The sequence below is a fragment of the Notamacropus eugenii genome, chromosome 7 (assembly GCF_028372415.1).
Source record: "Notamacropus eugenii isolate mMacEug1 chromosome 7, mMacEug1.pri_v2, whole genome shotgun sequence".
In the NCBI taxonomy this organism is placed as follows: Eukaryota; Metazoa; Chordata; class Mammalia; order Diprotodontia; family Macropodidae; genus Notamacropus; species Notamacropus eugenii.
The window spans coordinates 161,147,470-161,219,558 of NC_092878.1; positions in this window are offsets into that span (position 1 = coordinate 161,147,470).

Genomic DNA, 72,089 nt, shown 5'->3' on the forward strand with positions numbered 1-72,089 from the left:
CTTCTGGCCTCAGACTTGGCGCATATCAGTCAGTTCAGCACCAGGTAAGCTGCAGCATTATATAGCTTCTAGTTGAAAGAACTAGAGGCCACAGTACTCAAAGCCAGTAACCAGGTCCCTAGCTCCCAGCACAAGAAATGAAGGAGAGATCCCCCTGTGTCCCAGAAGTAGAGATCCACTTTAAAAGCCAGGAAAAAAGCATTCACCATGAGCGAGAAGGAAATAAGAAAAGTAAAAACCATAGAATTTTATTACAGGGACAAGGAGGACCAAAATAGAACAGCATTGACACTATACCCATATCTGAATGCTCAAAAGGGAATATGAATTGGCCTCAAGCCCAAAGAGCATTCTTGGAAGAGTTTAAGAAGGATTTTCAAAGTCAAATTAGAGGAGCAGGAGGAAAAAAAAATTGACCAATGATTTTAAAAATACAGTCAGCTCCTTAAAAAGTAAAATTGGCCAAATGTATAAGGAGATACAAAAGCTAACCAATGAAAACAACTTGTTAAAAATTAGAATTGGGCAAGGGTAAGCTATTAATTCTATAAGGCATCAAGATTTATCAAATGGGGGAGGAGCCAAGACGGCAAAGTAGAAAGACACACATATGCTAGCTCCAAACCCACAGCCCATAAAATATCTGTAAAGAACTCCAAACAAATTCTGGAGCAGCAGAAGCCACAGAACAACAGAGCAGATGAGATTTCTGTTCCAGAGAGACCTGAAAACCTGACGCGAAAGGTCCATCGAGCACCGTACCTGGAGCAGAACCCAGCCCTGCCTTGGCTGCACGGCACCGAGAGGAGCAGATGCCAGCAGGCTTCAGGGACAGAATCTCCAGTGGCCCCACAGGTCCCTCCACCCACAGGTGACAAGGGTCGGTGAGAGGGTCTCTTTGGCTGGTCAAGAGGAAAGCGGGGTGTCCCCATAACTCAGGCCCTCTTGGGAGGCAGCAGCGGGGGCAGCAGCAGACAAGGGCTCCCCAAGCAGGCAGGAGCCTGGATCCATTGTTGAAGTTCTCAGCATAAACCCCCAGAGGGAACTGAGCCCAGTGTGGCGACCCTGCCCCCACCTGAGCACCTGAACTTAATCTCACACTGAATAGCAGCCCTGCCCCCGCCCGAAGCCCTGAGTCTGGGAAGCAGCATTTGAATCTCAGACCCCAAGCACTGATTGGGCTAATCTGGAGGCATGGTGGGTGTGGAAAGAAAACTCAGAAGTCAAGTCATTGGCTGGGAAAATGCCTAGAAAAGGGGAAAAAATAAGACCATAGAAGATCACTTTCTTGGTGAACAGATAATTCCTCCCTTCCTTTCTGATGAGGAAGAACAAGGCTTACCATCAGGAAAAGACACAGAAGTCAAGGCTTCAGTATCCCACACATCCAAAATAGATATACCATGGGCTCAGGCCATGGAAGAGCTCAAAAAGGATTTTGAAAATCAAGTAAGAGAGGTGGAGGAAAAACTGGGAAGAGAAATGAGAGAGATGAAAGAAAAGCAGGTCAACACCTTGCTAAAGGAGACCCAAAAAAATGCTGAAGAAAATAACAACTTGAAAAATAGGCTAACTCAATTGGCAAAAGAGGTTCAAAAAGCCAATGAGGAGAAGAATGCTTTCAAAAGCAGAATTAACCAAATGGAAAAGGAGGTTCAAAAGCTCACTGAAGAAAATAGTTCTTTCAAAATTAGAATGGAACAGATGAAGACTAATGACTTTATGAGAAACCAAGAAATCACAAAACAAAAACAAAAGAATGAAAAAATGGAAGATAATGTGAAATATCTCATTGGAAAAACAACTGACCTGGAAAATAGATTCGGGAGAGACAATTTAAAAATTATGGGACTACCTGAAAGCCATGATCAAAAAAAGAGCCTAGACATCAACTTTCATGAAATTATCAAGGAAAATTGCCCTGATATTCTAGAACCAGAGGACAAAATAAGTATTCAAGGAATCCACAGATCACCGCCTGAAAGAGAGCCAAAAAGAGAAACTCCTAGGAACACTGTGGCCAAATTCCAGAGTTCTCTGGTCAAGGAGAAAATATTGTAAGCAGCTAGAAATAAACAATTCAAGTATTGTGGAAATACAATCAGGATAACACAAGATCTAGCAGCTTCTACATTAAGGGATCAAACGGCATGGAATATGATATTCCAGAAGGCAAAGGAACTAGGACTAAAACCAAGAATCACCTACCCAACAAAACTGAGTATAATACTTCAGGGGAAAAAATGGTCTTTCAATGAAATCAAGGACTTTCAAGCATTCTTGATGAAAAGACCAGAGCTGAAAAGAAAATTTGACTTTCAAACACAAGAATGAAGAGAAGCATGAAAAGGTAAACAGCAAAGAGAAGTCATAGGGGACTTACTAAAGTTGATCTGTTTACATTCCTACATGGAAAGACAATATTTGTAACTCTTGAAACTTTTCAGTATCTAGGTAGTTGGTGCGATTACACACACACACACACACACACACACACACACACATGCACGCATGCACACGCACACACGCAGAGACAAAGAGCACAGAGTGAATTGAATAGGATGGGATCATATCTTTAAATAATGAAATTAAGCGATGAGAGAGAAATATATTGGGAGGAGAAAGGGAGAAATGGAATGGGGCAAATTATCTCTCATAAAAGAGGCAAGAAAAAGACTTTTTAGTGGAGGAAAAAAGAGGGGAAGTGAGAGAAAAACATGAAGCTTACTCTCATCACATTCCACTAAAGGAAGGAATAAAATGCACACTCATTTTGGTATGAAAACCTATCTTACAATACAGAAAAGTGGGGGAGAAGGGGACAAGCAGGGTCGGGGGGAGGATGGAAGGGAGTGCAATGGAAGGAGGGAGCAATTTGAAGTCAACACTCTTGGGGAGGGACAGGATCAAAAGAGAGAATAGAAGCAATAGGGGGCAGGATAGGATGGAGGGAAATATAATTATGTCAGGAAATGAGTCTAGATTCATTTGTTCTTTCTATGCTTTGGGAACATTTTAAAGCATAAATCAATAATTTTATTTTGTTCAGCTTGGATCCACAGCTGGGAAGAAAAGTTCTAACAATTAGAATGAGTCTTATTTTCTTTCTTATGGTGAATATATATCACAATTTGAAATCCTCTGCTTCTCCTTTGTTGTTTTTTATCTATAAAGCATAGATCAGTATAGGCAGAAGAGGGAAATAGGAATCAAAATTATTCACAACATCTTGATGGACTAATCCTCCAACCATCTGGTTGCTTAATATTAGAAAGTCCCAAACTCTTATAAGAGGAGAAATAAAATATAAAAAACTAGACAAAAATACAGCAAAGTAGATAGTCTTATTCACTGTTGTAACAACTGTTTGATGTACTTGGACAAAAGATCTGGCAGTTTTGTCTAAAAAGATATCTTTCCTAATTGTCAACGTACTTGGTCACATCTTCTTGTCTCCTGCCTAAGTATAGGAAATGTTTTCTTATTCTAATAACAAATCCTGCTAAATATATTCCCCTTTTTCGCCCTTGACTGATCCTTGTCTTTCTCTACCCTTGCCTGTTACATGAAATGCTTTAGTTGTCCCTCTTAAGTTGCTACAGCCTGCTGTTGATTGGCTGAAAATTCTAAGTAGTCCTGAAAGGTTATGGACACCCAGTCTGTCACACAAGTTGCTATCAGCAAGGTAGTATTCCTTAGTCTTCTAACAAATATCTTTGATATCACTTTGACTTCCTATTTTTTTCCCAAACTCATTGAACCCTCAGTGACAGGTAGGCCACTCCCAAGGTTCCCACTTTTAAAGAAAATTCCAATGGGGAAAAAATAGGTTAGTGAACAACCTAGATAAATAACAATTAGAAACAATGAATTCAATAACCCAGAAATAGATAAACCCAGTGACATAAACTGCTTGGAGAAAAACTCTCTTTGACAAAAACTACTAGGAAAACTGGAAGACAGGCAGAAACTGATGTTAGACTGTCATAAATCTTATCCTATAATGAGCTCAAAATGGATAATTGATAGAAATATAAAAGGTTACATCATTTTTAATAGAAGAAAACAAGATAGGTATCTTTCACAGCTATGACTAGAGAGGAGGGAGTTCCTTTTTTCTCAAATGAAAATATCAAATGTATTTTCATAAGTGAAATACTTGAAAGAATGAGGAAATAACTCATAAAACCTTCCCCTCTTAATTACATACCAATGTCTATGTTATGTGGTATTTTTTTTAACTTGCAGCTGGCCTTTTGACTCCCTGTCCCACCTTGGACATTTGTTCTATGAAGTTTACAAAGTGGAAATGCTAGTTGTCTTTAAGGCTAAGATTGGGGGAGCTCAGCATTCCCTTATTGATACTATGACATGAGAAATTGTTTTTATTTGTCCTTCATTCTCAAAGAGGACCAATGACATCAGAAAAGTTGTGTCTTGACTTACAAATACAGAAAAGCAGAAGACATTTAATTTGAATGAGATATATAGATAGATAGATAGATAGATAGATAGATAGATAGATAGATAGATAGATAGATAGATAGATATATTCTCCAAGGAAGGAAGTTTTAAGTATTAATAAATAAAACTGTCTTCTTTAAATCACCTATTCCCCCTCCATATCCCACTTCCTCTCCCTTTCCATATCTTTCTTTGATAGAATTAACTTGCATAGAGTTTCCTATTAAAGCATAACTGTCTTTCAGTCTTAAAATGTTTTATCAATAATCTATTTTTTTGTATCACTACAGGAAGCAGAGAAGAAAAAAGGAGTTTTATACCCACACAATGTCTAAGAGCTCAGAAAAGATAATATAATTTCAAGTACATGTAATTGACAACACTTTGTAACAATAAAATCAGTATAGCTAGGTACCTAGAATAAGAAGAGAAACTCAATTGGTGGGGAAGGATTTTTACGTTAAAGTTATCTAAGGACCAGATATTCAAAATATACAGGATTGTAACACAAATATATAATACTAAGAGGAATAACTTAATAGATAATGGTCAGAGTGTGAACAAACTATCCTAAAAAGAAAAGCAAACTATTAACAACCAATTATAAGATTAGTTGCTCCAAATTCCTAATAGTAAGACAAATGAAAATCAAAAGAACTTGGTGGTTTTGCTTCATACTCAGTAAATTGTCAACAATGTCAAAAGGTGGAAATTTTCAAAGTTTGAATGGACACTAGAGGACAGGGTCACTAACCGGAGAACTTGTAAATTGAACCAATCATTTTGGAAAGCAATTTGAAATTAAACCTAATCAACATACCAAAATACCCATACTTCTTTGAAACTGAGATTTCTTTGGTAGGTTCCCAAAAGAGGCTAAAGATACAAAGGAATGTCATGTATACCAAACTATTTGTAACAGGATTTTTGTAGCAAAAAAAAAGATGCAAACATTAGATATCAGAAGATTGGTGAGTAGCTAAAGAAAATGCGACACTTAATGTATCGCAATATTATCCTGCCACAAATGATGAAAAAGAAAAATCCAAAGCATCATGGGAAAGTACGCGTAATGATGTGACCAGAAATAAAAAATAATAAACACAATGACTACAGCATTGTAATTATAAAAAACAATAGAGACCCTGGGCAAGTCACTTAACCCTGATTGCCAAGAAAAAGGGGGTAGTGAAGGAGAATGAGAAAAGGAGAAGGAGGAGAAAAGGAGGAGGAGGAGGACAAGGAGGAGGAAAAAGAAGAAGAGGAAGAAAAAGAAAGAGGAGGAGAAGGAGGAGGAGGAGGAGAAGAATGAGGAGGAGGAGCAGAAGAAGAATAAGAAGATGAAGAAGAAGAAGAAAGAAAGAAAGAAAGAAAGAAAGAAAGAAAGAAAGAAAGAAAGAAAGAAAGAAAGAAAGAAAAGAAAGAAAGAAAGAAAGAAAAAAAGAAAGAAAGAAAGAAAGAAAGAAAGAAAGAAAGAAAGAAAGAAAGAAAGAAAGAAAGAAAGAAGGAAAGAAGGAAAGAAGGAAGGAAGGAAGGAAGGAAGGAAGGAAGGAAGGAAGGAAGGAAGGAAGGAAGGAAGGAAGGAAGGAAGGAAGGAAGGAAGGAAAGAAGGAAAGAAAGAAAGAAAGAAAGAAAGAAAGAAAGAAAGAAAGAAAGAAAGGAAAGAAGGAAGGAAGGAAGAAAGAAAATGCAATACAACTTAATGCTGCTTACACTATAATGACCAAGCCTGACTCCAGACAAGAGTTAAGATGTAGTTTTCTAGCATGTTTACAGAGGTGGGGGAATATGGGTCTTAAAAATTACATTATTAGTTGATTTATTGATTGTTTTTCTGAATGACCTTTCATTTTCTTTTTAAATATATTTTTTATAAAAGATAGCTCTAATTGGACATTGGGGGAAATTCCCTAACAATTGTGGAATGACTGAACAAGTTGTGGTATATGGTTTTGCTATGAGAAATAACAAGCAAGATGATTTCAGAAAAATCTGGAAAGATTTACATGAATTGATGTAGAGTAAAATGAGCAGAACTAGGAGAACATTGCACGCAGCAGCAATGATATTATATGATGATCAGCTGTGAATGACTTAGCTATTCTCAGCAGTGCAATAATCCAAGACAATTCCAAAGACTCATGACGAAATATGCTCTCCACTTCCAGATAAAGAACTGATGGAAGTGAATTCAAATCCATAGCATCGTATTTTTCACTTTGTTTATGTTTTTCATGGTGTTTGGTTTTTTGTTTGTGTCTTCTTCCACAATATTACTGATATGGAATTATGTTTTACAATATTGTATACGTACAACCTATATCAAATTGCTTGCCATCTCAGGGAAAGAGGGAGGAAGAAAATTTGAAACTCATTTTAGAAAAATAATGTTAAAATTATTTTACATGTAATTGGGAAAAAATAAAATATTATTAAAATAAAAGACAGTTCTCTGGGAGAGAAGAGGAATATATTTGCAAATGAAGGTCATGTAACAACAAACCACTGAGATATATTTCCATTGAAGCAAAGAAAAAATGAGCAAAAAGAAATCCACTTATCTTATGGTGTTTACCTACTAGCTTTCCTTGCTATTGATATCCACATAGCCCCTTCTAATTCCCAGATATCATTCTCCCTATCTCCACTGAGAGAAGAGAAATCAAGGCTTAATTAATTTAACATAAAGAAGCAAAGACAAAGACACACTAGGCAGAAATTCAGAAGATGAAATCCAATCATCTTATGTTTAAACACCAAATTTCACTGTACAGTTGATTTCCAGATGATTCCCTCTTCTTCCAAGCAAACTAGAATAATTCTTTTGGATGCTGGTGCAACATTATTGTATAGAAGGTAACCAAGATCCAGAAAAATGAAGCAACATGCACAAAGTCACACAAGTGGCAAGAAATCGTCCCAGAATTCAAGGCAAAATTCTTTGACTCCAAAGGCATCTCTTAATTCCCCTGCTGTAGGCTGCCATCTCCTATGAAGGAATAGCATCTCTAAAGAACAGCTGGAAGATTTGATTTATTAATGCAAAACTTTCCCAGCCAAAAGCATTCACACAAGTAAAATATATTTCTTTGCTAGATACAACTAGCTCCTCAACAATTAAGCCCACAAACAATCCTCAAGTCAAAGAAGTTCATGTCCTAACAATGATTTCTTGGGAAAGATTTTAGTGTCTTTCCAAAGAAGAATTACACAACAGATCAAACACTACCCCCTAATGACACACTTCTGTATCCCACTCCCCTCAAAAACAACAGGAAATAAATGGATTTCTTTAAAGGATATGAAAAAAATTAGAGATTGAGTTGCTATTCACATCACAGATGTGAATGCTAGCTTTAAAAAATATATTTTAAAATCTCTCTCTCTCTCTCTCTCTCTCTCTCTCTCTCTCTCTCTCTCTCTCTCTCTCTCTCTCTCTCTCTCTCTCTCTCTCCACATACACACATTTTACCCTCTCCTTAGTATTTACCAGCAAATGCATACCTCCACTTTTCCCATCATTTTAGACACATACCACTGTAGCTATGCATCCAGTCAAAGAAAATCAACTTCAAACATCAGTTCCAAAGGCCAATGCAAAAGGTTAACATTTAGAAAAATTTCTAAATACCGTTTTTCATTCCTTTACAAATTGTCAGACTCACTGAAAGGCCCTGAAAGGCCGTTTTTTTATTTGTAGAGATGGGGGTGTGGAATACATGTTTTTCATATAATTTTGGTATAAAAGGCAGCAAATTATGTTTTAATACGGCAGCTACTAAGGACATTGGCAGTGGAGGTATGGGGGTTGTAGACCTACCTTTTCCCAGAATTAGTGATATAAATGTGGGCAAGTCAAAGCCTCTGGGTCTGAGTTTATTCCCTATAAAATGAGAGGATTATTCTAGAATCATTCAATTTCAACAAGTCACTCCTATCTGCCAGGCACCAGTCCCTCAAAGAACTTCCATTTTATTTGGGGGAAATGCATACAAAAGAAAGTAGTTACAAGATATATACAAAGTATATAGAAACTAATCTGGGGAGACTGAATAGAAGGTACTAACAACCTGGAGGAACAACCTAGGCTTCCTATAGTATATGGCTCTTGAGCTGAACTATAAAAGAAATTAAGGATTCAATCAATCAACTAACCTTAATTAAGGACATATATTTCCCAGTCATTGTGCCAAGAATTGGCAATAAAAGGCAAAATATAGTTCCTGCCCTCAAGGATCATATATTTTAATGGAATCAAGATAAAGAATCCATTCCAAATCACCTTTGCAAAAGCATGGAGTTGGGAAATGGACTGTCAAGCATGAAGAACAAGAAATAATCTATCCTGGCTAGAATGTAGTATATTGAGCATTGAGAATAAGCTGGAAAGAGCCTGATTGTGAAAGTCTTTGCATTTTATATTCGAAGCAAGAGAAACAAAGCTTTTTGAAAGAGAGAGTAACAGTCATATCTGGGCATCACTTAGATTGTGGAGTGGAGGATGGATTGGAGAAAAGAGAAGCTAGAAATACGAAGACCAATTAGGAAGCCATTGTAATAATCTAGTCAAGAAGGGATAGGAGCCTAAATTAGATCATGTGAATTGAGAATAGGCAATGTCAGAAAAAGATGTTATCGAGTAAGAAGTGAGAAAACTTGGCATCTGACTGAATATGAGTAAGAGTGAAGAGTGAGGCATGACTTCAAACATGGTGCACTCAACTAACTGGTGATGCCCTGAAAAGAGATAAAGAAGTTACAAAGTAATGATGCTTTCGGGGAGTGTGGAAGAAGATAACAAGTTCAGTTATAGATATGCTGATTTTCGGATGCCTAGAGATTACATTTGGAGATTCCAATAGAAAATCAGTGACATAAACCTGGATTTCAGGAAAGACTAAGGCAAGATATAGAAGGTGTCCCAAAAGCCTTAGTGGAGTTTTATACTTTTAGAATCTTCCAGGTGTCCCAATAGTGTTAGTCCAGTTTCAAGCTCTAATAGTTCTGATATTAGTCATTACTTCTTATACCTTAAAACTGCACTAATACTTTTGAGATACACTGTATAAGTATGCCAACTATTTGCATAGAAATTACAGTTACACTCATAGCATGGGTTAGAATTGAGTATTTCTTTTTTTAAAAAAAAGTGCTCCCAGTTCTAATAATATGTGGCTTTGATATTATATAAACATAACATACAGAGATGCTATGTTGAGGTAATAATTCAAAGACTATTCAGAGATTAATTTTCCCTGAAAACAATACATTTACAGGATTGGTCCTTGCCTCCCTTGATACAGATTCCTGGTCATGCAGAGAATGAAAAGTACCAGCCACATGGTTCCATGACCCCTCTGACTTGGTGAATGTATGGACACAACACAAATCATTACAACCTGCCCTGATGACTACACAAATTTCCATAAGGAGATAAGGACAGCTATTTATAGAAATGCCAAGTGCCACTGAATTCTTCTTTGTTATTATGGTGTTAAGTAAACCTCCTTTTGTTAACTGTTTAGTGACTTAGGAATGCCTCATTTTATCCCCAGATCAAACCTCAACGAATAGAGAGCCAGCATCAGTCCCTCCCCTAAACTCCTAATCTTCACACATGATATGTATCAATAAGCATTTATTTAGTATCTATACGGTAGGTGCTAGGGATAAAAACACAAAGAATGGTATAACCCCTACTCAAAATGCACTTATATTCTAATGGGAAATATAATATGTATGTAAAAACATACAAAACATAAATACAACATCAATACGTGTCCATCTATACCAAGTGGTTAAATACAAGCAATTGGGAGATCAGAAAGCATTGTTAGGATTTTGGAATCTAAAGACAACTTCCTGATTTTCTTTTAGACCAAAGAGCCCAGAACCATAACTAGGGCACAATGACCAAAGCTTTGCTCTAACAGGAGAGGGGACCAACAGCCCCCTCCAGGACTGCCCTTCTTCCCTCACCAAGGGTCATAACTTTGGCTCTCTACTCAACCCTCTAGCAGTGACCACTCTTTTAACAAGATAGACATTTTGTAGGATTCTAAGCGTGCTTTCCTCCCACTGGTGGTCACTCCATTGGTAACTTCCCTAACCCCTGACTATCTCTGTCTTGCTCCAACTTTCTCTTGGGAAAAAATGACTAAGTATAGTTCTCAATCAGAAATCCCATTTTTATGTTGTAAAAAGATACTTCTCAGTCCCACGGAGGACACCGTTATCCTACTTCTATTTCAGATATCCCAAAACAATTTCCAAAACTCATCCCCAACTTCTGCCAAACGATCGATCAGAACATTACCCATTCATGCCTTATGACTTGCTTTGGGAAGACGGACAGTCTTCCTCTGATTTTGTGCTTCACACAAATCAGTTCATGTGTTTCACATTTGAAAGTGTTGAACTCAATCATTCATCTAGTCTCTCTGAAGTTCTACTATGTTCTAGGGCCAATGCCAATAATGACCAAAAAACAGGTTGATTTCAAGCTACATTGCCCTGGAAAATGACATTTTTGATTTTCATTGGCACCTTCAAGAGAACATATTCTTTCACAGTTTCTGAACATTTCACACTGAAATACTGAGAAGTATTCTTTTGTAATTATTGCAAGAAAACATTGTTTAAGGTTTCAGACTCCTTCCTTTATCCTTTTTGTCTTTCTTTTCTGCTTAACATTTCAAGCATATAGTGGAAACTGTTGATTGTCGCCTGTTCGGTCCTTTCCTCACTACCGCTAGTAGGTTTTATCAGTACTGCAGAGACGACCCATAATCAAAACCATCCACACAACTGCCATCTGTCTCTTCTGCTCCCGCATGAAAATTGGCAGAAAATTCTCATTTAGAGCTGCAGCAAAAACCCACAGAAATCAGGCATAAATCCTTCATGCTGGATTTACCCAAAACAGGATATTTTCCTGCTTCTGAGAACTCAATTCCATTCCACTTCCAAAAGTGGAGAAAGCAGGTGTTGTGTAGAAACTCCAAATAAAATTCAATCCAACAAACAGGTCCAAAGCACCTACTATGGGCAAAGCACTGAACTAGATACTAGGGATATAAAGACAGAAACAAGACATTCCCTATATTCAGGAAGCTTACATTCCACTGGAGCATGAATCCTCAATTGTGACAAAACACAATGACACCAAGATAGTTTTGAACAAGTAGTAATTCCTTCTCCCTCCCAAATGCTCTTTGAAGCTGTCATGGGAGAGCTTATTCATGTGGAATCCTAATTTTTCCCCTCAAGGAGGAAAGGCTGAAACTTGTCTAGTAGCAGAAATTACTCTTTCCTCTATGGTTTGTTTCATTTGTAATGACTGGACTAATCAATGAAATATTGCTAGAGTGTTCTAATCTCTCTATGGTACTCTCCATTTGCAAGGGATTTTAAGCAAGTCAAACTTTCAGTTCAAAAGATGGGCATGAGACTAGTGATTACTTATTCCTATGGGTCTTTCTTTGCTTTAGTTAGCTTCTGAACAGTTCTGGTATTGACTTCAGCTATCCCCAGAGAGAACTAGAAGCAATTTATAGGTTCATTTTCTTCTCATATTAGATGAAAATGGCAGGGGAGGTCAATTAATTCTATGAGAGATCTGAGTTGGAGAAAGGTGAATGTTAAAGTCTGTTGTCTAAGAGGAGTTCTCATGATGTCCATGATATTAGGTCAGTTCATTTCAAATTCTAACACTGTATACGGAGTGATATTCTTTAAGTTTTTTAGGTAATAGTTTTCTTTTTTAAGTTTCTTGACAGTAGAGACTGTTTCATTTTATTTTTAAAAATTGTTTCTTTCTTTCCACTTGAATCCCTATCACCTAACACACCACCTACCCCATACTGTTGTTCAGTCATTTCACTTGTGTTCAACATTTAATTTCCCCATTTGTTTTCTTGACAAAGATTCTGGAGTGGTTTTCCCTTTCCTTCTCCAACCTAGCACATAATAGTGTTTAATATACTATTAATTGATTGCTTGATGACCAAGATGTTGTCACTGGGGCACTTCAAAGAGGTAAGCAAGGTTCAGATGTATTTCAGCATGATGGCCACAGGAAAGAAAGACCAATAGTAAAATAATTCAAAAAACTGAAGAAACTGGAGCCCAGAGTGAAAATAATGCCTAAAATAATGCAGCTATTTAGTGGCAGCGTGGCAGTGGATTAGAAGGTTTTGGCTGCCTTTTCCCTTTCCAAAGTTAGTTCTGCTACACTTGAATAGAGTTGGCAAGATGAACAAGGAGTAGAAAGGTCCATTATACAATTATATATGAAGATCTCATTTTGAGAAAGGGGCCAGAATCACAGAGGTGAGGTAAGAGTGAAAACCTAGAGAATAGGAAAATGCTCTATGGGAGAAAAAGGCAAGAAAGAGGAGAGAGAAGTCTTCTGGTTAAGATGGCAATTTGAAAGATGGTAAAGAAGCACAGCTCTCCCAGAGAAACCTCAGTAAATACTGCCAAGGTCCCCATAACGATCTATGATAAAGAAATCTAAAGAAGAAACACAGATAAGATGAATGCATCCAGATCAGAACAGCATCAAAAAAATAATCAGAAGGCAGTAGAGACAGGTAGAGTCACAGCAAGGAAGTAAACAAAGAAGCCAGAAGAGACAGAAAAAAGGCAACAATAAGGGAGCAACAGAGAGATCACATAAATGCAGAAACCTTCAGAGACCAGGAGATAGATCAGGAAAAGGAAGCTAAGACAAACTTGGCTAAATATTCCAGAAGTCATGGCAGGGAAGGGGACACGGTGGTAATAAAGCAAGTTCGAGTTCCCACAAATGGACCTAAAGCTATTCTATTCTCTGGAAGAATGGACTGTAGGAAGTCAATGAAGGTGTAGTCATTGAAAAGCTGAAGCTAGATCCAGACTTTAATTTGTCTGACAAGGAATAGAACCAGTCTCCATAGGTCACTGCACTGGGAACCATGGAGGAAGAAAGGGACAACTTGGGCACTTAAGTGCCAGCACCAGAGAGATCATGTAGGAGTCTAAGACTTGAGGGCCACAGGAGAGAATACAAACAATGTCTCATTAGGATCCTGGGAGGAGAAAAAGGCAGAGGCTAGCCAAAGTTAGAACCTGCCATGAATCACCAAGAGATTGAAACAAATTAGGAATTAAGTTAGATTGGTGGAGTCTGAATGCAGATTGAAGCAGGTTTTGGTTTGGTTTTTTTTTTTTAACTTTCTTAATTTTTCTTTTTTTCTGTCTGGGTTTTCTTTCACAGCATAACTAATACGGAAATTTGTTTTGCATAACGGCACATGTGTGCTCTATATCAGATTGTTTACCTTATCAATGAGGGGGGAAGGAGAGAGTTTGGAACTCAATTTTTTTTTTAATTTTAAAAAATTTTACACATAATTGGAAAAAATAAAATATTTTTTAATTAAGTTAGAGATTGTAACCTGATATGAGCCGCCTCATTTAGATTTGCAACGGTAGAAAGAGAGGGTAGCAAAAAACATGTTCTGTCCAAGAGTTTCAAAGAGAAATGGCATGAGCACAAAATTTCAATCTAAAAATATGAGTAAACAGAAGAAAATACTGCACACATTAAAGAAACACTTTAAGGAAAAACCAAGTAGTAAACGCTAAAGAAAATAATAACACACCACTATAATCAGAGTCAGAAAGACTACAAAAGGGCTAGAAGAAATGAAGTAAGTGAAAATGAGTAAAATTTAATTAGAGTTTTGGAGGAAAAATGCAAAGGGTAACAAACTGGAAGTGAAAAATCTTATCCAAATAGTGAGGGAAAAAGACCTTATTTACAGGCAAAAATAGAAAGAACATTGATTATATTCAATACCTCCTTTGACCTAGACAAATCCAATAGAAATACAAGTTAAAATAAACATTAAAGACTTGAATAAAATTTTAGAAGTAAATATGGTGAATCTCTAGTCATTACCAAATTGAAATAGACATTGAAATATTTCTCCCATGTAAATGGTATTTTTGCAAAAAAAAAAAAGTGCATAATATGCTTGAGCACAAAAGCTTCAAAAAATTCCAGAAAAGCACAAATATTAAATGTACCCCTTTTTGAACACAATATAATAAAATTACAATCAATAAAATCAATCAAGAAAAGGATGCAAATTTAGAAACTAAATAATTCAAACTCAAAGAATTTGCAGGCCATGGAAGGAATCATATAAACAGCAGATAATGACATTAAGAAAAGTACAATAATGAAAACATATACCATCACCTGTGGAATTTGGCCAAAATAGTCTTAAGGGAAATTCATATCTCTAAGCACTTTCACAAAAGAGACCCCAAAAAAAAGAATTAATAAACTAGGGTTTAAATACAGACTGGCAACAGATCCCACAATCAAACCAAATACGCAAAAAATAGAGGCTGTGAAAATCAAGAGGAAATAAGGAACATTAAAAAAGAAGAAGTATTATAAAATAAGCATTATATACTATATATATTACTTATGTAAACTAAAATCTACATATCTTTTCAGACACACTGCCTTCTGATTACCCTTCTCTATCTTATGCTTCTCATGATTTTTTTTCCAACCGAAGGGTAAAATTTTCTTTTTTTTTTTCATTAAATTTCATGTTGTTCAGCTTGGTATAGTTGTCTACTGTGCTGAAACTTCCTGAACTCTGACTCTGTAATCCAAGATTTTGGCCATCTGTCCAAGTTTCATGTTTTCCACAAACTGGCCAAGCAGGACATCTATGTCTTCATACAAAGCATTGAAAATAATGTTAAATGGTAAACGACCATGAATAAAATTCCCTTGGTGCGAATTAAGGTCCAGTATGTGGACCTGCAGAGAAAGCATGGAGCATACAGCACAGTAAAGCAAGCCATACTGTCACTACTCACAATGTGAAGAGCAGTCAGTAGAATGATACCAAAAAGTCAACTCCACTGAAGCCCTAGGTAGAATTCAGTGCCCCAAAGGGACAAAAGTACTCTAACCAATTAAATATGGTGGATTCTCATAAAGTCCTAATCAGTATTGAGAAGCACCAAGAACTAGTAAAATGGAATAATGAGCCTGGATAGGGGAACTGGTGATGATTTTTATTTGGAGGAGGAAAGACTTGGGAAACTGGCAGGTAGCACACATTCAAACTCTCCAGTGGTGGAAAAGGAACTCTAGACTCTTACTGCTGGTCTCACTCTGACTACATGACTCAAAGTTTGAGTTTTTCTGGAGCATCTTCATTTAACTACTTGGGGAAGCTACTCCTTGAGTCATTACAAGCACCCTGAGGACTCCACTAGAGACCACCTTCCAAGATAGCATTGGGCCATTCAACCACTTCCCGGCCAACTCACCTGTACTACTATCTAGATCACATCTTACTTACTTCCGCACAGGGATTGCATAAAGATACATTTATATGCTTTGCTTAAATCTAGGTAAGACATCTATAACATTCCCAGCATCCATCAGTCTAACAATCCTTTCAAAAAAAGGAAATAATGTTAGTCTAAGATGACATGTTTAGTATAAAGCCAAGCTGGCCCTTTGTGATTGATGGATCGTGACCCATCTTTTTCCAGATGTTCACTAGCCATCTCTTAGATGATTCATCCTGGTTTTATCAACAAAGCCAAGGTAACTAACTTATAGAATGTTATATCCATTTTCTTCCCATTTTTGAAAATTGGGAGTTCATTTTCAATTCCACAACACTTCTCCTATTTTCTAGCCTCTACCCTATATCATGGGTAGTGTCTCAGTGAACACATCCGCCAGCTCTATCAGTACCTGGGAATATCTAGATATGGGGATTTGAACTTAACCAAGTTCTCCAGGAAAATAGAGATAGTAGAGATTTTTGGAAGGCCCTTTGGGGCAGGGACTTCCCTGCTTTGTCTTGGTCCTTCCATCTTCTAACATAAGGTCTGAACAAGGGAATCAATATCTCCTACTATTACCTTCTTACATATCTCAGTTATCAAGTTGCCTTTAGCTATTTTTCTTCTTTCTTTACAATGTAAAGATCATTCTCTATGTTAGAAAATATAGAAGAAAAATAAGAAGTGAACCATTCTTCCTTCTCTCTGAAGTCTCTTGTCCTCATCACATACCTCAATGTTCTCATCTGTTCTTCTTTGAACCCTCTCTTTCTTCCAATGTAATAAGCAAATTTATTTTGTTCTTAGGAAGAAAGTTTCATCTTCACACCAACCTGTTGTATTTTGTGAGTTATTAATATCAGTAATCAACATGCATTTATTAAGTAATATATTAAACACAGGCAATATTAAAAAGGCTCCTTCTCTCAAAGAGCTCACAGTCTAATGGAATAAACAAATTTAAGGGAAAACACACGCACAAACAAGATGTAAACAGGATAAATTGGGGATATCTCAGAGGGGAAATAAGATTAAGGAGGATTGAGAAAGGCTTCTTACAGAAGACAGGGATTTACCTGAGACATGAAAGAAGTCAGAGGAATCCAGGAGGTAGAGATTGGGAGAGAAAGAGTTCTAGGCATAAAGGATAGCCAGTAAAAGTACTGAGAGTCAGAAAATGGAATGACTTGTGTGAAAAGAGGCAAAAAGGCAACTGACATTGAATTCTAATTTAATAATCTGATCTATTCTAATATATGGAAAGAAGTAAGATGCTAGCAAACTGGAAAGGCAGCAAGGCCCCAGGTTGTGAAGGGCATTAAAAGTCAAACAATTTCATGCTTGATCCTGGAGGCAAGAGGGAACCACTGGGGATGATTGAATAGAGAGGTGACATGCTTATGGAGGACCACATTCACACCTGGTTGCAAGATGGACTGGAGTGGGGAGAGATTTGAGACAGGGTGACCAACAAGCAGACTATTTTAGTTTAATATCTAATCTCTAAAGGACACTGAAATATTTGTGGTTCTATAGTTTTCTATTTCTGTGTCATCAGGTATGTGTTTTTTTATTCTAAGCTCTTGGAGAACAGAGATCAATTCTGTTCAGTCACTTAACTACAATAGCTAATATTTATGTAAGGCCTTAATATTTACAAAACACATTACAAATTTTCTCTCATCTAATTCTTACAACAACCATGGGAAATAAGTGGTATTATTATCCACATTTTGTAGATGAGGGAATTGAGGCAGGCCGAGGTCAAGTGACTTGCCCAGGGTCATAGAGCTAGTAAGTGTCTGAGCAGAATTTGGAATGAGGTCTTCCAGACTGAAGGTCAGTCACTTTATCCATTATATCACACAGCTGCCTCTTTTGAAAGGGACTTTCTAAAGGGGACACCTGGGACTTTTAGAAACCATTTAATAGCAATTAAAACTAGACCTTTCTTGAGTGACCTGGTCACATTTGAGCATGCTTCATGGATGAATGGGCAAATGATTTAATGGATGAAATTTACAAGTGACCATTTCACATAGAAAAGAAAAGAAAATTGTTGATTTTTTAAAAATCAATGTAATTTTCCATGGTCATGTGATTTTTATGAAATTGTATGCACTCTCAAAGATATGTTAACCTTAACATTCACCTAAAAAGCCCTCCAATGACAAATGCATTTGAGAAGAACACAAAACAGCTTGCACTTCTGTGGTCTCAGTCAATGCGACTTCCAGAATGCTGAAAAAGTGCTTCAGTATCTCCAAAATTGGAAAACAGGGGTTTTCCCATCCTTCAACTTCATAAAAATGTTTCATTCAAATATTCAAACTGTGCTCTCTTTTCTAGGTTAAAATGGCAAAGTCATAATGATACAAAAATTTCCAACTCACTGCTCACTAGAGGGTAGCATGATTTGTTCCTCTAAAAATCACCCTGAGCAAAAGAGCCACCAACTACCCACCTCCTACCTCCAATTTTCAAAACCTTTCAATAATGTTTCTCATCTTCTCCATTTAGTGACCAGATAAATTTTAAAAACAAGGAATTTGGAAAGAAAATAAAATCATTTGAATCACAGGGGGGGAGGGAAAGTGAATGAAATTTGATTGATGTGATTTGATTGATCTCATAAATCTTGCCTCTTTTTAATCACAAAGCATAGACTAGGATTACTATGCTTCCCCATCACACACCCTGACAGACAGATGGACACACACACACACACACACACACACACACACACACACACACACACTATCATTCACAAACCTATGAACATATGCCAGCAACCATAGGTTTTGCTATGGAAAGTTAAAGACTGATAAATCCCTCTCTTCATTCTCCCACCTTTTGAAAAAACAGATACAAAATCTACTAATTATTTTCCTCTCCCTAATTGTAACTACTTAACCAACATATACAAAGAGAGCTAATGATTCCAACGTTTTAGGTATTTTGTTTTTTATTTGTTTGTCTGAAAATGGAAAATGGCTAAAGCAAGGGAATCACGATGAAGTAATCAAGGTAGGGGGATTTTTATTATCAGCATCATTATTTCTTGCCTTACAGCCAATAATCACATCTCCCTAAATCCTCTCCAAACCCTGTTCTACTCACCTCCCTAAAGAAATAGGCATTTTACTAACTGTTGATTGTCTTTCCCACTTCAGTTGTCTACTTCTTCCTAATTCCTCAGTTGCACTGACCTCCCAACACCATTTTTTTTATATAGGATGAAGGGACTTTACTCAATTCCTCCCCACAAAAATTCTTCTCTTCCTCAATCTGTTTGCTTGGAAGAGAATGTGGCTGAGTTCATGAGCAGGTCTTTCATGAAAAATTCTTAACTTTTTTGTGTCCTTTTGTAGTCTAGAGAAGCCTATGGGTCTCCTACTCAGAATAATGCTCTTAAATGCATAAAATGAAATAAATAGGATTACAAAGTAAATCAAGAATATTGAAATAGTTATTCAAATGCTGCATGCATATGTGTATATGTACATTCTTAAATTCACAGATCCCACTTAATAATCCCTAATGTCTAACTTAGACTTTCTTACTCTGGAACCCCCTCCTAATACCCCTCTCATAAATTTAAGAAGAGAAGACAGCTTCCCAGCTGAAAGAGGAAATGCCAACAGCATTTTGAGGTTAGGTTTTGTGTCCCCAGAAGATTCCTGCTGTTCCTCCCCCTCCCTTGGGCCAATGCATGAAAAAAAGGGATCAAAAACCATGTCTGGTCATTCAAAGCCATTTTTAATGTGGCTAACAATGCATTTGTTTGTCTCCTAAATGTCTGAATCAGGTCCTAGATCCAAAACAGATTTGTCAAGTCCTCCAAATAGTTTTAAAATAGTCATTTTTCTAAAAAATCTGAGTTCAGTCAATCTTTTGTTTAACTGGATTTTTTTTGTCTACATGATGTGCCCATATGTCAACCAAAAGCCATATTTTAACACCAACAATATCTCAGAGACGTTTTGTTGCTACAAATCATAGAACAGGACCTTCTGAGAATTGAATGTATAGGTACCAAAAATGGAATGGAGAGATGCAGACTGAGGCATATCATCACCAACAATGGCATGGTAGAAAAGGCTTCAAGGGTATGTCTAACCAAAACTAAGAAATGAACTGGCCTCAGAGCAAAACAATAGGATATGAAACACTGCAAGTACCAGAAGAAAGCCTCTGACATGTTGAGTGGAGCCCCTGGGGAAGATTTATAGAAGGACAAGAATAAGAAAGGCACAGAATGAGGCTGACTTAATGGGATAAAATCTACACTGTATGTTCATGAGATTCAGGATAAAACCGATAAAACTGAAATATACAATTGGCAAGGCTGTTGTGGGATGAGCATATTCAATAGGCAATTGATGATGTTGGATGTATGGATCTATTACTCATCTATGTAAAGATGATGAAATTAATGTGACCTGATGAAATCAATGAGAAAAAAGAAAACTGCATAAGACAGTCTTCAAGAAAAGGAAGAGAGGGAGGCTTATATGAATGATGAAACAACAAAGAAAACAGGAATGACCAAACAGACAGAAGGAGAACTGAGAGAAAGCAGCATCATAAGAGCAGAAGGAGTAGAGGTTAGTTAAAAATATCAAATGCAATAAATAGCTCAAGAAAGAGTGAGACCTGAGAAAATAGCATCAGGTCAGAGAAGTTGGTAACTTCAAAGACAGTAATTTCAGTGGAGTGTTGAGGTCACGAATCAGATATCAGTGACTTAAGGAATAAGTGAAAGAAAAGGAAGTGAAGGCAACTAATGTAGAGAGCTTTTTCTAAGAACTTGTCTGGGAAAGGGACGAGTTATAAAGAATGATAAGATTTAGTGAACATTTCTTAAGATTTAGGGAAGCAGGCACATTGGAAGGGAATAGGGAAGGATTCATTAGATAAGGAGTAGTTCAAGGTTAAAGCAGAGATGACATAGGGGAAAATTTGCTAGAGAAGAAGGTAGGGGATGGTACCAAAAACATATATATAAAGGATGGCCTTGGAAGAATGGCTACCTCATTACCAGAGGCTGAAGGGAAGGAGGAGAGAGTTGGACACTGTTATGGAAGGAGCTGAGTAGGATGAAAATTAGCTTGAATGAAGACAGGATCTAATGAGTCTGGCTCTGTCTCTCTGTCTCTGTCTCTCTTTGTCTCTGTCTCTCTTTGTCTCTCTCTTCTTAATTACTGAGAGCTCTAGCTTGCGTTAAACTTTAAAATATGGCAGTAAAGTAAAAAATGAGAGAATTCCAGGTTCCCCAAGAAAGAAGAACCGAGGTTGGAAATAAATTGAAATGAGTTCCCTGGACACAGGTCACAGGATGGAAGGATCTCTAAGGAAATGTGTCCCAAAGTAGAATGTTAGCTGCATTTTCCTACGTACGCAAAATTAGTCTTCAGATTGTTGCTGTTCAATAATATTTTAGCCATCTCTGATTCTTTGCGACTCCATCTGAGGTTTTCTTGGCAAAAAAAGTAGTTTGCCAATTCCTTCTCTAGCTCATTTTGCAGGAAATGGAACTAAGGTAAACAGAGTTAAGTGACTTGTCTAGCTAGTAAGTATCTGAGATGAGATTTGAACTGGGGAAATTGAGTCTTATAGGCTCCAGTTCCAGTGCTTTATCCACTATGCCACCTAGCTGCCGAGTCCTCACATAAATCTCTGCATGTGGAGCAAAATGGTGCAAAATAGAGTTTGCTGTAGGCAATAGAGATTGTACCTTCTGGTCCAGAAGATCTGGCTACAAGTCCTCAACCTGATACATGCTAACTATGTGATTATGAGCAAGACATCTCATTTTTGAGTGACTTCACCACTCACTTCTCTCAAAGAGTAGAAATGATAGAAGAGTTGATGACATGCATTAATTGAAAGAATTTCCACAGCAAGAGTTCCCTGCCTACAAAAGGAATCACTCCTCAAAACTTTACAAGATAGCTAGCTTGAGGATTGGTCACACTAAATTTTTGATCCCAAAGAGGGATAGATTAGATCTAATTGGGTAAAGTCTTTGTAACCAGGGAAATTTTCCCCCAGAAATAGTTTCTGAATCCCCAAGTGCTAACATCAGAAGTAAGAATAAAGACAAAGAGTGGGACCATTCTTCATATGGCCCCAGGCAAATTTCATATGCATTCCTTCCCATTTATGTGTCTTTTTCCCCCATTGTGTAATATGCTCATATGCCCAGTGACCTCACTCTGTCCCTACATCAATGTTTTAATGTCTTCTTCCTTGTTTTAAGTAAATCAGGATTACATGAGGAATTTGTAAAAAGTTGTTGAAAAGAGAAATCGATCAGATTCTGATTGTTCCCTAAATGAATGACTTTGAGATTTAAACTTAGGTCTTCCCAACTTCGGGTCCAACACTATCCAACACTTAGCTGCCTCAGTAAACATAGTGTGATACAAAATATTTCTTGACAAGGTGCTTAAAGGACTAAATGTTTAAATTACATTCAGGACGTAGTTCAAAAATATCTGGAGTATATGTATATCCATAGAGTACCGAGAAATCTTCAGAAATAGCAGGAAAAAAATTTAATCTTAGCTAGCTAGAATAATATCAATAGACCTAGAAAGAACAAGCATAAGTATAATTGTTGGCAAAGATTCTCATTTAAAAAATGAACTGGCATGGTTAAGAGCTCCTGGATTGCAGGAAGTCTTTTGTTTCAGTATTCAAATATGTATCACAGTGCTTGGTATATAGTGAGCACTTAACACAAAATTTTTCATTCATTTATAATCATTTAATATATATTATAATCACTGCCTTTGCAAAAAATTTGTGTAATATTGAAATTAACTGTAACTTGAATTCACTTATAAGTTTATCTGTTCATAGTTTTTATTTTGTTTTTGGACTTCCTTTGTGAATTATTTAATTTCTTTTTCTGAAATTGTGTATTAAAATTCTCTATTTCTTATCTTTTTCATGTCAGTATTTCATATTTCTATGAATGTTCATTTCATTTACATTATCAGTTGACAGGGAATATAGTTAGGCAAAATGTTTGTAATAATTTATTTTGTTTTCATTTGTTATAAATTCTCCTTTCTCATTTTTGTACTATAAATTTGGTTTTCCTCTTCTTTTTATCAAATTAGCTAATGGCTTATCAATTTTATTTTTTCTAGTTTTTAAAAATCTACTAAACATTTTTTGTTTAACTGTTGTTTGATTTTATAATTTCCTATTTTTGTTCTTTAGCATTTTGATTTGTTTCTTTTTAGATCGGTTGGTTGTATACATATTCATTTATCTTTTCTTTCTCTCTTTTTTTAATGAGTATTTAGAGATAGAACTACTCCCTTAAGAACTGCTTTGGCTACATGTGAAATGTTTTAGTATGTTGCCTTGTTTCTATCATTTTCTTTGGTGAAATTATTTGTTGTTTCTTTAATTTGTTATTTGGCCCACCAGTTCTTTGGGATTAAATAACAGTCATAATTTGCTTGAATCCTCTCTGCAAATGCCCATTGTTGATTACAATTATTTGTGTTGTAGTGAGGTTGTATTTAATATTTATATTTTGCTGAATTTGCTTGTGAATTTTATACCCTAGTAGGTTGGTCAGTTTTTAAAAAAGGATCATACATGTCTAAAATATTTGTACATTATTTTCTAATGTCATTCAGTAATTAAAGAGATCAATCATAACTCATGTAACACCTGCCTCTGATCCTTCTCTCTCAGGACTGGACCTGTCACATCACCACTTGAGGGTTCCAGGGTACTTTGAAGACCTTGGAAGACTTCTTTCTCTACTATCAATTCAAGCCTCCACTCACTGAGTGCCCTTATTTTAGGGATCAATGACTAATGACCCAGTTCATCAATTAGCAATTATAAAATGATATTAACTTCAAAGGCATGGCAAGAAAAAATATATATATGTATGTGTGTGTGTATGGATATATTGTCCAATGTCTTGTAAGAAGAATGCCTTGTACCATCATGGTCTCAAGAAGAGCGGGGAGTAGCAGAGGAATTAACCTCATAACTGAACTGGTTCCTCCTGGGCTTGAGTCCCAAACATTTACTCCTCAGGGTATCACTGCTGGGATGGTTGCAGCACCTGACCCCAGTTCATGGATTCCTAAATTCATGTGGCTTGTGCTCCTAACCCAGATTAGCAATTCTACTCCTTACAAGTAAAATAGAAAAAAGTGAATGAAAAGACTGAACACCAATGCCTATTTCTCAGGCCTCAAGGAGTAGAAACAGGACCCCAATGGCCTTTCCCCTTGCATCTTGGTTCTCTCACCATGAGTCATTAGTAATGGAGTCAACTTGCCCCTTCAGATGCAGATACAGCAAAACTCACAGTTGATCTCACTCAGGCACTTTTGAAGATACCACCATTTCTGGCTGTGAAATCAACTGAAAACAGTTTCCCTCAACCATGTATAGAATGTCTATGTATGCTTCAGTTTTCAATCTTCTCCTGGAAAAAGCTCCATATTATTCTTTAAGTGAATGATGCTATCATAACAAATTGATGGGGTCTGGACATGTGACAGATCTCCATTATATTCATTTTTCTAAAATTCTATTCAGGGCTATAACTTATTTATTTTGTTTCCTATAATTAGGTTTGTGTAGGTCTGAGGGGGATACATTTAACTATTAATGTCAACCTATTTTTTACTTTTTTGTGTCACAGATTTTGGCAATCTGGTAAAAATCTATGGACCATTTCTCAGGATAACATTTTAAAATGCATAAAATAAAATATTTTAGATTACAAAGGAAACCAATTATATTGAAATGTGGTTTTCAAAATATTTTTAAAGACACAAGTTTATGGACACAGTCTAATTCAACTATCTTTTCCTTTAAGTAGTTAGATGCCATGTTATTCATTACAAGTGTTAAAACTATTTCATTACCTATGGTACCTTTAATTATAATGTAGGTTTCCTGCTTACATTTTTTAACCACATCCAATTTTACTATTGCCTGAAATGATTGTAACTCCTGCTTTTTTCTAAATCAGCTGAAACAATAAATTCTTCTCTAGCCCTTAATTTTAATTCTGTGTGAGTCCTTTTATCTCAAGTATGTTTTCTTCAAAAAAAAAAAGTACAAAAACATGAAGTCTGCTTTCTAATCCATTTTACTAAACTCTTCTGTTTCATGGGTGAGTTTATCTGGTTCTCTTTCATTATTATGAAGATAATTTCCTATTTGACACCATCTTATATTTTCCCTCTTTTCCTTCACACTTATCTTTGCAAAGATGTTAGTAAAGGAATCTGAGCTACATTAGTAATTTAAATAATGGTCTGTTCTTACTCTGCTGCCCCTTCTCTCTTCAATTAATTCAGGACCTCATATGCTGTTCTTACTTTTTTTTTTCTCCTTTTAGATTTTTTTTTTGTAAATAGTGTTTTGTTTTTCTCCAATTACATGTAAAGATAGTTTTAACATTCATTTTTACTAGATTTTGAGTTCCAAACTTTTATCCCTCCCTTCCTCCCCTTCCCCCTCTCCAATATGGCAAGTAATCTGATATAAGTTGTGTATATGCAATCAAGTTGAACATATTTCCACATTAGTCATATTGTGAAAAAAAATCAGAACACTAGGGAAAAAAAACACCAAGAAAGTTAAAATTGTATGTTTTCATCTTTATTTAGACTCCATAGTTCTTTCTCTGGGTGTGGATAGCATTTTCCATCATGATTCTTTTGGAATTGTCTTGGATCACTGCCTTTCTGAGGAGAGCTAAATCTGTTATAGTTGATCATAACACAATGTTGCTGTTATTGTGTGCAATGTTCTCCTGATTCTGTTCACTTCGCTCAGCATCAGTTCATGTAAGTCTTTCCAGATTTTTCTGAAATCCACCTGCTCTTCGTTTCTTATAGCACAATCCATGACATTCATATACCACAATTTGTTTAGCCATTCCCCAGTTGATGGGAATTCCCTCAATTTCTAATTCTTTGCTACCACAAGAAGAGCCACAATAAATATTTTTTGGACATATAGATCCTTTTCCCTTTTTAAAGAACTCTTTGGGATACAGACTTAGTAGTGGTATTGCTGGATCAAAAGGTATGTACAATTTGATTGCCCTTTGGATACTGGTCCAAATTGCTCTCCAGAATTCTTGGATTGGTTCACAACTCCAACAACAATGCATTTGGGCCACATTTTTCCTGCATTCTCTCCAACATTTATCATTTTTCCTTTTCTGTCATATTAGCCAATCTGATAGGTATGAGGTAGCACTTTAGAGTTGTTTCAATTTGTATTTCTCTGATCCATAGTTATTTGGAGCATTTTTTTATATGGCTATCGACAGTTTTAATTTCTTCATCTGAAAATTGTTTATATCCTTTGACCATTTATCAACTGAGAAATGACTTGCATTCTTATAAATTTGACTCAGATCTCTATATATTTGAAAAATGAGACCTTTATCAGAAACACTTCCTACAAAAAATTGTTTCCCAGCTTTCTGCTTTCTTTCTAATTCTTTTTTCCTCTTTTTTCTTTAATCTTCACTTTGATGTTCTATGCTCTGAGGCTGACATTTGTTTTGTTTGTAACTTTTCCCTCACTACCTATGCCTTTCCTCTTAACTGCCTTCTCCTGACTCTCTGTCTTTTCCCATTTCCTTTTTGAGTTTAATATATTTATTCAGTAATGTGTGTGTGTGTGTGTGTGTGTGTGTGTGTGTTCAACCCACCTTAGTTCAATTAGATAAGAATGAAATTCAGCAGATTCCCTACTCCTCCATCCTTTCCTATACACTTTTCAGGCACTCCAAATACACAAAATAGTGAGGTACCTCCTCTTCTTTCTTATGTCTTTTCTAGTGCTTTGGTTTTTTTCCTTCTCTTTTCTCTTCAATAACAATAAAAGATAACAAAAACATAATGATCCAAGTCCTGTGCTTATGCTGTTCAATTGCCTCTGTGCCCCTTGAAGATAATAAGATCTGAAGGGACACTTTTCTTTCCATAGTAGAATGTGAATATCTCATCATTATTTAGACCCTTTCCAACTACTCAAATGTATTTACTTTTCTTTGTTTCTCTTGACTCCTTGGGTACAGATCTCAAATTTTCTATTCAACTCTGATCTAGTCATTAAAACTTCTTGAAAATATTTTATCATACTAAATATCCATGATTTTCCCCCTATAGTATTATACTCAGTTTAACAGGGTAAATTATCTTCAGTTGCCTTTTGGAATGTTGTATTCCAATATTTCCTCTTCTTTATAGCAATTACTGCTATGTCTTGTGTGAGCTTGATCATGATTCTCTGCACCTTAAACATTTTTGTTTTTAACAATTTGCATTCTAAGTTTTTTTTTCTTTGACTTGGAAGGTCTGAATTTGGGACTATGACATTCCTGAGTCTTTTCAGCTTATATTTCAGGAAGCAATCAATGAGATCTTTTCATTTTTATTTTGCTTTCTGTTTTTAATAGTTTCGAGCAGTTTGCTTTCATAACTTTGTCAATATGACACCCAGGGTTTTTTGTTACATGTGTGTTTGTGCATATTCCACAAATTTATAAATCATATACATCTACTACTGTCATAATAATTGTAATAGACACTGAATCTGTTATTCCATCAGTACAAAAATTTCACAGTTGAGGACATACTTTCTACTGATGCAGGTCAGCACCTTCTCTACAATTTATAATCTTAGAGAGTTGCCTAGAACACTGAGTTATTGACTTGCCAAGTCATACAACCAGAATGAGACAGAGTCAGGACTCAAACCCAGGGGATTTTGACTTCAATATCCACTGTCTATACATCAATGCACTATGCGATTCTTATCCCTACATATATTTTTTGGGGGAAGACAGAAATGGGTAAGACATTCCAAGAATAGTGGAAGTAGGAGGAGGGCTGTTATATATGCACAATAGCTATAATGAATTAATTTGACTGCAATGGAGAATTCCATTAAGGGAAGGAATACGAAATAATTCCAGAAAGATAGATGGGAAACAGGATATAAGGGGCCTTAACTGTAAAGGCAGAAGATTTTTTTAAACCTAGAGCAAACAGAGGACCACTATGGAGTAACCATGTAGTCATCTTTAATGATCTTGTCAATGAAGTAAATTGTGAGATATTGTTCACTTGGTCTTCTCTAGTTCAGTGAACCCGACTGATTGTGACACCATACTAGAGCATATCCTCACTAATTCCAAAGAACACAAAGAAGGGCCCCATTTTATGGTGAAAACTTGGGGAAAAGTTATGGTAAGGCATGAAAAAAAATCTTATAGGCTAGTCAGCCACGACTACTTTGCAGTCCACATCGCTGGAGGCTGTGTCTGCACTGATGAAAACATAGGTCAGTTGGACTGTGTATCAGGCTGTTATTACTTACTGCTGTTCCAAACTACAGGCAAGGGAGGAGAAGATTTCTTCTTCAAATTCCGAAGTTTCTATTTTTGCTTATTTTGAACCTAAAGGAAGAAAAAATGGCATTAACCATTAATTTTCCAATTCCTCCATTTCATATACTTATTGATAGAACAGCACATGGTCATAATACTGCCCTCAAGGAGTTTACATTCTACTATGTGTAATATGACATCTACACAGAGAAGTAAATACAATATAATTTAAAATGGGAGAGAGCACTAGGAAAGAAATAAACATCTGGAAATGATAATCAATATAAAGGTTGGGAGGAGAGAATTGTTCTAAATGGCATTAATTAATGTAAAAAGTAGAACAGAACCAGGAGCAATGAGTAGAAGTTACAAAGAGACAAATTTAGTCTAGTCATCAGGGAAAACTTCATAGAATTAGAGCTTTCTCAAAAGGGAATGAGATGCCTTGAGAGGTGGTTGTTTTGCCCTCCTTGGACAACTTCAGATAGAAGCTATATGACCACTAATTAGACTAAATGGAAGACCTGAGTGCAAATTAAGGGAAGAAGGAAGGAAGGAAGGAAGGAAGGAAGGAAGGAAGGAAGGAAGGAAGGAAGGAAGGAAGGAAGGAAGGAAGGAAGGAAGGAAGGGAGGGAGGGAGGGAGGGAGGGAGGGAGGGAGGGAGGGAGGGAGGGAGAGGCAGACAGACAACCTAATTGACTTGCTCAGGGTCACAGATCTAGGAAGTATCTCAGGTCAGTTTTAAACTGTTCTTCCTGACTCCAGGCCCAGAATTCTATCCACTATAGCGCCATCTAGCTGCCTTTCAGACATTTCAAGGGTAAGTTATTTGCCTAAAGTCTCACAACCAGGATGTGTCAGAGGTGACAGTTGAACTCAGCTCTCTCCTGGCTTTGAGATCATCTTTCTCCCCACTTTTCCAGTTACCTTCTCTAAATATTGCTAAGTTTTACATAGCCCTTTCCATACACTACATCACTTGAGTTTCACAATAATCCTCTGTAAGGAAAATTCTATAGTCATAGTTATGCCCATTTTGCACTGAGAACAAGGCAGATTCTCAAAGGTGAAGTGATCTGCCCAGGGTCATGTAGCTATTGTCAGAGATGGGATATGCTTGGAATTCTCTGCCATTTGCCATTGGAGGACTATGGAAAAGTCTATGGAACTCTTCTCAGAATTATATTTTTAAACAGTTAAAGGAGATGTAGAATTTCAGTTAGAGATTACTAGGAAATGAAAATGTAATTTTTCCCATCCGTGCTCACAAATCTAGAATCTCTCTATGGACCCTTTGAACTCCAAGTTAAGAACTTCTTCACTAGAGAGGTATCCCAGGCATTCCTTCTAAAGCAATTTCAAGGTCTGTGAGAAACACAGTAGATTGTTAGACATGGAAGAGACTTTATAGATACCATCTATGACAACCTCCTCATTTCACTAATGAGGAAACTGAGGCCCAGAAAAGTTAAAGAAGGGGGCTAGGATGAGATAGAAACAGATCTCAAGTTCAGATTTCTTGGTACCAAGTTGGCTGTTATTTCTATTACACCCATGATTTTGTGTCTTATATCTTTACTTCAGTGGTTTGATCTTGAGGATGACCAAAAGTCAACAAGGTTTTTTGAGAATAGCCTAGGGCCTTCAATTAACATAGCTCTGTCTTTGATTCCTACCGGAATAAACCTGTAAGCAGACAGCTGTTTCTTGCCAGTTGAAATTCTAGTCCTGGGTGGGATGGAAGAAGTTTATGACTTCAGATGAGAAACAGGCAGGAACAGATTGGATTCTTATGCCAAGTTTCATTATTGCCATGGAAGCAAGAGGAGAAATGCAGGAAAGGGAAAGCTTGGCCAGGCTAGTGTCTTTGCTCAGATTTTCTGATGGGCATTGGGAGCTCTTCAATGTGTTGTAATCATTTTTTTACAAAAAAGTATTCAAATATTGATTAATTCATAGCTATAGAAACCACTACCACCCTCAAAAAAACACTGTTTGGGACACATTTATTTGTCTTTAGACTTAGAACTGGAACACCTGGGAATTAGTATACTAGGCCAAACATTAAAAAATATATTATTGACCTTCATACACAAACATCTGGATTGACTTGAAGATGAAATTTGAGTGTCCCAATTAACTTGGCTTTGGTTCTAAATCCATTCAGTTCTGAGCAATCAGATGTATCTCCAGTTCTTGCGTTTATCCTTCCTTGATTCTTGGAGTGTGGGATGGTATGGGTACTTTTTGGTTTTCCATTATGTGTATAGACACATATGCATATGCACACATAAATATGTATATAAGAATGTATGTATGTATAACCCCTCTTTCTATCTCCAGATAGAGAGAAAGGCTCAATGGTTACCATGACCAAAGGGTCATGTTTATGTCAGGGCCACTGGTGTTATGAGTTCCCTTGTGTTCTCCACTCTCCTCCCAACCCTCAGTGGCCCCCTCCTTTGTAAAAAAAACAAAAACAAAAACAAAAACCACTGGCTCAAAATGCAATACAAATCAGCTAGTCTTTATCTGAAAACAGAAGTCATTCTAAAAGCACAAGCAACAATAACAAGGTTTAAAGAGAGCAGCACACTCCCAAAGCAAAGTACATGTAATTCACTAGGACTAAGGCAAGAGGCCAAAAAGGCAATGGAGAGTGGATAAATTCACTAGGTTCCAGTAGCACAGTCAAGGAAACAGCAAAATCTTGTCCAAGCCGATTATTCCTTTAAGGTCAGTAGGTCAATGAGACAGATAAGGCTTCAATTACTAGCAATTATATTCAGATGAGGGTGGCAATGCTCTTCATTCACTGATGGCATTTATCACGTCCTTCATGATCAGGATTCTTCCATCTGAAAAAAAACTACACTTCCTAATCTCCCCGTTTCCAATAAGAAGCTACATTCATATACATATATACAGACATACATATACGTTTACATGTATAGATGGTTAGTTTCTTATGGAAATAACTGAAGAATTACTCTTCCACTGATAAGATGTCATATGGACATTGAGTTCTTCTCACATTTTTTGTCTTGTACAATATGGACCCTTTACAAATTCAAGTCCTCTTTTAAATAGAACTACTAAGTAGTTGGTTAATAAAATCCAGAACTAACCACAGCCTACTTGGTTTAAGTTAACTAAAAATTAGCCCCACTTGATACACACACACACACACACGCACACACATGCACACACACACACACACACATGCACACACACACACACACACACAATTTTAAACAAAATTTTGCTACAAAATTCAGTCACTTTTAGCAAGTCTTCAAACAGTGTTGTCATTTCACAAAGATGCCAAATAAAACAGTGGCTTTTGACAGCTTCAGTCAGTCTTGGAATCAGATGACCTGAGCTCTCATTACTTTCATGCTACTTGCAGTATGGCAGAAAGAATGTCAGAATTGTAAAAAGACTTGAGTTAGAATCTTGTTTCCACTCTTCTCTACTTGGCATGACCTTGAACAAATCACTTTACATCCATGTGTCTCAGTTTCCTCACCTGCAAAATGAAGAGGTTCAACTAACCTCTAAGGTCCTTTCCTACTCTAAAACTAGAATCCTTTATATATAACTTTAAGCAGGTCATCACTCCTCTCTGAGCCTCAATTTGCTCATAAATAAAATACATAAGAAACAGCCAGTGTGATGCAGTAGAAAGAGAACTGGAACTGGAATCAATGAATGGAGGTTCAAATCCTGACCTTGTATGTATGACCTTGAGAAAATCCCTCACCTTCTTTAGGTCTGCTTCTCATCTGGAAAATAAAAGCTTAGGGGCCCCTTCTAGCTCAAAATCTATGGTCCTCTGACCTTTCCAAGTTCTAAATCCTATGATCTTACAATATTTTCAAATATACACAAACTTGACCCTACATGGGAAACTAAAGGTTACCAAGTCACCTCTCTCAGGATCACAAAGTTGGAGCTGAGTCCAGGTGACAGAGTCCAAATATCTTGTTTTACAGATGAGGAAACTGAGGCACCTTGCCTGAGATCGGGCAGGTCAAACATGGTCGAGCCAATATTCCAGTGCAAGTTCTCTGACTCCAAAAACCACTCCCTGACCCAAGTCTTCCCATAAGCACAAAGTCCTGAGCCTCAGCCGAAACTTCTTGATTTCCTTTCCTTGCATTTTCTTTTTGAGCTTCCTCACCAAATCCTTGAGAGTCGCTTCTCCTCCCAGCTTCTTTGAGGTAGTGCTTAGAGGTTGCTGTGGATCAAGCCTCACTGCCTGAGCCTGAAGTCAATCAGAAACAGGCCCCTTTCCCTGAATTGAGATGCTTTTCATTTCCTTTGGCTTATATGAATAATGAAATAGGAAAACAAACAAAGAAGATACCTCCAGTATGTTAAAAGATAATCCCTTCGCATGACATTGCCTACCAGGGCTGAGTGCCACTGGCAGGCTGAAATCCAGCATGCAGTCAAGAGCTGTGTTCCCATTTGTTTAGGAGGGATTAGGCCCTGCCATCCCTTGGAGCAACGGAGAAGGCTTCTAGTCCCCAAGGCCTCCTGCTATATTTATATGTGCAATCCCATATTATTTTTCCTGGTGTTATAGCAACAAGGAGTTCAGTGTTTACCGAGCTATCAAGTTCTGACAGGCCGAGCTGCAGCCTTTGTTCATTTGCAGAGCCTGGGACCTGAGGAGCATGTGAGCCCATCTGTCTGTCTGAAAGGGCAGCCCTGGAGGGGAGGAAAGGGAGAAAGCTGGGAGGCCAGGCCCCCTTGGCTTATGGGGGTTTGTCAATGATCCTCCCCACCCCTGCCCCGGGGGAAAGGATCAGGAGGCATTCTGGCCACAATTATACCCAAAGAGAAAGAAGAACCCAGACAAGCAGGCAGAACCAAATTCCTGCTCCAGTCTTCTAATCCCAAGGTTTAAAAAAAAAAAAAGAATTTATACAGCTCTTTGGCATGTATTGTCAGGGGTAGGCAAAGGGACCCTGGGACCATAGATTTAGAGCTGAAAGGGCCCTTTGGGATAATCTACCCCACCTCCTACACTTTATGGATGAGGAAATTCAGGCCCAGAATTATGAGATGTCTATCCCAGAATCACACAGGGAATAAGATTTGAATTCAGGTCATGAAAATAAACCTAGGAAACCGTCCTTGCACTGTGCTGAAAAGGCAAAGTGGGAGAGAGCACTGTAGCTTAATAACCACTCCTGTTTTATGTACTCATTGTTTTGTTTTGTTTTGGTTTTTTGGAAAGCAACAGAAAATGGAGAACATTCTGTACATCTTCCCAGGTTCTTCTTGGCTCTCTGAGCAGATCAGTGCCAACTCCAAGGCTAAGGCTATTAGATGGGACAATGGCACAGTAATGTCTGGATCTTGTTTGGAGAGCAAATTCTTTGGGGGATATACCTACTCACTCCTGAGAATACCTCTTCAGAAGGTGATCCACAAGGACCTAAGGATTTCTTCCTGGCTCCATGTGGAGTGCAGGTCCAGTTCCTACAAAATTTCAAAGATAGAAACACAAGCCTGGTGGAAGGTGAAGAATAAGTTCTGCAGCAGTATTCCTTAGGATATCTTAATTACAATTGGTGGAAGGCATAAATGCTCTAAGGTTAGCATCCTAGATAATCAGTCATTCAACTGGAGCCTTTTAGCTTTAGAGAAGAGTCAGGACAGTGATTAAGACCTAGAAAAATGGAATGGGGACTATTAAGAGTTGTTTCTCTTCCTCTCTTTTCTTCCTTCTTTCCTTTCTGTCTTCTTCCTTCTCTTCCTTTCTTCCCTCTTCCTTTTCCCCCTTAATCGTCTCTTCATTTTCTGCCTTCTTTTCTTCATCTCTCCCACCCCTCCTCTTTTTCTTCCTTTCCTTCATCCTTCCTTCTCTCTTTCCATTCATTCCTTCCTTCATCCATCCCTTTTCCCCTTCCTCCCTTCCTTCCTTCTTTCCTTCCTAAATATTAGTGTTGGTGCTAGTTTGACGTTTAACGTGTTGCATTTAGCCATGCAGAGAATGTTCAAATTAGATGACTTGTGTCAAAGATTTTAACAGAAAAAAGGAAGTTTTAATGAAAGCTTCTGCTTACATACATGAGAAAAGTTCCAAGCAAACGATTCTTTTTGTAAAAGGTGCAAGCTAGAAACTTGATCACTTAAATTATCATAATGTGTTCATTGCTAGTATTCTGTTCAGTTCTAGGTAGCACAAAATAAGAAGGACATCGATAAACTGGACAGCGTTCAGAAAAAGGCAATCAGTGTGCCAAAGGACCTGGAACCCATGTCATAGAAGGAGTATTTGAAAGAATTGTGCGTGGTTAGGCTGGGAAGAGAAGAGCTACAGGAAGAACATGATAGCTCTCTTTACCTATTTAGGCATCGGTCATGTGTAAAAAAGCATTAGCTTGTTCCTTGTGCCTCCACAAGCAAATCTATGAGGAATGGATGGTCAAATTTAGACTCAATAGAAGAAATGATGTCCTAAAAATGAGGGTTATTCCAAAGTGCAACGGGCTACATTGGGTAGTAGTGAATTCTCCCTTAGGGGATGTTAACTGCTCAATTCTTTCTCAGCTACAGGCTGGAGTACCTAATCAAGGTCTCTCCCAACTCTGAGGTTTAAAATTCTATATGCAACTTTAAAAATCCAGTTTTATTTTATATTCCGTTCAATTTCTTTCCCTCTCCCCTTCTGCTCCTCCTGTTCCCCTGTCTGAGAAAACAAGCAAAACAAAATCCTTTCCAAACAGGCATAGTCAAGGAAAACACATTTCCACATTGGCCATAAGAAAAAAGTCTCAAATTTCACGAGTTCTCTGGAATTGTGGATGGCCATGATGTTGAACAAAATTCTCAAGTCTTTCAAAGCTGGTTGTCCTTATAATATTTATGTTTTTATAATTGTTCTTCTGGTTCTGCTCACTTCATTTTGCATCAGTTCCTACAAATCTCTTCAGGTTTTTTTCTGAAATCATCCCTTTCATCATTCCTTAGAGCACAATAATGTTCCATTGCATTCATGGGCCATAGCTTTTCAGCCATTCATTAACTGATGGACTGGGTGTAGGGTGTGTTCAGGGAGGACCAGTACCTTGGTGTGATGGCTGCCAAGCCCTTTTGGGGGCTCTTTTCACCTTTGGTGTTCACCTGTTCCACCCAACTCTCACCTGTGGCTCCAAGAAGCTGCAGCATGTGCAGCGGCCACACCTCAGTAAACCATTTGGATAGATGGGCCAAACCAGGTTGAGGGTAGCCAAAAAATCTCATATCCATTGGTGAGTTAGGGCGCTGTCTATCCCATGCATGTGAAGACTTCATCTGGTGGAATAGGCGGATGAGAACAATTTGTTCGAACAGCCATGATGGGAGCTGAAGCAGGCGATGTAGAGTGCTTAGAGCTTGGTTAGACACCAAAGATGTCAAGGTTATCCACTGTATCCTGAGCCATCACAAACTATCTTGACTCTGTCCTGCCACTGAGCTTTGATGGCTCTGGAGGAGAAAGTGAGGCTGATGACTTCATGCAACTCTGCCTCACTTAAATCCAATATATTTCCAAATCAAAAGACATCACTGATGCCATTTTTCTATTATGCCTCAAAGTCCTGTGGCAACAGGCAAGTGATGAAGCAGTAGGTGCAGAAATACTGGGAGCTGTAGTCACGACCCTGCATACAAGTGGCCCAGGTTATAGAGTTGTTACTTACTGGAAGCAGCAATGGGACTCAGCAGCCCCGTGGGTGTCTCAGCAGCCTTTTAAAGATCACACTGCTCACCTCCTGGGGTGAGGAAGGGGCTAGGCAAGTTGCCCTAAACACTATCTGCTTACCCAACCCTGGCCTGATTACCATGGTAGATAGGGAATTCCACTATGTGGGTGAAACACACAAGAAATGTACAAAATGTACAAAAACATCTGCAAAGATGATTCCACTCACCATCAGCACATGGAATGTATGCATGCTTATAGACAAGACAACACAAAATCCAGGAGACCTCGAAGACTAACTGTGCTTGTTGCAAGAGAACTCAACAGGTAGCACATCCAAATAGCAGCTCTGCGTGAAAAAAGACTGGCAAATGAAGGCCAGCTTATCGAAGTTGGAGCTGGATACACATTTTTCTGGAGTGGGTGCAGTGAAGGGGAGCACCGTGAAACTTGTGTGGGTTTTGAAATCAAAACTAATCTAGTTAGCAAGCTGGTTTGCCTGCCAAAAGGAGTGAGGAACAGGTTCATGACAATGCGATTACCACTTGTGGGAAAACGTCATGCCAACATCATCAGTGCCTATGCTCCCACCATGACAAACCCTGTTGAGGTCAAAGAAAAATTTTATGAAGACCTTATAATCAATGGGCCAAAAGAGGACAAGTTTATAATTCTGGGTAATTTTAATGCTAGAGTAGGCACAGACAACCAGACTTGGTAAAGAGTCCTAAGGATGAATGGAGTTGGAAACAGCAACAGTAATGCTTATTTGCTGCTGAAGACTTGTGCATCACATGACTGTTTTTTTGTTTACCTAAACGCAATAAATCTTTGTGGATGCATCCCTGCAGCAAACATTGGTATCTAATAGACTATGTGATTGTAAGGAGAAGAAACAGATCAGATGTGAGAGTGACAAAGGCAATGTGTGGTGCAGAGTACTGGACTGATCATAGACTTATCCTTTCCAAGTTAAATATTTGCATTCATCAAAAGTGCAAAATGACTACGAGAAGAATCAGTGTCAACAAATTAGAGCACTGCTCTGAGTGTGAACAGTTTGCTGCTAACTTGGAGGGAAAGTTGAGCCAACATATAGCCAGCAACAGTGGAGCAGAAAAGGAGTGGGCAGCTTTCAGAGATTTGGTGTACAGCACTAAATTTGCTCATCTCAGTCAGAACACTTGCAAATACCAAAACTGGTTTGATGAAAATGATGGGGAAATTCAGAAGCCGCTAAGTGAAAAACGAGAACTCCACAGGATATACCAGCAGGATAGTTCATCCACCTCTATGAAGGCAGAATTTAATTCCATCAAAAGCAAAGTACAAGCAAAGCTAAGAGAGATGCAGGCAGAGATGCCTTCAGTAAGATGGAAGATGAAATTCAGTTTTATGCTGATAGTAACAATCTAAAGCACTTTTATGATTCTCTGAAAGCTATCTAGGGACCAAAAATCTATGGCGCATCATAACTGTTCAGTGCTGATGGAGCCATATTGATTAATAATAAGGACATGATCCTAGAGAGATGGGCTGAACACTTCCATAGCGTTCTCAGCAGACCATCATCAGTCAATGCTGAGGCCAATGACCATTTACCTCAGGTTGAAATCAGTCCCTCCTTAGCTCAACTTCCAACTGAAAAAGAGGTTTTGAGGGCCATTAGGCTTCTTTCATGTGGCAAAGTGCCTAGTGCTGATTCTCTTCCAGCTAAGATTTATGAGGTAGAGGGACCATTGCTTATACAAAAGCTGACTGAAATTTTCCAGGTTATAGGGCAAGAGGAAGTTATTCCTCAGGAGTTCAAGGATGCTTCCACTGTCCATCTCTATAAAGGTAAAAAGAATAGGTTGTCCTGCGACAATCACAGGGGAGTCTCTCTCTTAGTCGTTGCTGGCAAAATTCTTACTAGAGACCTTCTTAATAGTCTGATCCTTCACCTGGAAGATGGTCATATACCTGAGAGCCAGTGTGGCTTCAGAAAGGACCAAGGAATAGTCAATATGATGTTTGCTGCCTGACAACTCCAGGAGAAATGCCAGGAGCAGAACAGAGATCTGTACACAACATTTGTAGATCTTACCAAGGCCTTTGACGCTGTTATTTGTGAGGGCTTTTGGAAAATTATGTCAAAATCTGATTGCCCAGAGAAGTTCATCAGTATTGTACATCAATTTCATGATGGTATGTTTGCCCGGATTTTGGATAGTGGATAATTCTCTGATGCCTTCTCAGTCACCATGGAGTAAAACAGAGATGTGTGCTTGCTCCCATGCTTTTTAGTATGATGTTTCCAGCCATGTTGTCAAGTGCTTTCAATGAGGATGAGCACGGTATCAAGGTCATCTACCATACTGATGATAAGTTCTTCAATTTGAAAAGGCTACAAGCCAAGACTAAAGTGAAGAGAGTATTGGTGCATGATTTTCTGTTTGCAGATGATTGTGCACTCAATGTAGCCTCTGAAGCTGAGATGCAGCAAAGTATGGATCAGTTCTCTGCTGCCTGTGCTAATTTTCGACTAATAATTAACACCAAGAAAACACAGGTGCTCCATTAGCCACCACCACACCACCCATATATGGAACCATCAGTTACAACAAATGGAAAAGTTTTGAGTACTGTGGATAAGTTCACTTACCTTGGTAGTGTACTTCCCAGGAATGTACACGTTGACAATGAGGTTGATGCACACATTGCCAAAGCTAAGTCAATGTTTGGGAGGCTCCAAAAGACAGTATGGGAGAGAAGAGGTATTGGACTGACTACCAAGCTGAAGGTCTACAGAGCCGCTGTGCTGACCTCGTTGTATGCCTGTGAAACATGGACAGTCTACCAGCTCCATGCCAGGAAACTGAGTTGCTTCCATTTGAACAGTCTTAGGAAGATTCTGAGGATCACCTGGCAGGATAAGGTACCAGACACTGAGGTCCTTCCTTGAACAAAACTGCCAAGTATTCAAACTATGCTTCAGAGAACGCAACTCCAATGGACTGGCCACGTTGTTCAAATGCAAAATGTACCCTTGCCGAAAAGACTATTTTATGGAGAACTCACATGGGGCAGGCGATCACATGGTGGTCAGAAGAAGCAATACAAGGACACTCTCAAGGTCTCTCTCAAGAGCTTTGGATTTGACTGTGCAACATGGGAGACACTGTCACAGGACTGCTCAGCATGGCATGCCCACATCCGAAAGGGTGCTGTGCTCTATGAGCAAAGCAGAATTGAAACAGCACAAAGTAAATGTAGAATGTGCAAATTTAGAGTATCCATCTCAAAAATTCATATGGACTACCTGTGCCCAACCTGTGGTAGAGCATTCCAAGCTCGTATTGTCTGATCAGCCACAGTCAGACACAGAAATTTCACTTTATCATGGTGGTGTCATTTTGGTCCTCTTCGAAAATAAAGGACAACAACTAACCAACTGATGGGTAATACCCTCCCCCAGTTTCCAATTATTTGCCACCATGATAAAAAGCTTTTTCCTCTTTCTTTGATCTCTTTGGGGTGTAAACCTAGTAGTGATATCACTGCATCAAAAGATATGCACAGTTTAATAGTTTTTTGAAACAGTTCCAAATTCCTACTCAGAATAGTGGGACTGCTTCATGGCCTCACCAACAGTACATTAATATACCTATTTTCCCACATCCCCTGCAGTATTTGTCACTTCCTTTTTTGTCAACTTTGCCATTGTGATGGGCGTGAGGTGGTACCTCAGAGTTGTTTTAATTTTCATCACTCTAGTTATTAGAGACTTAGAGCATATTTCTTTCCTATGTCCATTGATAGAATGGATTTCCTTCTCTAAAAACTGCCTATTTGTATCCTTTGATCATTTATCAGCTGGGGAATGGCTCTTATTCTTACATATTTGCCTGTTTTACCTCATAATTCCTTCTTTCTCTTTTTTTTAATCATGAACTCTTCTTCTATCTAAAGACCTTACAGTCAAATTTTTTCTGTCCTTTTCTAATTTGTTAATGATATCACCCTTTCTGTCAAAATCATGTACTCATTTGGAGTTTGTCATGATATGCACCATGGGAGGTATCGGTTTCTACCAAGTATCAGGGAGACTATTTTCCAATTTTCCCAATGGTTTTTGTCAAATAGTAAGTTCTTGCCCTAATAGCAGAGACCTTAAACTGGGCTACAAAGCTCATTTATTTCTGCATATTGAGTGCCTAATCTGTTCCATCAATCAACCTCTCTACTTCTTAGTAAGTACCAGATTGTTTTGATGGTCATGGCTTTGTAATATAGTTTGAAATATGGCATTGCTAGGCCCCCTTCTTTCTCATTTTTTCCCATTAGTTCTCTTAATACTCTTGACTTTTTGGCCCCCCAGGTCAATTTTGTTATTTTTTTTTCAGTTTTGTAAAGTAATCGATTTGTGATTTGCTCCTTGAAAAAGTGAATCAATTTAGGCAGTGTTGTCATTTTTATTATATTGCATCAACCTATCTGTGAGCAATTAATGTTTTTCAAATTATTTAGATTTGCCTTTGTTGAAAAAGTATTTGTACTTTTGTATGCTCATTTGTCTTGGCAGCTGGACTGGCAAGTATTTTATGCCATCTGTAGTTATTTTGAATGGAATTTTTCCTTCTATCTCTTCCTGTGAGATTTTGTTAATGACATATAGGAATATGCATGATTTCTATAGGATTAGGTTATATCTTGCAACTTTATTGAATCTAATTGTTTCAATTAGTTTTTTCAGTTGACTCTCTAGAGTTCCCTAAGTAAACTATCATATTATCTATAAAAAGTGATCATTTTATTTCTCTTTGTCAATGTTTGTTCTCAGTTTCTTTTCTTACCTTATTGTTGTATTTCTTATATTATGGCATTTTTACTTTATATTGAGAAGTAATGGTGATAATAAATATACTGACTTCATCCCTGATTTTATTGAAAAAGGACTGGGGTCTATTTTTGCTATTATTTTGTCTGAGTTCATGATTGTTATTCTTGCATATTTTTTTTTACTTCAACTGAAGCATAATTGATTATTCTCTAGTCCTTTATTATAACTGCTGGTTATATAAAATGTATTGTTGGATTTAATTTCTAATCTATTCTGCTGTCATCTTCCATTTTACAAGTTAGTTTATCACATTCATATTTATGATTATGATTGTTAATTGTATGTTTCCTGCCATCCTATTTTCCCATCCCCTCTTTAAGAATTTGCTTTTCTTCTGATTAATTCTTCCCTTAAGCTACCCTCCCTTTCTCTCTTTCCCTTAACCTCTTTCCCTTTTACTTTGCTGATCTGTGTACTTCTCTAACAAATCTATGTGTGTATGCTCTCTCCTTTGACTAGTTCTGATGAGAATGAAGTCCAAGTGTTGCTATTTTCCCCTCTAACCTCTTCCTCCTTGTATAGACTTCTACTTTCTCATGTTTATTATATGAAATAATTTTTCCATTCCTGTTCTTCTTTTTCAGTAACTTCCTCTTCTCCTTCCTTTCCATTAACTTTAAAGAACATCAATACCTGAGTCCCTATGAACCTCTCCGTCTAACTAGACTCCTTCTATGACTCCTGATAATGTCAGAGTTCCAAAGGAATATATTTCTCCATATAAGAATGTAAACAGCTTTTCCTTGTTTGATGTCTTCTGACTGTTTCCTCTTATTTACCCTTTTTGGCTTCTCTTGACACATACTTGCATTTCAGATATCTACACAACTCTGATTTCTTTCATCAGGAATGTTTGAAAGTGTTCTATCTCATTAAAGGTACTTTTCTCCCCCTGTAGGATGATATTCAGTTGTGCTGCGTAAGATATTCTTGTCTGTAAGGCTCAGTCTTTTGCTTTCTAGATTATCCTATTCCAATCTTTCCACTCCTTTATTGTGATGGCTGCTAAGTCATGTGTGATACTGACTATATTTCCTTAGTACATTAATCTTTGAATTATTTTTCCTTTGATCTAGAAGCTCTGGATTTTTCTGGAGTGTTTCTTTGGTGAGTTTCTTTCAGGAGATTACTGATGGATTATTTCAATTTCTACTTTGTCTTCTCCTTCTAAAAGATCTGGGCAGTTTTCTTTAACGATTTCCTGAAATACTATGTCTCTGCTCTTTTTTAATTATGACTTCCAAACAATAGAACTCTTAAGGATCTCTTCTCAATCTATTTTCCAATTCAGTTGCCTTTGTTATGGGATACTTAACATTTTTTTCTATTTTTCCTATGTGCAATTTTAAGTGACATACATGACTGTCCATCTCTTATTCCCATGGCTACTCCCTCTTCGTAGAATGCTTTTCCTCACAACTTCTCTCTCTTAGATTGCTTCAGTTCCTTCTTGGCTTAGTCCATGATCTCCCCTACACATTTTCCTTATCCCCCACTAATTGCTAGTGTTCTTGGGTGAAAATACATATTTATGTATTTTGTATTTGCTTATTGTTCCTTAGGGGCAGAAACTGTTTACTTTGTATCCTTGTATCTTCAGTGTCTTAGTACCTGATCCAGAGGTGGGAATCAGTCAAAAAATTGCCCTTGAAGACCTAGAAGGCCACATGCAGCCTCTAGGCTGCAGGTTCTCCATCCCCAACCTAACCCATAATGGGCACTTAATAAGTGCTTATTACACAAATGAATAAATGGTCATCGAATAATCCACAATATTATAGGAAAAAGGAGACAGCACTTTTTGCACATTCAACATATTTCTCTCTAGATCAGGCATTCTTCACCTAGAGAAAATGAATATGACTCCTCATAGATCTGTGGTTAAATTTCTATGGGTCTTTGAACATGGATATGGAACAAACTGTACCTTTATTTTAATCATTGATTTCCTTTGTAATCCTATGCATTTTATTGTACTCATTTAAAAACATTATTCTTAGAAAGGTTCCTTACCACACTACCCTACTCTTGGATGACTCCGTGAAGGATAAGAACCGCTATTCTGTATAAACTCGAATTGTATAAACTCTAGGCAGATGTTTGTATCTATGTGAAGGTCACAATGTTAAAAGTGTTGTAAGTATATTCATTACTGGAAGAATTTCTATGTGGGAGGTCTCTCTGTGCTATGTACATGACTGAGTCTGACACCTGGTTAGCAGCAGAGGCCCCTGTGGCAATACTTATTGGTGATACTATTGGCAGTATCACAGTTTTTCCTCTCATATTCTAGAAAAATGGATTCCAAAGTGGAGTTGAGAGAAGAGGTGACCTCACCCCAAGGGGTATGAATAATCTCCCAATGCGAGGGCAGAAAGAGAGCTCACTTACCTCCCTCCTCATCAGAGCCAATGGTGGAACTTGTCTCCAGCTCAAGCACTCCTAACTATATCCTCCATACTCCACTCCCTCTGTGCATGAGCTCCCAACCATCCCCTTCTGAGCCAAACTTGGACCCCTCAGGGCAAGTGTAACCTACCCATTGCCTGAGCATGCATAGCACCAAATATACAGGCACCATAGGGCAAATTCCCCTGCTTTCCTTCACCCATCCACACCTACCCTTGCCCCCAGATCACTCCTTCTAGGGTCAGATACCCCTCAGAGGGCAGGCTCTAAGCTGTGAGGAGCAATCTGGGAGTAAAAGCCTTCTCTTCCCTCTTACTGATTTGAGGAGGACAGAATACATCACCTTGGATGAGTAGATCTGCTCAGTTGCCACAGATTGCAGATCTTATTACATTATCTTTTCCCCATTGACCGTCTTTCTGAAAAACTTCTGTATTTTTGTTAATGGCAATATCATGCTTCCATTTACTCAGATTCACAACCTTGGTGTTACCTATGGCTCCTCCATGAACTTTCTTTGTCCTTCAAGGCCCAGTTTTTATCCCACTTACTTTGTACAGTCTTCTCAGGGTGGGTAAGTGGTGTGATAGCTAGAGCACTGAGCCTGGAATCAACAAGGCATGAATTCAAATCCAGCCTCAGACACTAAATATATGACATTGAGCAAATCAATTCCTTCTGTCTACCTTCATTTCCTCATCTGTAAAATGGGGATAATAATAGCATCTGCTTTCCAGAGTTGTTGTGAGGAGATAAACTTTGCAAACTGCTTAGCACAGAGTGTGGCTCATAGTAGGTGTTAAACAAATATTACTTACTATTATTTTTTCCTGGCTACCCAGAGCCAATGGGATTGTACTTGCTAACAAACTCAGATCACCCTTAGTATCTGGGATTTATCATTCATCTTTCCACTCTGTCTAACAACAATTTATTAATTGCCTACTGTGTGCAAGGCACTTTGGTAGAGTGCAGAGACATAAAGAGAAAAAATGAGAACAGTCTTTGCCTTTAAGGAAGTTACATCATAGGTTTGTAGTTTCAGCGTTATTCTCACTCCACAGATCCAATTAGGTGCCAGATCTTGTCAGTCCTATCTTTACAACCTCTTGACCTTTCCCCTTCTCTTTATTCATTTATTCCCAGCCCTAGTTCAGGTTTCCATCGCCCTTAACCTGTACTATAGTAATAACCTCCTAACTCTTCTTCCTTCTGTGAATCTTTCCCCATTTCAATCCATCCTTCCCACAACTGTCAAAGGCGTAAATTGAGACCTAATCATGTCATCTCTTCTCTGCTCAATAAACTCCATACTGACTCTAGGATCAACTATTACTTCATCATTATGTAATCCCTTGTAAATTTTCATTTTCCTATTTTTTTTAAAGAAATGCCTAATTCTTTCTAAATTTCTGCTAGATTTCACAGTCTTCAGAGGTATTAGTGCAGTAGTGTGGGTAAGAACTACATCTATGATTTCATTTATGGCCCTACCCATGCAGGTCAGTATCTTTTCTGAAACATATAGCCTACTGTGGATTCCTTCTCAAAATAACACTCATATAAATTTTTTATGTAATTTCAGCTAAAGGTTAGTGAAAATAAAATTCTAATTGTTTACCCATCCAAATTCACAACCACCTTGAAATTGTTTTTTTTTTATTTTTTTTAATTAAATTTATTTATTTAACTTTTAACATTCATTTTCACAAAATTTTGGGTTACAAATTTTCTCCCCTTTTATCCCCTCCCCCCCCCAAACACCAAGCATTCTAATTACCCCTATGACCAGTCTGCTCTCTCTTCTATCATCCCTCTCTGCCCTTGTCTCCATCTTCTCTTTTGTCCTATAGGGCCAGATAGCTTTCTATACCCCTTTACCTGTATTTCTTATTTCCTAGTGGCAAGAACATTACTCGACAGTTGATCCTAACACTTTGAGTTCCACCTTCTTTACCTCCCTCCCTCTCCACCCCTTCCCTTTGGAAAGCAAGCAATTCAATATAAGCCAAATCTGTGTAGTTTTGCAAATGACTTCCATAATAGTTGTGTTGTATAGGACTAACTATATTTCCCTCCATCCTATCCTGTCCCCCATTACTTCTATTCTCTTTTAATCCTATCCCTCCCCATGAGTGTCGACCTCGAATTGCACTCTCCTCCCCATGCCCTCCCTTCTATCATCCCCCCCACCCTGCTTGTCCCCTTTTTCCCCACTTTCCTGTATTATGAGATAGGTATTCCTACCAAAATGAGTGTGCATTTTATTCTTTCCTTTAGTGGAATGTGATGAGAGTAGACTTCATGTTTTTCTCTCACCTCCCCTCTTTATCCCTCCACTAATGAGTCTTTTACTTGCCTCTTTTATGAGAGATAATTTGCCCCATTCCATTTCTCCCTTTCTCCTACCAATATATTTCTCTCTCTCTGCTTGATTTCATTTTGTTTTTTAAGATATGATCCCATCCTATTCAATTCACTCGGTGCACTCTGTCTCTATGTATGTGTGCGTGTGTGCATGTGTGTGTGTAATCCCACCCAGTACCCAGATACTGAAATGTTTCAAGAGTTACAAATATTGTCTTTCCATGTAGGAATGTAAACAGTTCAGCTTTAGGAAGTCCCTTATGACTTCTCTTTGCTGTTCACCTTTTCATGGTTCTCTTCATTCTTGTGTTTGAAAGTCAAATTTTCTTTTCAGCTCTGGTCTTTTCATCAAGAAAATTTGAAAATCCTCTATTTCACTGAAAGACCAATTTTTCTCCTGAAGTATTATACTCAGTTTTGCTGGGTAGGTGATTCTTGGTTTTAGTCCTAGTTCCTTTGACTTCTGGAATATCCTATTCCATGCCCTTTGATCCCTTAATGTAGAAGCTGCTAGATCTTGTGTTATCCTGATTGTATTTCCACAATACTTGAATTGTTTCTTTCTAGCTGCTTGCAATATTTTCTCCTTGACCTGGGAACTCTGGAATTTGGCCACAATGTTCCTAGGAGTTTCTCTTTTTGGATCTCTTTCAGGTGGTGTTCTGTGGATTCCTTGAATATATATTTTGCCCTCTGGTTCTAGAATCTCAGGGCAGTTTTCCTTGATAATTTCATGGAAGATGATGTCTAGGCTCTTCTTTTGATCATGACTTTCAGGTAGTCCCATAATTTTTAAATTGTCTCTCCTGAATCTATTTTCCAGGTCTGTTGTTTTTCCAGTGAGGTATTTCACATTGTCTTCCATTTTTCCATTCTTCTCTCTTTGTTCTGTGATATCATGCTTTCTCATAAAGTCATTAGCCTCCATCTGTGCCATTTTAATTTTGAAAGAACTATTTTCTTCAGTGAGCTTTTGAATTTCCTTTTCCATTTGGCTAATTCTGCTTTTGAAAGCATTCTTCTCCTCATTGGCTTTTTGAACCTCTTTTGCCAATTGAGTTAGGCTAGTTTTCAAGGTGTTAATTTCTTCAACATTTTTTTGGGTCTCCTTTAGCAGGGAGCTGATCTGCTTTTCATGCTTTTCTTTCATCTCTCTCATTTCTCTTCCCAGTTTTTCCTCCACCTCTCTAACTTGATTTTCAAAATTCTTTTTGAGCTCTTCCATGGCCTGAGCCCATTGGGTGGGCTGGGATACAGAAGCCTTGATTTCTGTGTCTTTGCCTGATGGTAAGCATTGTTCTTCCTCATCAGAAAGGAAGGGAGGAAATGTCTGTTCCCCAAGAAAGTAACCTTCTATTGTCTTATTTCTTTTCCCTTTTCTGGGCATTTTCCCAGCCAGTGACTTGACCTCTGAATATTCTCCTCACACCCACCTCCAGCCAGCATTTGGGGTCTGAGATTCAAATGCTGCTTCCAGCCTTAGGGCTTTTGGCGGGGGCAGGGCTGCTATTCATTATGAGAATTAAGTTCAGGTGGTCAGGTCAGGGCAGGGCCACCTCTCAGGCTTGGTTCCCTCAGGGGATTTATGCACAGACCTTCCACAATGGATCCAGGCTCCCGCCCGCTTGGGGAGCCCCGGTCTGCCGCTGCCTCTCAGCTTCTACCTCCCGGGGGGGCCTGAATTATGGGGGCACCCCACTCCCCTCTCGACCCGCCAAAGAGACTCTCTCACCGACCCCCGTCACCTGTGGGTGGAGGTACTTGTGCGGCCGCTGGTGATCCCATCCCTGAAGCCTGGTCGGATCTGTTTCTCTTGGTGCTGCGGCCGCTGCCGCGGCAGGTCTGTGCTGGGCTCCGCGTCTGCAGCACTACAGACCTTTTGTGAGAGGTTTGCAGATCCCTCTGTGGGTGGAGGGACCCACGTGGCTGCTGGAGATCCCGTCCCTGAAGCCTGCTCGGATCTTTTCCTCTCGGTGCCACGGCCGCGGCAGGGCTGCACTCAGCTCCCAGTCCCGGGGCCCAGTCCGCAGCGCAAAGGACCCCCCGCGAGAGATTTGCAGGTCTCTCCGGAACAGAAATCTCCCTCGCTCCAATATTCCATGGTCTTTGGGTGCAGAATTCGCCAGGAGTTACTTCCTTGTAGCCGTTCTATGGGTTGTGGGTTCGGAGCTATGTGTATGTGCGTCTTTCTACTCTGCCATCTTGGCTCCCCATGTCTCCACCTTGAAATTGTGCAGATCTTAGGTTAGAGATCCCTGTCTTGAAGAGAAGCCTAGAGATCTGAGAGTTTAAATGACTTGCCCAGCGTCCAACAGCCAGTATGTGTCAGAGGTGTGGATGAATCCAGGTCTTCCTAGCTCAAAGGCCAGTTCCCTCTGGACTACATCATATTGCCTCTCAACATACAACTACATTGTGTTTATGTCCTTTGATCATTTATAAATTGATAAATGACTTGTACTCTTATAGATTTGACAAAGGTCTTCATATTTTTGAGCTGTGAGAACTTTATCTGAGACATTTATAAAATTTCCCCCCAATTTTATGCTTTACTTTGATCTTGGCTACAATTGTTTGATTTGTATAAAAACTTTTTAATTTAATGTAATTGAAATTATCCATTTTACACCTAACTTTGCCCTCCGTCTGTGATCTGTTCATAAATTGTTCACCTAGTCATAAGTCTGATAAGTAATATGTTCCATGTTATTCTAACTTTCTTGTAATATCTTTCTTTATATCTAGATCATGTATTCATTTTGACCTTACATATTTTATATAACTCATGAATAATTAAATAAAACACATTAGTAGTATTGCTCAAAGTTTTTTTTGTTTTGACTGGTAGGATGTACAGACCCAAAGTCTCATATTTGAGTCTCATAATCCAAACTCATATTTGGATTTAGCTGTCATTAACACACAGCAGTTGTGGTCAGGTGATAGTACTCAAAAGCATACCTAAGTCTCTGTATCCACACGATCTATCCTATCTTTCTGACTTCCAGTCATCCATCCCACTTCAGTTTACGTCAGAGCTGCAGATGTGTGTTATCATTGCCAACAAAAACAGTTTATTGAGGAATTGATTCAAACAACAAACAATTATGAAATGCTATAACACAGAGTTCTGTGCTAAGACACAGTCTCTATTACAAATGGCACTAGATTTATGATTCCTTTCTCTACATGGGTTTCCGGAACACCATTACTATCAATCCTTGCAGTAGCTTGCCCTGATTGACACAGTCCCTGATCACCAGCTAATTTCTCCTATTCTTTGAGTGGCAAGAAACTACCACTAGTTCCTCTGATCTCTGTGACTCAGGTTTGCTGTTTAACAGTGTAAAATGATTTTCCATTGCTACTCTATGCTTTAAAAAAAAAAAAACAACCTTCACTTGAAATGGCTTTCTCCCTCAAGCTATCCTATATAGCCTTCCTTTTTCCTGCTACAAAGAGTCCCCTATATTTACTGCCTCCATTTCCCCATTCCCATACCTCTAAACCCTTTGTATCCTGGTTTCTCATCCTACAAACTATAATTTAACCACCTTCTCAAAGAAACTTCTCAATGGCTGTATCCAATAGGCTTTTCTCAATCTTCATCCTTTTTGAATTTTTGGCAGTTCTTAACACTATTAATCATCTTTTCCCTAAGAATTATCTCCTTTTCCCTTTTTCCGAGAGAGAGAGAGAGAGAGAGAGAGAGAGAGAGAGAGAGAGAGAGAGAGAGAGAGAGGGAAGGGGGAGGGGGAGGAGGGGGGAAGAGAGAAAAAGCCAGCCCAAAACTCTTAAATCCTAATCATATATCACCTAGGGCCTGATAGACATCTCCACCTATACATCCCTTGGCATGTTAAATTCAACATGCCCCTTCTCTTCTTTCAAATTTCTCAGTGGCACAGCAGGCGAGGGTGGGTTTTGGAGTTCAAAGAAGAGCTAAGTTCAAATCCAGAGTCAGACACTAAGTATCTATGTGATCCTAAACAAATCACCTAATTATCTGACTCATTTTTGTCATCTATAAAACAGGGATAATATAGCACCTTTTGTTGTTTTTGTTCAATAGCTAAGTCATGTGCAGTCCTTCATGACCTCCATGGACCATAGCATATCACTCCCTTCTGTTCTCTAATATCTCTCAAATTATGTCTCTCAAATTATATTTCCATGATACTATCTAGCCATGTCATCCTCTACCATCCCCTTTTCCTTTTGCTTTCAAACTTTCTCACTTTAGAGTCTTTTTCAATCCTGTGTTCTCATTATGTGACCAAAATATTTAAACTTCACCTCTGATATTTACCCTTCCAATGAATAGCCTGAATTAATCTCCTTAAGTGTTGACTTAATGGATCTCTTTGTTGGCCAAGGAACTCTTAAAAGTTTTCTCCAACACCACTACTTGAAAGTATGACCTCCCAGGTTTTTTGTGATGATAAAATGAGATCATATTTGTAAAACACTTATCACAAGGTATTCTAACCAGCCAGGCTAGGTTTTGAATCCTTCCTTTTATCAGTTATCTAAGCCAACTAAGGGACAGAGGACCTCCCTACAACGTGAATTCACAAGACCATCTGTAAACCTAAATATATGATTGATAGTAATCTATCCTCAGGGAAGAAATACAAAAAAAGACGGGCAAGTGGGACTCTGAGATACAGTTTCAGAATCACCTAGGTGGAACAAATGCTTTAGTCACCATGTACTCATCATGTACTGCGGCAGTTGGAGAGCAGGAAAAGATAAAATTATCTATCTCTACTCCCATAAGAAGTTATAAAGTGAGTACCATATAAGCACCAACTAAAAAGCTAAAGGAAAGATGGATAGTCACTCATTTATGAAGGTCTATTGAGTGAGCAGCTCTTTCTACCTAGAGACCAATGAAAGGATCATTTCTTCAGCCCCAAAGTGTCCAGGGACTAAGTCATATGTGGCTGGAGGAAAAAGGGAAATTGTCATGCTCAAAATACCAAAAGTTTTTTTTTTTTAATGAGGTAGTACTCACACTTTCAAGAAGCCCATAAAACTCTATAATTTAATTTAAAAACTTATAAGCAGTGTTTTTTTAACCTTTACGTCATAATCATTGCCCTTTCCTGCAATTAATTTCTTTTATAATTGGCTAGGATTTTCTAAGTACACTATCATGTCATCTGCAAATAGAAATAAGTTTGTTTCCTCTGTCTATTGAAATAATCATGTGATTTTAATCTGTTGGTTTTATTATTAATTATGTGAATTAGTTTCCTATTGTTAAATCATCTTGGATCTTTGGTAGGTATCCAACTTGGTCATAGTAAATTATTTCTGGAAATAATATTGTATTCTCAATGTGAGGCTTCTATTTAAAGTGCTTTCATTGACACCTATTAGAACAGCTGCTTATGTTTTCCTTTTTCTTCTTTTTCTCTCATGGTTTTAGCCATATTCGTTTCCAAAAAGGGAGCATGGAAGATTCTTTTCATCTCTATTTTTAACAATTTTTGTAGCAGAGATATTAATTTGCTACTTAAATGTTAGATGGGGTTCATTTTTTAATTCCATCTAGCTGCGAATGTTACACACACACACACACACACACACACACACACACACTTCAGCAGTTAAAATTAGAGGTTGCTCAATTATTTTTCACAGAGTGCATTGAGATCTCCATTTCTCGTATTAGTATTTTATATTTTGTAAATACTCCTTGATTTCCTTCAAATTTTTGGTTTTCTTGATTGTAATTACATGTAGTAGCTTTTTATCATTTTTAAAAAATTTCCTCTGCTGGGAATTTATCTTATTCATGGGATTAGCGGTAATTTGAGTTTCTTCTCTTTTTTCCTCGATCAGGTTTTCTAAAGATTTTTAAAGAGTAACAAAAAGGGTAAACATCTAGATAACCTAATCCAACAAAAAGAAGAAATTCAAATTACAAAAAAAAAAAAGACAAATTCACAACAGAGAGAATTCTTTTGAAAAAGCTCAAAAATTCCTTTGCAGAATTATAATAAGCAGTCTTACTACTGCACCCTTTGAGTCTTTCCATCTACCCTGCAGCTGACTTGTCTTGTATGTGTTGTCTCTGCTAATCAGAGTGTGACCTCCTTGAGGGCAGGGATTCTCTTGCTTTTTCAATCTGCATTACCAGCACTTACAACTGGGTACATAGCAAGCTTGTGACAAATACTTTTTCAGTCACTTTTCAGAGCCCTGCTCTGAGCATTGTGCTAGGGATTCAGCCTCTCCTCTTTCACAACTAGACCTCAGGGAACCAGCCTAAGTTCTAAGATCACAAATCCACTGGCACATCAGAGAACTGGAATATGTGATTAGTGAAAAGGGGGTCAATATTGTGGGAGTAAGTAATAAATCAATGAAACTTGCAAAAGACATTAACCAGGAAAATAATTCAGTGGAGAAATTTCTTCCTGAATTATGCAATCCATTATGACTCAAAGGTTTATTCAAGAAAAAAAAGTAGCTTGAATAATATCATTTTATTTTGCCAAAAAACCCAAGCAAAAATATGGTATAGTAGAAAAAGCATTGTACTTGCAATAAGTAGGAACTTACTTATTCAGGAACTCGGCTCAGACTTAACACTTACTAGCTGTGCAACCATAAACAATTTAATGCTTCCGTGCCTCAATTTCCTCATCTGTAAAATGTGGATAGCAGCTTACAGTTTAAATGAGAGAAAGTGTGTTTAAAGTGTTTTGTAAACCTTAAAGTGATATATAAATGTCATCCATCATTTTCATTATTGTCCATTTTATTTCATGTGCTTTTTACTTGTTACCGCCTTTCCAAAACTCTTACTGAGCATAGAGCTCAGTCTGTGGAAGTCAAACAATGAGAATTTTCTATCTTTAACATGTTTAATCAAGTTAGGAATTTGATGATAGTGTTCGCTGGTGTTCCTTGGGAGTCTCTCCTCATGCCGAATTGTTTCAGAGCTTAGCGTGGGGCATATAATTTGCCTTGTCCATTATCCGGTTTCTTGCCCATTTTTCTCATGAAGCTCTGGGTACCAAAATGGACCAAATGCTGACAGTTACTTTTACACCTTCTGCAAGTAGAAGAGTCAACAAGCACCAACACCCATTCATTAAGGACTTACTGTGTGCCAACCATTGTAATAACTCTGGGATGACAAAGAATAGCGAAAACTTTATCCCAGCTCTCCAGGACCTGACATCCTGATATGGGGGGGGGGGGGGGGGGGGGGGGAGAGATAATGTACAAACAATATGTAAATAGTTTTCTGTAAATAGTTGTCCAGAGTACATTGAAGGTAATCTCAGAGGGAAGGCATTAGCATTGAGGGAAATCAGGAATGACTTCTTGTAGAAAGTATAATTTTAGCTGACATTTGAAGGAAACCAAGGATGCCACTGAGTGGGAAGGAGAAGCAATAACTGAGCCTGGCAATTAGTTGATTAGTAAGAATAATTAGAGAAATAAGAAAGCTACCTGATGATCTGCAACTTCCTCCAGTACAGCCATATACCAGTTGAACTCTTTGGGGCAGCTAGGCGGTGCAGTGGATAGAGCACCAGTGCAGGAGTCAGGAGGACCTCAGACACTTGACATTCACTAGCTGTGTGACCTTGGGCAAGTCACTTAACCCCAATACTCTCATCCTGGGCCATCTCCGGTCATCTTGATGAATATCTGGTCACTGGACTCAGACGACTCTGGAGGAGAAGTGAGGCTGGTGACCCGCACAGCCCTCCTTCACTCAGAACAGTCAGGAGCAAACCATGTCATCATTTCTCTGATGGCATGGTCTTCTTCGGCAACGAAGGACGAATACACACACGTCAGTTGAACTCTATAGTAATCTTTCTTCTTTTATTTTCTTCCTCTTGTAGCAGTAGCTTTATGGGGTTGGTCACAGGGTACCAAACTTGCAGGTGAGGACTATGATTCATGTGTTTCTTCATTTACTGTTAGTTAGCTCATTTGGTTTTCTCCAAAAGTTTTCATGTTCTTATTGTGGCTGGAGCCTACTGGCCTTGCCTAAGATTATCCCAGGAAAATTAGGAAATAGGAAAAATAGGAAAATTATTCACCACAAGGAAAAAAAGACATGGATCAAAGAGATGCACATTAAAAGATGTACATTTTCAAATACCCGTTAATGGCCCTGATGGCTCCAAGATGTTCTGGCTTTTCTTTAAGAGACTTCCCCACAAAAGAATCTTAGACAACTTGAAAAATAACATAATTCCAAAGGCTGGGTCACAAATGGGTATCTAACGACTATATCACTATGTTTTGGCCAACATTCCCTTCTATCACCATCTTCCATTGGTCCTTTTCAAAAACGAGGAATGAACAACGATTATCAAAAGCATTAGCAATCCAGAGTTTGAAAGATCCTTTTTATATATGTAGTTCGTAATGGTCCATTGTCTTTGTGTGGCTTAACTACTTAAGTCTGAGCCGAGTTCCTGAATAAACACACTATTATATGGTGGCCTGTATGTTGAAGGGACTTCTTACAGCCTTTTAAAAGCTCAACACCAGTGCAGTTCCCCTCAGCTTCAGGCCAGCTTGGTGATTCTGTTGTTTAATTCCAAAGGTCTATGTCTATGAATCTTAACTAGTCCTAAGTGACAAGTCTCACCATCTCTCCTATTCCCCTCAAACAATTAGCTTTAATGAGAACAACATCCTTTTGTTCATGTTCCTTATGCTTCCAAATGCCATTGCACAGAGCAGGCGACTTTAGAGAGAGGAAGTTTATGCTTGATTATTTTTGTTTTTAGATCTCAAGGTTATATTGGTTCATGACTAGTTTTCCTCTGTTGCTTTGTGTTCATTAGGTCTTTTTTTTTTAAAAGAAAAGTAAATGAAAGTTTATAAAAATACACTGCAAATATGAAACAAGGAGCAAAAGAAATCAAACAAATGAAAAACCTCTTTATTCCAAAAGCTATGTTGGTTTCTCCTAATAAAATACAAGTTCCATGAGGAAGGGTCTTTTTCATTTTTGCTTTTGTATTTCCAGCAACTAGTATAATGCCATGTCAGGGATATAACAAATGCTTCTTTAATTTGATACGATTTAATCTAATTATGTCTTCAGAGAAGCAGTATGGTACAGTGGGTAGAATGTTGTACTTGGAACCAGGTACACCTGGGTTCAAATCATGCCTCCCTCACTTACCCTCTATATTACTTGAACAAACTGTTTATTCTGAACCTCAGTTTACTCACCTATAAAGTGAGAATAGTAAAAATGACTGTCATTGACACAGCACCTAATATGGGTTAGGACACTTTGCTAAGCACTGTACAAATATTATTTCAGTTTATCATAAAAACCCTGAGAGATAAGTGCCATTATTATCTCTGTTTTACATTTGGGAAAACTGAGGCAGAAGTTAATGATTTACCCAAGTAAATGCCAGTGGGAGAGAAGAAGGTACTATTAGCTCCTAACTCACAGAATTATGGATCAAATGAGAAATAATGTATTTGCTACACTTTACAAATCTAAAAAAATCTATTTTTTTTAAATAAAAGAATTTTTTAAAACTTATATGTAGGTTTGAATACTAGCTTTGACTCTTTTATTGATTGTATAGCCTTTAGCGAGTCACTTAGCCCGTGTAGCCTGAAGGTCCTCATTTCTAAAATACAAGGGTTAGCCTAAGTAATCTCAAAGGATTCTTGTAATACCGATATAGACATGAAATGGCACATGAGGGATGGACCTGGACTGAGGGAGACATGGGTTCAAATCCTACCTCGGACATGGATTTGTGACCTTGCACAAGTAACCTTACCCCTCTGTGTTTCAGTTTCCTCATCCTTAAAATGGAGACAATAATACTTGTACCTGCGTCACAAGGTTGTTGTAAGACTCCAGTGAGATAATCTATGAAAAGTACTTTGCAAAACTTAAGATGCCATGTAATGTCTTTTGGTAGGAACACTCTAAGAGTCTACTGTTTTCAAATGCTGCCAGCCCAGGTTAACTCTTGTGAAATCATTATATGTTAGTTTTTCCATAGACAGAAACCAGAAAATTGAAAGAACTAAATAGACACCCAAAGTTTGGTCACAAATGGGGTAAAGATAGACTCCCATGGACAATTAATGTACGCCATGATCAAACTCATCACTTGATTTGCATTTCCATGTTAGAAAAATCTATTTGGATTTGTCTACCACAGACTGCTGTCTAAATATCTTTGTAACAGTTTAGAACGCATAGACACAAGTAAAACTCATGTGAAAGAAAATTCATAAAAATGAAATTAATGGTATTTATATATTGCTTTAAGTTTTTCTCAAAACTCTCCCTCTCTCTCTCTCTCCCTCTCTCTCTCCCTCTCTCTCTCTCTCTCTTTGTGTGTCTGTCTCTGTCTCTCTCTCTGTCTCTCTATCTGTCTCTCTCTGTCTCTGTCTATCTCTGTCTCTCTCTCTGTCTCTGTCTCTCTCTTTCTGTTTCTCTCTCTCTCTCTGTTTCTCTGTCTCTCTCTCTTTCTCTCCCCTTTGAGGCTACTAGACTATTATTATCCCATTTGACAGATGAGGAAACGGAGGGTCAGAAAATTTACATGACTCACCTGTGGTGACATAGATACCCAATATCAGATATGTGAGTAATAATAACCATTACAAATATGTATATGATGATTAAAAGCTCTCAGATTACTTTCAAACATGTCTCTTTTTATGTTCACAACTACCATGTGAGGTAGATGCTACAATTATCCTTATATTATGGATGGGAAAACTGAGGTGGTGCCTTTCCCAGGGTCACACAGATATTAAGCATCTAAAGCTGGATTTGAACTCAGGTGTCCCTGACTCCATTTGCTGTGTCTCCAAATCTCTGTTGACTTCAACTCCAGTGCTCTTTCCACTGAACCACTTATTTTGTTCATCTTTGTTTTATGTATTTAGGCAAAAAGAAAGAATACAAAGCTTTTTTCTTTTTTCGAACCAACCTCTGACCCAAAATGGAGAGCACAACTTAGGAAGAACTTTCTCCACTGAATTGTTTTTCTGATCAATGTCTTTTGCAAGTTTCACTGATTTGTTATTGCTCATTCTGCATCCTCGCAGACCAATGACATCACAAGTGCTATTTCTTGACCTGCACATTAATTGATTTTGAGTGAGCCAGAGCTGCACAAAGTCTTAAGTCTTTCTCTATATGATACTGACCTTTTTGCTTATCTCGTATTCCATTTCTCTGATGTCTCAATGAATATATCATCATAGTCTCTAAGCTGGCCCCTAGTTGTGGCATCCAGTTGTAAAGGAGAGGAGACTGGGTCTTCTGTACAGTGCTGAGAGGAAAGTTTTAAGAATGAATGAGTGAAAAAGCATTTGTCACAAGCGTGCTATGTGTCCCTCACTGTACTAAGTACTGAAGATACAAATAGAAACAAAAATGCAGTCTGTGCTCTCAAGAATCTCATACTCTAATTGAGAGAGATAGGATGTATAAGACAATCAGCTATAATGCAGATGCAAAAATGTAGGATTCCTCCAGGGCAACCAGGAGGGTGGTAAGACTCAAAGATTCTCAAGTTGTATCCATGTATCACAGACATTTACTTCTCTTCATCTTTTTATCACTCTTTCTACTGATAAATAAAACCTTTTTTTTTTCAAAAAGGCTAATAAAATTGGTAAACCATTACATAACCTTACTAAGAAACAGAAAAAATCCAAATTAACAATTAAAAAAAGAAGACAAATTCACAAGGAAAGTATTTTTAAAAAATAAAAACTATACATAATGATTTATACATATACATAATTAATCATAATCAGCACAACTAAGAATTTTTTAAAAATTGATAAATATTTGCAAATAGAAAATAGCTTAACTAATAAAACAAGAGCAATCATAACTGACTCTCAGAAAAAGCCATTGAGAAAGTTATGATTCAACTGCAAAGTGGAAAGACAGAGGCAGCAACTGGGGGAAAGCCCTAGACTTGAACTAGGCCAGATGGAATTGCAAATGAACCAAATCAAACAATTAAATAGCAAATGAATACCTGGACTACAAAATTAGTTTCGAAAAGAGAGACAAAAGCAAGTTCCTTTTATGAGATAAATATGGTCCTGATACCCAAAATGCTGAAAGACATAGAAAAAAAGAGAACCCTAGACAATTAAGCAAATGAATGTTGGTAAAAAGAAAACACATTTTAAATGAAATCCTTACAAGGAAAATGTAACACTATAGACACAAATAATTCATTATGACCAAGTTGGATTCCTACCAAGGATACAAGATGGTTTAACAATAGGAAAACTATTAGCATGCTTAATAATAAAAGCAACAAAGATAAAAATCATATGATTATTTCAATAGACAGAGAAAATAAACATTCCTATTTACAGATGTCATGATTGTCTACTTAGAAAACCCCAGTAATTATTTACTCAGTTTTCCATATATTTCAGAAATGACACATTTACCCAAGAAACTTCCCACAAAAAAGTTTCTCAGATTCTTGTTTTCCTTCTAATTTGGAGTGCATTAGTTTTGTTTGTGCAAAGACTTTTTAATTGAACATAATCAAAATTATCCATTTTATATCAACCAATGTTTTCTATCTCTTGTTTGGTCACAAACTCTTCTGTTATCCATAGATGTGGCAGGTGCATTTTTCCATGCTCCCCTAATTTGCTGATAATATCACTGCTTATATCTAAATCATATATACATTTTAACCTTGTCTCAGTATACAATGTGAGATATTGAGCTACTTTCTGCCAAACTGCTTTATATTTTTTCCTAGCAATTTTCAAATTCTCAAATGTTGAGTTTTCTAGCTCTATAAAATAATTTTTGGTACTTTGATTGGTATGCACTAAATAAGTGATTAATTTAGGTAGAAATACCGCTTTTATTGTATTGACTTGGCCTACCCATGAGCAATTCATATTTTCTAAATGTTTAGTTCTGACTTTATTTGTGTAAAACATGTTTTGCATTTGTGTTCATAGAATCCCTGGGTTTCTCTTGGCAGATAGACTTTCAAGTGTTTTATATCGCCTATAGTTATTTTAAATGGAATTTCTCTTTCTGTGTCTTGCTGCTGGTAAGATGGAGGGATGTCAATGATTTAGGTGGCTTTATTTGATATCCTTCAACTCTGCTAAACTTGCTAATCATTTCAATTAGGTTTTCAGTTGACTCTTTAGTATTCTCTAATTATACCATCATGTAACTGCAATGAGTGATAGTTTTGTTCCCTCAATATCTATTTTTATTTCTTCAATTTCTTTTTCTTGTCATATGGCTATAGCTAGCATTTCTATTACAATATTGAATAATAAGGTGATAATGGGAATCTTTGCTTTACCCCTGATCTTATTGGGAAGAATTCTAGTTTATTATAGATAATGCTACTTATTAGCTTACTACTACTTATTATACTACAAATACTTACTGATGGTTTTAGACAGATACTACTTATTTTCAGGAAAGCTCCATTTATTCCTGTGCTTTCTAGTGTTTTTAATAGGAATGAATGTTATATTTAGTCAAAAACTTTTTCTGAATCTATTGAGATAATCACATGATTTGTTTTTGTTATTAATAGAGTCAACTATGCTGATAGTTTTCTTAACACCGAACCTGCCCTGCATTCCAAGTATAACTCTCTGATTACAGTGTATGATCTTTGTGATGTAATTCTGTAATCTCCTTGCTAGTGTTTTATGTAAATTTCTGCATCAATATTCACTAGGAAAAGTGATCTATAATTTTCTTCTATTCTTGTTCTTTCAGGTTTATGTATCAGCACTGTATTTGTGTCATAAAAGTAACTTGCTAGGGTTCCTTCCTTGCCTATTTTTCCAAATAATTCATGTAGTTTGGGAATTAATACTTCTTTAAATATTCAGTAGAATTCCCTTATGAATCCATCTGGTCCTGGGATTTTTTCTATTTTTTCTTCTAATGTTTATTTATTTATTTTTGGTTTTCAACATTCATTTCCACAAAATTTTAAGTTCCAAAATTTCTCCCCATCTCTTCTGTGCCCGCACCCCATAGTTCCTTGCATTCTGATTACACCTTCCCTCAATATGACCTCCCTTCTACCACATTCCTCCCTTCCCTTATCCACATCTTCTCTCTTTTCTTGAAGGGTAAGATAGATTTCTATGTACCATTACCAGTATTTCTTATTTCCCACTTGTATGCAAAAACAATTCTCAACATTCATTCCTAATACTTTGAATTTCAACTTCTCTCCCTTCCTCCCTCCCCACCCATCCCCACTGAGAAGGCAAGCAATTCAAGATAGGCTATATATGTGGAGTTTGGCAAAAGACTTCCATAATAATCATGTTGTGTAAGACTATTTCCCTCCATCCTATCCTTTCCCCCATTTAATCTATTCTCTTTTTTGACCTTGTCCCTAGTCAAAAAGTGTTTACTTCTAATTATTCCCTTCTCTCATTTGCCCTCCCTTCTATCATCCCTCTCACCCACTTGTTCTCTTCTCCCTTATTTTCCTGCAGTATAAGATAGATTTTCATACCAAATTGAGTAAGCATATTATTCTCTTCTTAAGCTAAATGTGAAGAGAGTAAGCTTCACTTTTTCCCTCTCAACTCCTTCCTTTTCTCCTCCACTGCAAAAGCTTTTTCTTGCCTCTTTTATGAGAGATAATTTGCCCCATTCATTTCTCCCTTTCTCCTCCCAAAATATTCCTCTATTGCCCCTTAATGTTATATTTTTAGATACCATGCCTGCTTATTCCACTCACCCTGTGCTCTCTCTCTGTCTATACACACACACACATATATATGTATACATATGTGTGTATGTGTGTGTGTGTATAATCTCTCCAACTGCCCAAATACTGAGAAAAGTCTCAAGAGTTACATATATTATCTTTCCAAGCAGGAATGTAAACAGTTCAACTTTAGAAAGTTCTTTATGATTTTTCTTTCTTGTTTACCTTTTCATGCTTCTCTTGATTTCTGTATTTGAAACTCAAATTTTCTATTCAGTTCTGGTCTTTTCATCAAGAATACTTGAAAGTCCTCTATTTCATTGAATGACCATTTTTTTCCCCTGAAGTACTATACTCAGTTTTGCTGGGTAAGCAATTGTTGGTTTTAATCCTAGTTCCTTTGACTCCTGGAATATCATAGTCCAAGTCCTTCAATCCATTAATGTAGAAGCTGCCAGATCCTGTGTTATCCTGATTGTATTTCCAAAATACTCGAATCATTTCTTTCTAGCTGCTTGAAATATTTTCTCCTTGACCTGGGAATTCTGGAATTTGGTTCCAATATTCCTAGGAGTTTCCCTTTTTGGATCTCTTTGAGGAGGTAATGGGTGGATTCTTTCAATATTTATTTTGCCCTCTGGTTCCAAAATATCAGGGAACTTCTCCTTGATAATTGATGAAAGATTATGTCTAGGCTCTTTTTTTCATCGTGGCTTTCAGGTAGTCCCATAATTTTTAAATTGTCTCTCCTGGATTGATTTTCCAGATCAGTTGTTTTTCCAATGAGGAATTTCACATTATCTTTTATTTTTTCATTCTTTTGGTTTTCCTTTGTAATTTCTTGATTTCTCATAAAGTCATTAGCTTCCATCTGCTCCATTCTAATTTTTAAAGAACTATTTCTTCAGTGAGCTTTTGGACCTCCTTTTCCAATTGGCTAATTTTGCTTTTCAAAGCATTCTTCTCCTCATTGGCTTTTTGGGCCTCTTTTTCCACTTGAGTTAGTCTGTTTCTAAAGGTGTTATTTTCTTCAACCCTTTTTGGAATCTCCATTAGCAAACTGTTGACTCGCTTTTCATGATTTTCTTGCATCATGCTCATTTCTCTTCCCAATTTTTCCTCCACCTCTCTTACTTGATTTTCAAAATCCTTTTTGAGCTCTTCCATGGCCTGGGACAATTGCATATTTATTTTGGAGGTTTTAGATGCAGAAGCCTTGACTTTTATGTCTTCCCCAATGGTAAATATTGTTCTTCCTCATCTGAAAGGATGAGAGAAAATGACTGTTCACCAAGAAAGTGACCTTCTATAATCTTATTTTTTTTCCCTTTTTTGGGAATTTGCCCAGCCAGTTACCTGACTTTTGAGTCCTTTGTCAAGAGGAGAATATACTCTGGGGACCTGTAAGTTCTCAGTTCTTCCAAAGTGGCACAATTAAGGGAGATGTGTTTACTCTTCTCCTGGCCTGTACACTGGTCTGGGAGCAACCAAAAACTTTTCTGCCTGGGATCTGCAATTAGAATTCCCTCACCACAACCACTTCCAGCTCCACCATGCCAGTGCTCCTCCTCACCCCAGGGCTGAGCTCAGGGATGAGATGCAGATCAGTGGCTCAATTCCCCCAGGGGTTCTTGGCCTGAGGACTCCACAAATGGAAGCTGCTGCTGCAGTGGCTGCTCCTGGTGGTCCAGACTGTGCTCCCCTCCCCTGAGTGAAGAAGCCCTACCACTGACCTTTGAAGCTGTCTGTGACATTTGTGTGTTGAGCAATCTGGGAGCTGCTGCTGCTGCTGGCTCCCTGAAGCTTGTCCCTGCTGGGCTCCATGGCCTCCTTTGGGCTGCATTCTGCACTGGGCTGTCCTTCACACTGCATGCTGGGCTGAGTTGTGCTCCACACTGGACTGGGCTGCACTCCCAGAATCTTTTCTTAGGGAGCACATTGATGATTTGTTCAATTTATTTTTCTAAGATAGGGTTAATTAAGAATTCCATTTTCTCTTCTGCTAATCTGGGCGATCTATATTTTTATAAACATTCATCCATTTTGCAATATATAGCCTTGCACTACTTTTCCAATCTGAAGCCAATCAATTGTTCTATGTTTCTGCTTCTTGGCCCAAATACTTAGGAGACAAGTAGGATGATCAGGCACTCCCTTCTCTTTGAGAACTTACCGCCTTTTACTGTGATCCATATAATCAAAAGTTTACTGTAGTCAATGAAACAGAAATAAGGGGCGAAGTCAAGATCACAGAGTAGAAACACAGATCTGCTATAGCTTTCCCCACATAGCCCATAAAATACCTGCAAAAAAAATGACTTTAAACAAATTCTAGAGCAGCAGAAGCCACAAAATGACAGAGTGAAAGAGATTTCCAACCCAAGACAACCTGGAAGGCCAACAAGAAATGTCTATTGCACCAGTCTAGGAGCAGAGAGCAGCTCATCCTTGGTGGTGCCACACCACATGGATAGGACTGGAGCAGGCTTCAGGGCATAGAATCATGGGTAGCAGCTGCGGTTCCCAGATTTCTCAACTCACAAATGCCAAAGACAGCTTCAAAGAGGAGTGAGGAAGCTCTTTCACCCAGGTGAGAAGGGAGCAGGATCTGACCTTAGCCCCAATGCCAGGGTGACAGCAGCTACTGTGGCAGCAGCGTCCATTTTTAGAGCCCTCCACCTGAAGACCCTGGGAGGAAGTGAACGGCCAATCTGGGTCTCAGTCCTGAGTGGTGGTCCTGGGGTGAGGAGGAGCACTGACATGATAGAGCTAGTGGAGGTTCTGGAGAGGGAATCCTACTCCCAGATCCTGGGAAGAAAAGCCTGTGGTTGCTCCCAGACCAGAGTGCAGGCCAGGAGAGGAGTAAATTCCTCTCCCTTGATTGTGACACCTTGGAGGAACTGAGAACTTATAGGTCCCTAGAGTATGCCCTCCACTTGACAAAGGACTTTTGAGTAATTCTTTGAGAAAGCCAGTCAAGTTACTGGCTGGGAAAATGCCCCCAAAATGGAAAAAAAATAAGATTATAGAAGGTTACTTTCTTGGTGAACAGGTATTTTCTTCCACCATTTCAGATGAGGAAGAATAATGCATACCATCAGATGAAGTCAAGGCTTCTGTATCCAAAACCTCCCAAAAGATATACATATATATATATATATATATATATATATATATATATATATATATATATATATATATATATATATATATATATATATATATATATATATATATATATATATATATATATATACACACACACACACACACACACAATGGTCTCAGGCCATGGAAGATCTCAAAAAGAACTTTGAAAATCAAGTAAGAGAGGTGGAGAAAAATATTGGGAAAAGAAATGAGAGAGATGCAAGAAAATCATGAAAAGCAAGTCAATAACTTGCTAAAGGAGACCCAAATAAATGCTGAAGAAAATAGCACCTTTGAAAATAGACTAACCCAAATGGTAAAACAGGTACAAAAAGCCAATGAGGAGAAGAATGCTTTAAAAAGCAAAATTGGCCAAATGAAAAAAGAGATTCAAAAGTTCTCTGAAGAAAGTAATTCTTTAAAGATTAGAATGGAGCAGATGGAAACTAATGACTTTATGAGAAACCAAGAAATTATAAAACAAAACTAAAAGAATGAAACAATAGAAGCAAATGTGAAATATCTCATTGGAAAAAACAACTGATCTGGAAAATAGATTCAGAAGAGATAATTTAAAAATTATTGGTCTACCTGAAAGCCATGATCAAAGAAAAAGCCTAGACATCATATTCCTAAAAATTGTCAAGGAAAAGTGCCCTAATATTCTAAAACCAGAGGGTAAAATAGAAATGGAAAGAATTCACTAATCACCTTCTGAAAGAGACCCCAAAAGGAAAACTCCTAGGAATACGGTAGCCAAATTCTGGAGTTCCCAGGTAAAGGAAAAAAAAATATTACAAGCAGCCAGAAAGAAACAATTCAAGTATGGTGGAAATAAAATCAGGATTACACAGGATTTAGCAGCTTCTACATAAAGGGATAGAAGGGCTTGGAATATATTATTCCAGGGGTCAAAGGAGATAGGATTAAAACCAAAAATCACTTACCCAGAAAAACTGAGTATGATGCTTCGGGGGAAAAAAATGGAATTTCAATGAAATAGAGGACTTCCAAGTAATCTTGTTGAAAAGAACAGAGCCGAATAGAAAATTGGACTTTCAAATACAAGAATCAAGAGAAACATGAAAAGAGCCACCAATATGAGAAAATGCCACAAATAAACTGTCAGATGCCGTGCAGAATGACAAGTTCCTTCTTCCTAAAATTTACCTTTCAAAGTTCACAAGATTAAATAAGTGTAAATGACATTTACATTCTTAAACTTTCAAATGATCATTTGAGTAAGTTTGTAGCATTTATGCTTCTGAAATAAAGCTTCAAATTGCAAAAAAAAAAAAAATGAAACAGAAGTAGATTTTTTGGTTTTTGTTTTGCTTTCCTGAAATTCCTTTGCTTTCCACATAATCCAGTGAGTGTTGGCAATTTGGTCTCTAGTTCTTCTGCCTCTTCAAAAACTAGCCTGCTCTGTTGGTAATTCTAGGTTCACATATTGCTAAAGCCTAGTTTGCAAAATCTTAAATGAGTTCAATTTACAGTAATTTAGACATTTTTGTCATTGTCCCTCTTTAGAATCGGGACATAAACTGGTATTTTCCAATCCAGTGGTCACTGTTTAGTTTTCCAAATTAGCTGCAGCATCTTTTAAGATCTAAAATAGTTCAGCTGTAATTCTGTCACTTCCACTAGCTTTATTGTTAGCATTGCTTGCCACGGTCCAGTTCACTTCATTCTTCAGAATGCGTGGCTCTAGATCAGTAACAACACTATTAAGGTTATTAGTAATGTTATGATCTCTCTTGAATAATTCTGTATATTCTTGCCACTTCTTAATCTCTTTTATTCCTGTTAAATGCCTACAATTTTATTCTTTTATTGTGTCCATTTTTGCATGAAACATTTCTTTGATAATCTCTAACTTTTTTCGAAGTCTTTCCCATTCTGTTGTTTTCTTCCATTTCTTTCCATCATAAATGAAAAACTTATCTCTTCTTGTTATTCTCTGGAATTCTGCATTCATTTGGATTTATTTTTCTCTTTCTCCTTTATCTTCCTCTTTCTTTCTTTTCTCAGCTATATGTAAAGCCCCATCAGATAGCCATTTTACTTTCTTACTCTTCTTTTTCTTTGGAATGTTTTGTTGCTGTTGCTGCCTCTGTTGTGAACCTCTGCCCATAGTTCTTCAGGCATTCTTTCTATCAGATCTAATCACTTCAATCTACTCATCACTTCCCATTCATATTCATATAGGATGTTATTTAGGTCATACCTATAGAGTCTGCCAGCTAGGTGGTGCAGTGGATAGAGCACCAGTGCAGAAGTCAGGAGAACCTGAGTTCAAATCTCACCTCAAACAATTGACACTAACTAATTGTGTGACCTTGGGCAAGTCACTTAACCCCAATTGCCTCATCCTGGGTTATCTCCAGTCATTCTGATGAATATCTGGTCACTGGATTCAGATGGCTTCGGAGAAGAAGTGAGACTGGTGACCTGCACAGCCCTCCCTCACTCAAAACAAAGTCAAGTGCAAGTCATGTCATTATTTCTCTGATGCCATAGTCTTCTTCGGCAACAAAGGATGAACACACACAGAGTCTGATGATTTTCCCTACTTTCTTCAATTTAAGTTTGGCTCTTTAAAATGAGTATGACAATTGTACCTACTCAGTCACTAGTACACAAGACAGTGTGTTAAACACTTTGTGAACTTTAGGTGCTATATAAATGTTAGCTATTATTAAAAGACTTCGTAGTGGTCCTCTACTCCTTCTTAGTAGTGTGTTGGACACTTTCCAACCTGAGGAGCTCATCTTCCAGTGTCACATCTTTTGTCATTTTAATACTGGCCTTAGGGTTTTCTTCACAAAGATACTGAAGTGGTTTCCATTTTCTTCTCCAGTGAATCTCTTTCTGAGGAAAAAAAGCAGTCCTCAAACCCAGAAATAGCTGAGTTCAACTTCCATGTCTGCACATACTGACCAAGTGACTCTAGGCAAGTCACTTCACTCTCTCACTATTGTAGGTAACTCAAAGAACAAATATTTCAGAGAAAATGTCCATCTGCCTTGCCACAGGGAGTCTCATCATCCATGAGTTCCCTCTATCAATAGAATCATAGGTGTGGTTCCAGCAAAATGTAGCTTGTTGAGAAAGGGGGCTGTTTTTAACTTTGTGTCTTCAGCAGAGAAAGTTCTAACCTGTACTGGTGGAGGAAATGTCTTCAACCAAGAGCTCCCTAAACCTGAGAAATTACAGGCTTAGTCGCTATTCCTATTTCCAGCACCTAGATGTGACTAGAATGTAGTAAGTGAGAAATAAGCTTTCACTGAAAGAACGAATGAGACCACAATACCATAATATATTCTCACCTCTGTATCTTCCCTGTCCAAGTCCAGGGACAAATGAGTCCCTGAACATATAGAGAATGATTTCTGCCTCCAAGTGTCTTGGATATATATTAATGTGACTCAGCAGCCAGATGTTCTGTATGTAAAATCATATGTTCCTCATCTGTCACAACAGACAGCCTCTAAATATTCCATCTCTCTGCCCCAGGCTGTCCTCCATGTCTGGAATGTTCTCCTTCCTCATCTCCACCTCCTGACCTCCCTGGCTTCCTTTAAAATGCAGTTTAAATCCCACTTTCTACAGAAAGCCTTTTTCAGTCCCCCTCAATTCCAGTACCTTCCTTCTCTTAATTACTTCCTATTTATCCTTTCTATAGCTTGTTATTAAAAATTGGTTTGCTTTCATCCCCATTAGTTGGTGAGCATTATGAGGATAGCAATTGTCTTTTCCCTCTTTTTGTATCTCCAGTGATTAGTAGAGTGCCTGGCACATAGTAGGTGGTTAATAAACATGTATTGATTGAAAGTAGTACCAACATAGAGAGGATATCAATTCATTCTTTATGCATCCTCCAAAATGAAGCACCTTAAAAGAAATTCAGGCTATGCTCCCCCAAGTGCTCACTAAGGTCCTGGACCCAAAGAAATTCTTATCAGGCAATCAGGCATAATTTAATAAATCATCAAATCATAGATTTTCAACTGAAAGGGAACTCTTTTCACAAACAAAGAAAGTGAATGTCAGAGAGACAGGTGGATAACAAGTGCAGGATTTGAATTCAGAAAGCTATGTGGCCCTGGGCTCTAGTTTGTTCCTCTGTAAAATGAGGATGGTAATAACACCTGCCTCAGTTTCCCCATCTGTAAAATGGGAATGACAATTTCACCTACTCAGCCACCAGCACACAGGATAACTTGTTAAGCACTTTGTAAACCTTAAGTGCTATATAAATGCTGGCTATTATTAAGAGGCTTACCCAGGATAATAAAACTGGTGTGAGAGGCAGGATTGTTTTTTTAAGCCTCTTCTGGGAGAGAAGAGACATTTTAAAAACACGCAGGATCCAAAGGACAGAGGTATTCATGTTAATAACAGTTACCAATTAAATTTCACTCTCTCAGCAACCCACAGGCAGAGATATAATATCCTGTCACTTGAAGGCAAAATGACTGTGTTTATGATCCGAGAGCAAAGGAGTGTTTTCCTACTGGGAGCAAGTCAGAACATCAACTATTTCATCATCTCCTAGCTGCTTTCTAATATTATCTTTGCCAAACATTCAGATAGCAACATTGTCCTAGAAACAGGAGTCCTAGTTGTGTAGGAAGTAAGCACTGGACAATCTGCCTGGAGACACCTGGGCACCATTTTCATTCATCAGCAAGGCCCTGTAGGTGGAGACCTTGCCACAGCAACCAGGAATGTACAGTGGGAAGGCCCAGTCCAGACAGCTGCAGAGTCCAAAACAAGGGAAATAGGGGGTCGGAATTCTGCTTCAGCTCTACCAAAGGGAAGGAAAATCATTCACTTCCCCAAAGAAAATATCCCCATCCCCAAAGGAAAGAGGAAAAAATCAAAGTGTCAAGTCTTGGATTATATATCAGCTGTCACCATCCAGTAAATCTGGGAAAGCAAAGAAGCACCTAAACGCATACCCCAACCCCATACCACCGCTGAATTTACAGATAAGCAAACTGAGACCGAGGTGGGGAGGGAGGGAGGGAGGGAGAGAGAAGGAGAGGAAGAGAGAGAGAGAGAGATTCACCTAAGGTGGATCAACACTACTATCTATTTGGCAGACAATCCTAGGTGCCCATCATAACAATTTTAGCCTAGTATAGAAGGTCTGAAATAATTCACATCTCTCAAAATTATGTCTTTATTTTATTTTGCTTATTTTTTGCTTGAAATATTATACCTGTTGAATAACCCTGGAATACTCAGCTGCTTCTGCTTCAGAAGAGATAAGAAAACTCTGGAGTGCAGCCAAAGTCAGAGAGAGGCACTGAATTAAAGGACAAGGAGAAATGGTGTTAATTCTCACACTTGGGAAGAAACGAGCAATTTTGCTGTTGATTTTTGCGAGGACACCTTCAGGGAAATAGGGTATTTACCAAGTGAGAGCAGAACTAAGACAAAAATGCGTCTCTTCCCCAGAAATCTGATCTACGGAAAAGCTTCCTAGTGTGGGAGGAGGGTTGAGGAGGAGGGAGGGAGTTCTATGAGTTTTAATTTAAAGGAAGTCTCACTTTCAGAGGAAAACCACTGGCAGGGTGAATGAGGCGGCTCTGACTTCCTCTAGTTTGGCAGCCGGGTAAGGATTCTCTAGAAGCCAGTCACTGTGGTTTGCCTCACTCCCTGATAATGACAGCTCCTGCTTCAACCCCCGCCCACGGAAAAGAAAAATCAGGACTCTAAAAATAAGAAAGAAGAAAAGAAGACCCATGCTCTTGTCAATGCCAGGAACTGGGAGGTTTGGACGAGTGCCATGAGATACCCTATTATTTATTGCCCATTTCCACCCTATAGGAAGCCAAAATAAAGACCTGCCAAAGAAAAAGTGGGGAGGAGTAGAAGAAAAGAATGAGTGGAAGGGAGGAAAGGAGGGAAATATAGCCAGATAGTGAAAGAGAAGGAAGGGAGGAAAGAAGAAAAAGGAAGGAAGGGAGGAAGGAAGGAAGGAAGGAAGGAAGGAAGGAAGGAAGGAAGGAAGGAAGGAAGGAAGGAAGGAAGGAAGGAAGGGAGGGAGGGAGGGAGGGAGGGAGGAAGGAAGGGAGGGAGGGAGGGAGGGAGGGAGGGAGGAAGGAAGGAAGGAAGGAAGGAAGGAAGGAAGGAAGGAAGGAAGGAAGGAAGGGAGGGAGGGAGGGAGGAAAGGAGGGAGGGAAGGAGGGAGGAAGGAAGGAAGGGAGGGAGGGAGGGAGGGTCAGAAACTGAGGATATAAATACAAAAATGAAATACTCCCTGATCATGAAGAGTTCTATAGGAGAAGACAACAGATACCTGGGTATGCACAACCAGAATCTCTACTCAACAGACACAAAATGTTGATTGAAACAACTGGGGATTTGGAGAAGCTTCATGTAGAAAGTGGCCCCTGAGCTGAGTCTTAAAGGAGATTCTTCAGTCTAAGAGATGAAGCTAAGGAGGGAACATTTTTGAGGCAAAGGGACAAGGCAGTGTACAAAGGTATGGAGCTGGAAGGTGGAATTAGAGCAATGACGCACAGTAAGAAACCCAATTTGACCGGAATGTAGAGTCAATGAGGAGAAATAATGTGTAATAAGACAGCGGAGACACAGTAGGACTGGGTGGAGAAGGGCTTTAAATGGAAAATAAGCAAAGCTGATTTCTTCTAGAGCTAAGGGAACCCCTGGTGTCCCTGGGTGGGAAGCGATGTGATCAGACCTGCACTTTAGGAAGATCACTTTGACAGCTGTGTGAAGGATGTATTGGAGGACAGGGTGAAGCATCAAGACAAAGCTATTAGAATAGTCTAGGTGAGGAGTGATAAGGATCTGAACTAAGGTAATGGTTATATGAGTGGAGAGAAGGTGATGAATGGGAGAGGTGTTGCTGGGAGTGTGAAGGGGCTGCCAAGATCACCAGCTTGGGTAACGTGAAGAATGGCGGTGCCCTGGATAATAATAGGGAAGTTGTGGTGATGGAAGTGGGAAATACCAAAGTCCTATACACTTGACCTTTGCCTGACGACACCCCTTGGAGGGTGTGATCTGTATTATCCATTTGCCAAGCACTACTTCCCCTATGGATAGCAATCTCCCACCACCTGTTTCTCTTCCTATCCATGTCTTACTCCATCATTGACCAGTTAAGAACAATTTTTCTCCAACCTACATCTCCCATTCTCTCATCCCCATCTTCTCCAACCCTACTCCTCCCATGTAGTACTCCAACTCTGTCCAGTTCTACAGTTATGTCCTCTGAAAATCCTGATCTGTAGTGAACAAATTCTCTTTCACTCTCAAGTTCCATCCGCTAGCACTCAATGATGGGGTAGTCAGCATATTACTTGTCCCTCACTGTCACTTCCAGACTTTCCCCTTAGCACTATCACTATATAATCAGTAGCTTATGGCGAGTAGGACACCGGACTTGGAATCAGGAAAACCTTGAATCAAATGTGACTTCAGACAAATAGCAATGTGGTTCTGGACAAATCACTTAACATCTCTGGGACAGACATTCCTCATCTGTAAAATACATAGGTGAGATCCAGTAGCCTCTAAGGTCTCTTCTAGATCTGTTTATAATCTTAAGATACTATCAAATTCTCCTTTGATCTTCACTCAGTTGAGATTTTTCATTCAATCCAAATGATGGTGAATGTTGTCTGGTGGCCCCCAGATCACTTTTCTCCTCTCTCTCATTCATGCCATTATATTAAAGACCTCATCACCCATACTCATGCTCCCTCAAGCTCTCAAACTCCCCAGTTGCCTTAAGCCCCATGACCTCCTCTTTTACTCCACTTCAGATACACATATGAAATTGCCACACCTTGGATCTTACTATTACCCACATGTGCTCCACATCCTTAATCAAAATCTGACATTACTTAGTCCAGCCACATCCACCTATCATTCCGTCTCTTTCTCCACACCACCCCTCCTAAACCTCTTCTTATCTCTCATCTCAATCTCCAATTCCTCGACCCCTCAATACTTTCTCAGAAAATATGCCTGCTCTGATTTCATATTCTAATCTTAACCCTATAGTTAAACAACTCAACTGTAAACAGTCATCTATTCTCAAATACCTTCTCCTTGGTCCTATCACTGTTCATACTTTACCAAAGCCTGTTCCTGGATTGCCTATCCACCATCATACTACAGGCAGAAGCCACACAACTATACTAATGAGTACACTGTATATTCATGGCATCCTATTTTTCAAATGGGCTTTCACTGCAGCTAATCTTTTTGTTCTCCATTAACTAGTTCTCTATCCCACTCCCCACAGGATCTATATGAAATGTTCTTTTTCTCTCTCTTCTTTCATTCCCCCTCCCCCAATCAGCTGAAGACTACACCTAATTTTGCTGTCACTTGGCACTACCAGCTTCCCATTTCCCAGGTTCATAACTCTGGCATATGGCCTCAATTCCTGACTCTTCCTCACCCCACATATCCACTAAGTTGCCAAATCTTATCTCAGCTCCCAGGGATTTGATTTTCTTCTCTATGCAGATGACTCACAATCTTTCCCAAGGTCTTTGTTTCCAAATCACTAATTGCTTACTGGACATTTATTCCAGAGACATCCAAAACTCAACA